Genomic DNA, 71,942 nt, shown 5'->3' with positions numbered 1-71,942 from the left:
CAAGAAAGCCACTGCAAATGAACAAATCAGGGAGCTGTTCCTGTTGGCAGCAGAGGAGAGGACTTGTAATAATGGGTTTAAATTAAGGGTCGGTAGGTATCAACTGGATATTAGGAAAAACTTTTTACAGTAAGAGATGTTTGACAATGGAATCAGCTACCAAGAGAGGTGGTGAGCTCCCCCTCACTGACAATCTTTAAGCAGCGACTGAATGAACACTTGTCAGGGATGCTCTAGGCTGATCCTGCACTGAGCAGGGGGTTGGACTAGAGGGCCTTTATGGCCCTTTCCAGCTCTATCATTCCATGATTCTATGATCAGAGCTGGTAACATCTCCGGGCTTCATGGTGCAATCCTAAACATATACAATCAGAAGTAAATCCCATTAAATCGACAGGAAAGTAATCTGTATAGAGTATGTTTAGGATTGCAGTTTTAAGACCAAAACAGAGGGGTTGGAGTTATAGATATCTCGCTGCCTGCAAAACATTCTTTCTTGCATACACATCACCTTCACCAACAAATGTCACAGCCTGGCCCAACAAATGTCACAACCTGCATTTAACTGCCCTTTACCCCAGCTGCTTACAGTGGCTTTTCTCGATACCCACACGTGTAACTAACAACCGAGAATAACCCTTAATGCATTGACTCAATAAGACTCTAATCCAGGAAAGATGATGCTGCACTAAAAACTGTTCAATATTTTTTTCCAGGTGCCACAAGATCCTTTGTTTCTGTAGCAACAAACCAGCATGTCTATCCCTCTGGGATATTAAAATATGCAAGAGAAAAATATCCCCAGACGCACCTGGACTCCACTCAATAGCGTTATCGATAGGACTGGACATCTGGTATTTGTCAGAGTAACGCTCCACATCTGGGGGGAGGAAAAAACAGCATATAAACTAGTATCAACAAACTGGAAGGGCCATTCTTTTTTTAGATTTAGGGAAAGAAATGCCTCCCACCCCACACATACATTTCCATGAGGATTAAGCCTTAACTAGCGTGAAATGGAGGCATGGAAGAAACAGCAGGAAGAACAAACAATCTGGAAATCTTCCCCCATCCTCAAAAATCTCCCAAGCTAATTCTTCTCTTCACCACTGACGATTTCTCCTTTTATCGACTCTCAGCTCCTGTCAACATTCCAGGCCTCTGGGAACATGATCAGTTTTCATCAGGCCACTTTTCTTCAGGATGATTTAAAATATCACATTTTTCTGCCTGGGGAGTCCTAGAAATATGTAGAGACTCCTGCTTTGTCTGTATCTGGCCCCATTCTGTTCTTTCTGTCATCCACATAGGGGCCAGACAGTTCACTATTCGGTACAGTGATACTCCAACAATCACATCACATTTTTCTACCTGTGAAGTCCCCAGAGTATGTAGAGACCCTATAGTTTGCCTGCGTCTGGTCACATTTCTGTTGCTTTTATAATCTGGCAGGAACTAAGAAGTTTACAATTAAATATAGTGAGATTCTCCAACATTTTACACATGAAAATAGGGACACCCAAATTCTTACGCTAAGGATCACCTTTCAGCCTTACTACCAATGGCTGAAGGTTCCACTACAGTGTCATATTAATCTACTCTGCAGTAAACCATCATCCTCAGATTTAAAAGGCAAGGAGGACAGTCCAGTGCAATGATTAGAATTTGGGAGAAGAAGACTGCAGATTTATATTGTAACATACCCCGCCCTTCTATCTGAATCAGAGACTCAGAGCGTCTTTTCCCCCCACAATCTTTCCCCCCCCACAACAGACACCCTCTGAGGTGGGTGGGGCTGAGAGGGCTCTCACAGCAGCTGCCCTTTCAAGTACAACTCTGCTAGAGCTATGGCTGACTCAAGGCCATTTCAGCAGCTGCAAGTGGAGGAGTGGGGAATCAAACCCGGTTCTCTCAGATAAGAGTCCACACACTTAACCACTACACCAGACTGGCTTTCTACACCAAAATGGCTCTCTATACCAAACTGGGAGACATGGATTCAAATCCTCACACTGCAATGAAACTAGCTATGTGATCTCAGGCCACCTGTACTCTCTCAGCCTAACCTACCTCACAGGACTATTGTGAGTATAGAGGGGGGATAACATATGCTTCTTGAAGGAAAATGGGATAAAAATGCAATAGACAATTACTTTTGGAGGGTCAAACAAACGCCAGAGATCTTCAGTCTACAGTATGGTCTCATTATGCCCCAGGGCTTGTAACATACGGAATACCAGACTGTGCCTTGCCTGCTGCCTTAATGTTCACATACATGTATTTATATGCACATCTGCCAGAGATGATACCCAACTGCTACCAACCAACTCAGAGATCTAATTTCTAGAGACCCAAGGAAGGAAGCTGCACCCTTCCCAATGCTAACAACTCCCCCTAACCTTTTAGCAAACATCCCCAAAGGCAAAAAAAGAAATGAGAATAAACAGGGGCAGGGACCAGAGAACAGGAACACTTCCTAGCAAATACAGGCAAACACCATGTTGCACTTCCATTGCTTATTCCTAAATAGCCATGCCTAAAATGAGACAGCACGAGACAGTTGGCCCAAAACTGTTATATTTTTGCACTCTCTGAGCCAATAAAGACAAATTTTGTTCACATTAAAATTCTCAACCTAGAAAATCTGCATTCTGCCACCTATATGAGGATGCATTTTAATCGCACTGTCAAAGAAGGGTAGTAGTTTGCATAATTTCATTTGCTTCTGCCAGCTAGACAAAGGGGAACATTGTACAAGATAACCTTTGCTCCATCTAGTGGAAACACTAACACTAATCATAACAATTAGGAACTTTGGATAAAGGAAATTAATATTCTCAGGACGCTAGACTTTGTGTTCAACACCAGATATGTACAGCTATTATTATTATTTTCACAACTGCCTGTGCAAAACCAGATGTTGAAAAATCAAAGTTGAAAACGGCAACAGGAATCTCCTCTCCCAGCTCTGTTAAGCACCAAGTTCCACCATTCTAAAACTGAGTACCATGGAGATCTGCTAAGAGAACTTCAGAAATATAAGACAAATGAAAGCTCCTATAAATCCAAATTCACAATTCACAGCGGAGGCTGCCCATTGAGTCTCTATATGATTCACTGGTCTAGCCCTGCCCCCTCCCAATTTGCACATGTTAAGAGTTGAGTACGTTTGCCCCCATCACTGCTTCTGATTGGCACAGGGCCATCCAAAGAGGAGCTACAACATGTCTAAGTCCACTGAAGACAGAAGGATGGCACTTCAGTCACTCCCAATTTAGAGCTGCAGCAGAATTTTCAAAGAAGAGTAGATCCGTTGTACCCTTGGCAGCTGACCTTATGTCAGTGAAAACCAGCAAACTGATGGAGACTTGGGAATTCAGAATAGCTGGATTGAGATGACCTATTGCCAGGCATGGCTGCATCTTTTTATTTTTTGTCTCTGTTTTCACATGATCCAATTTTACTTTTATAAATGAGAAAACGTTTTCATTCATGTACTGCTCTATATATACAAAATTAAATTTTTTAAAAAAGGCAAATTAAAGCTGCTGAATGTAATGGAGAAATGGGACTGTTTTGCTGGCTGCATAGAGCAGAACTGAATTTTTATGACCTATGGATCAAAAGACATTTTACGGCCCTTCTACATTTTATGACCCTTGAAGCAAACTGCCCTGGGACTTCAATAAAGCTGTTTTGTAAGATTATCTGCATGCTTGCCAGATCTCTGATGCTAAGTGGCATCAGTCCTGGTTAGTCTTGATGGTAGACCACAAAGGACTTAATCCTGGGACTGCTACACAGAGGCAGGCAATGGCAAACAACCTCGGAACATCTCTTGCCTTGAAAACCCTACTTGGGTTGCCAGAAATTGGCTGCCACTTGACAGCATTTTCCACCATCGTGATTCTTGGATGGCTCGAGGCTCAAGAGATCAGTAGGAAAAGGCTGCTTGTTTCCTGTTTCCTGGGGTGAAGGGCTCCGAACAAAGTGGACAAGGAGCTGCTACTACAAGGATGGCTCAGGATGTCAGAACAGCCCCAGAGCAAGCTATAAGCCAAGAGGTCCTCACAATGCAGGCAAGGCTTCTTGACTCAGAACCCTTTTCTGGATGCAAACCTGAGAAATGCCTGACCAGAAGGACTCACTTCACCCGCTGGCATCCTTATGCCAAACGTTACTTGCCAGATAATGAAGGAAATTCTGGCAGATGTTAAGAATGTGTCACATTCTGTGGCTGCCCCTTTATAACAGCTGCTCCTGCCAAATAATGTTTTACCATTCTCAAATAGTTACTCAGAGAGGAATTCTGTCAGAACACTTACACAGAGGGGGAGTGATTTACCTCAAGATACTCTCCCCAACTGCTTCATGACTGTATGTAAATCTGAACTCAGTTTTCTGGCATCCACAACCAACATTTTACCTCAGGACTGATGTGGCTCAGATAAAACCACTGCCTTCTAAACAGAATAGCCAGTTTTCTCTTAGGGAGAATCCTCTGCTTTAAACAGTTGAGTAGAGTGTAGAAATTCAAAAACTGCTACTCTTCTTCAAATAAAGCTTTCCTGTTTTACAGCTTCCTAACCAGTAGGATCTCTGCCAGGAAAAAAATTATAAGAACACATGAACATAAGAGAAGCTACGTTGGATCAGGCCAGTGGCCCATCCAGTCCAACACTCTGGGCTTTTTCACACAGTCTATGTATTCCGGTATGGAAGCTGGTCAGTTACTGAACAGTAACGGGTTTCTGCTGGCATTTCAGACAGACCCGATTCAGTAACTGGCTGCTACCGGAATACTCTCACCTTTTCACACACTCCCGCGGCTGTCCCGGTAGTGAGGCGTGCCTGAGTCGTTACAAACAAAGAGCAGCTTCTTCCACTTTTCAACCCCTCCTTCCGGGTTGAAATCGCTATGGGGTGCTGAGTGAAATGTCCAGTATCTAACCCGGGAGCAGTTTTCGCGCCTTTTTTCGCCCGCCGGCGCGCGCGATCTTCGGCTTTTTTTGGGGGGGGGACGTCGGGCTAAGATCGCTATAGCGACGTATCACAACAGCATCACCATAGGGATGCCTGGGCTCCATTAAGATACCAGATATCGCCACCGCTGAAACCTGGTAACTTATCTCAATAGAGCCTAGCCATCTCTATGGTGTTGCTGTAGTGATACGTCGCTATAGCGCTATAGCGATCTTAGCCCGACATTCAAAAAAAAAAAAATAAGCTGGAGATCGCGAGCCGGCAGGCAAAAACGGCTGGCGCTGGTGGAAGCGAGATAAGAGCGGAACAGTGTGAAATGGCTCGCTTCAATCACGGAACCCTACCGGAAAAAAAACATGTGTCTGAAAACTCCCATCCCTGTCTCGGATTACTGCAAGCGGCACAATACCGACTCCCTTCCGGTTTCCACTGGTAAGTGTGAAAAGGGCCTCTGTCACACAGTGGCCAAAAAAACCCAGGTGCCATCAGGAGGTCCATCAGTGGAGCCAGGACACTATTATGGCAGCAACTCCCAGAGCCCCTCCCCCTGTAACTTCCTATCCAGCAGTCTCCTCCCACCTGACATGGCCTTCATTTTTGCCAGCAGGTCTCTGCCACAAGTCCTGCCTTGTTTTCTTTCCATTTCAAATCTGCATGTTTCCTCCCCCTTACAGCAGTTACACTGACCCTCCACGTAGCATGACTGAACCTTCCCCATTAAAACACTTGCATTCTGTGACATCACGCCAGGTCAACCAATCAATGGCAGCGATAGGCTTTGCAGCTTGAAAACTGACCCTTTGCTTTTCGCCTAATACAAAATTAAGATATGTCTGGCTCCTGCCTTCTAGCCCCTTCTGGGTATTCCTGAGCTCTCCTTAAGTCTTTGTTACCTTTCTTAGGCGCAGAGGGTTTGATGAAGTATGGCAGGTTCTTCATTGCTCCCCTCAGTTCTTGCTTCAGGGCCAACATGTATTCTACCTCTTCGCCAGTTTGCAAGGGAACTGGTTTATATTCTAAGGGCTAGGGGAACAGACAAGGAGAAAGATGAAAGCCTGCAAATCTTGTAGGGGAAAAAGAATATAGCCACATACCCAGGGGGTCAGTAAACAAAGAATTTATAAGTATTTCAAATCAGCTGGATAAGCCCAGGATCAAATTGGGGAGGGGGGGGGCAGGACTCACAGGAAACAGTGGTGAGGGCTGCAGAGTGGGTGGGGGCAGGGCTTCTCCCTTTCCGATGCCCACGACTTCAACGTTGAAGGTCATGTGACCTCCCCGGCCCCTCCCTCTGCCGCCTCTTCCAGCCATGAGTTGCCCTCTGGGAAGAAACAAGCATAGAGCTTGGGGATGATTCCAGATGGAAGGTGAAACCTGTGGCATCAGAAGGATAAAAGCAACCATTTATTATTGCATCCTAATCTCCCAAGCAACAATGAATCCATCTAGTGAAAGGGTGGCTAAACTTGCTTAACATAAGAGCCACACAGAATAGACATCAGATGTTTGAGAGCCACAAGACAGGGAGGGAGGGAGGAAGAAAAATAGATAGGGGAGGGAGAGGTGGAAAGAAAGCAACTTTAACTTTAAATGCCTTCTCCAAGTCAGCTGACAGGGCAATGGGGGCTTGGAGAGGCACACAATATGTGTGAAAGAGCTACATGTGGCTCCTGAGCCATAGTTTGGCCACCCCGATCTAGTGCATTACTACTCTCCAAGGTGCTCAGAGGTGTGTATATGATTCCCCCTTTCCCATTTATCTTCACTACAATCATAAGCAGAGAGAGTGTGACTGACCCAGCAGCACTCAGCAAGGTTCATGTTAGAGTGGAGATATGAATTGGGGTCTCTCAGATCAGGGGCAGGAAATCCCCTACACATGGGCCCAACAGTGGGATGTCAGATCAAGTTGCTTGCCATGCAAGGTCAGTTCTCCACCAAAGCAACCAATGCACCTTCTTAAGGCACTGGTTGTGCCTCTATGGCTTGGTGCGCTGGCAGAAGCATGGCTTAAGCCCCTCATTGACTCTTGGACCTGCACACCACCAGCTGGTCCCAGGTGAGCCCCTGATGCTGGAAGCACTGATGAGACTCAGCTTGTCCCCAACACATCTGGCCAAGTACAATCCCAGCTTCTCCTCTTCTCCTGTTGTTTGGCTGCTGGCACACGTTTCTTCAGAGGTGGACAATGTGTATGTGTGTATTCTGCCTCCCCCTCATACTTACACTGCAAAGATTGCCTAGGACCAGGAGTCGTTTTGTAGAAAAATAGGGGATGGAGCTCATCCAGGGATTGTTATGCAGCTGCACCTACTATTCAACGGACAAGGTGGGGAGGGGAAACCCTCATAAAGGTTCAGGAGCTGCACTTCTGTGAGCTGCTGCTGAATCCGAGGCCTGCCTAGGACTAGCTTGCCACTCTAACCACTAGACATGCTGCCTCTCTCCAATTAAAAACCAAGTCGAGTGTTTCTTGCAATCACACCAAACACATAAAAGCATTCCACATCTCTGTTTTCACTGAAGCGGGAAAAAATGATATAAAACAGAGTAAAATCATACCAATAAGAACTGAACCTTTAAGTAACTTTTAGGCATCATTTCCAAATGCCAGAACCATTTATCTATAATTATCTTTGTATGCATAAAATACCATTAAGCTGCAGTCAACTTAAGGTGACCCCAGCAAGGGGCTTTCAAGGCAAATGAGAACTTGAGGTGGTTTGCCATTGCCTTCCTCTGCAGAGTCTCCTTGGTGGTCGCCCTTCCAAATATAGACCCTGTTTAGCTTCCAAGATCTGACAAGACAGAGCTATCCCATGCCACCTTCATTCCCATAATTATCTTTAGAGCAAGTATAAGCTAAATTACATTCTTTGTCATCACAGCCAATTTTTAGCGACATCTCATGGGGCTTTCGAGGCAAGACATGAACAAAGATGGCTTGCAATTGACTACCTCTGCGTAGCAATCCTGGACTTTCTCAGTGGCCTCCCATCCAACTACTAACCAAGGCTGACCCTGCTTAGCTTTCAGAATCTAACAAGATCCATCTAGCCAGGTCAGGGCCAGAATGCATATACTAATTAAAAACTCTCTCAAAATTTAACTCTTTATAATAGATCACATCTGTTGTATACTACAGCCGTAAATCCCATCAATTTGGCTGTTTGCTATACTTTATTTCATTGTTCTAGTATTGAAGATTTGTGTTTCTTATTCCCTAGTGAACATCCCATTGTGCTTTACTGAGGCAGGTTTCTAGCCCTCATAGAAAAATTCCAAGAGACCTGTAAAGATGCAGTTAGACCCACACAGTCATTGGACCCTCCCCATAAACAGAAGAGCAGAACAAGATGGCAACCTTATTTGGGACTTAAGTATCACTGGACATGGTGGACATTAGTTCTGGGTAAACATGTATAAGATTTCGCTACAAATTGTGGAAACCAACCAGTGCAGTATTATAGTGCTCAAAGTACTGCAGCACTAGTATTTTGTTAGACCCAGGTTCAAATCTGCAATGGCAGTTTGCTGGGTAACCCTGGATAACATTCTTAGTCCAGCCTACCTCACAGGGTTGTTGTGAATATAACAAGGAAGGAGAGGAGAACGATGCCAGTTGCTTTGAGTCCTCATTGGGGGAAATGACAGGATAGAAATAAAGTAAATAAATACAATATTTGCAAGCATGTCTTTCAAAGAGTTGTTACAAGTGGGGGTTGTTTTGTAGAAAAATAAGTGGCAGAGCAAATTAACAGAACTAATTAGCATTTGCTGCCCACCCCCAGCCAAAACCTAACCAATGCAAGAAAGGAGAGCCTCAGGCAAGCGAAGCTTGCTTTTGTTTGCTAAAGATCCAGCCAGCTCAAGCAGCCTCACTTACCTGGGGCTCTTCTGGGCTGCCCTCCCCAGTCAAGGCCAGCAAGCCACTCGCCACCCAAAATCACATAAGAAGTGGAGAAAGGGTGGTGTGGGCTTTTTCAGGGGTTAATGAGGGCTGTTTGGGGCGTGCTACCCTAATTCAGGGATTGTTATGCAGCTGCACCTATTCAATGGACAAGGGAAGTGGAGAGAAAGGGGGAACTGTCAGAAAGGTTGAGGAACTGTGCTCCTGTGAGTTCCAGCTGAATCTGAGGCCTGGCTACAAGGATAAAATTGGAGCCAATTACATCCACTGTCTTGAGCCTCTTGGTAAAAAGCAGGATAAAATCTTTGCAGAATTCAGCTGCTTCTTTGTGTGGGGTTTTAAAAAATGTTCTGTGAGATGTCTACATCATCTTGTTCTAATTAAACCCAATCAAAACCTTACAAACATTACCCATTTGCCTTGACAGGCATCTCACTGTCCACCTCATTCTCACCACAGAAGGCACTAAAGGGCTCACAGTACTCCAAAAGATAATCCTTTTAACAGTTTGTAACATTCTGAGAAATACAGAGGGGATAAGGAAAAACTTCTCTCCTAAAGCTCAGAGGGAGGAGGATATACAAGAGGTTCAGATAAGAGAAAAAGAAATAACACATAATTAAATGGATGTTATTCCCCTCCAGACGATGCAGTGACAGCTCGTGGCTTAAATGGCCTTTTAAAAAGATTACAGAATTCCAGGTAGACTCGGAGGTAGTATACCTCTGAACACCAGATACTGGTGAGGACAAGTAACATTCTTCCTATGAGTTTTCCAGAGGAAAACGGATGCTGGGCCAAACAAAACTTTGTTCTGATCCAGCATGACATTATAGCCTAACACACACACAACGCATAATGCAACACATGGTCAAGCTTAAATGCTGCTAAACCTCCAAGGCCCACTTTTCTCCATTTAAGCCTCCACTCCATCGCTCGTCAGTCAATCTCCCCCCCACCCCCGGTAGGCGGGACCTTGCCGGCCTTCTTCCCTCCCAAGCCTCTTAATGGGCTACTGAGCGAATGAAATGAACGGGATGAAACCAATCAATCAATACCCTCCCCCAGCTTTTACCGTTTCCTTTGCAAACGCACGTGGGGCGAGGACCCCGGGCAGCTCCGGCGTTCCAAACCCGGATACACAACGTTCTAAAGGGGCAGGGCCGGCGGAATCACAGCCAATAGACAGGAAGAAGTTCAAGGCGTGGGGCGTGGAACAATAGAACGAGGGGCGGAGGAACGAGAACTCTAGGGAAGCTGGGGCGGTTGGCGAGATAAAGAGGGTGATCTTCAGTGCGGCGGCGAAATGTGCGCTTTAGCCTGTGCCGTTTTTGTGAACGTTGACAGTAGTTAAGGTTGCAGCAGTGTTGTTGTGCGAACAGCTATGTAATCGCTGTTTAATTCAGTAGGAGTTAAAATGCATAGATCGTTACACACAGCTCTGTATTTATGAAATAACCATGAAATTAAAGGCAGAAGTGGAGAAAGTAATACCCAGTATTAAAACACGCGAAGACTACAAAACGAGGCTTAGTATGAGATCATGCAAAATGGACTACAAATCAGCAATGATGTGGAAATTCAAATAAAAGCTCTGAAGTATAATGTGTGGGTAGGATTGCAGCCTTAATTCGTTTGAATGTCATGACATTAAACTGCTTGTGTAAGATGGGTATAAATATATATAAAAAATACGCATGCATACATGCAAGGTTATACAATATATTCAATTCAATTTTTACTTATTTCAGCTGCTTATTAATAGTAGGCCTTCCTGAGACTCAAGGAAGTGTAGGTCAGTGCAATCAATAGGAACAGGCCTGTAATTGATAATGCAATAGGAATGGCATTAGAGAAGCAGTGCAAAACATTACCAGACATAATCTATCAAACAATGCAGAAAACAGTATTACAAAAGCAGAAAATAATGCACCATGAGAAAAAGAATATATCACAATCCAGTTAGATTGGAGCCCAGTAGCACTTAAGAGATGAACAAAAATTTTGAGGCACAAGATTTTGAGAGTCCAAGCCTCCTTCATCAAGAACTTTGACTCTCAAAATCCTATACCCCAAAAATCTTTTAAGATACTACTCAACTCAAATCTACCTGTTCTACTGCAGACCAGTGTCTTTCTGAAACTATAATAACCCACTTTCCAACGATTAGTGAATAGCATACACTATTTTGCTTAACATAAGAGCCACATAGAATAAACAGATGTTTGAGAGCTGTAAGATATGAATGTCAGATGTTTGAGGGAGGAAGGGAAGGAAGGATGGAAGGCAAATAGATGGGGGAGGGGGAAAGAAAGCAACTTTAAATGCATTCTCCAAGCTGCCAGTTGGCCTGACTTGGAGAAGTGATAAACAGACAAAATGCCTTCTCCAAGCTGCCTGAAAGGGTGGTGGGGACATTGAGAGTGACACAATATATGTGAAAAAGCCCTCCAAGATGCAGTTTGGCTACCCCTGGCATACACAGTGGCATGGACTACTGTCCTTTATAAAAGGACACCTTCCTGAACTATTTGGTTATTAGATAGCCCTATTTTATAAAGATGCCTTCGTGAACAGTTCTGTTGAATGCACTTTGTGGAATGTCAGAAGTATGAGAGCTTTCATGACCTCTTCGGGCAGACATTCTGCAAGGCTGAGGCCATGACGGAGAATTCATGTAGACAGTCAGAAGTTACTCTTACCTATTTGCAGGAGGGAGTGTTCTAGGATAAAGTCCTACACACTTAGGGATGGCTTCTAGATCGAATGCACTGCAAAATTGCCACACGCCAAACTTTGGTATTGTGTACTCTGCTGGGGAGTGGCTTTCTAGGTTTGCAGCCCAGACAGAACAAGGTGCTTCCTGAAGTCCCTTTAACTGAGGGTGATGGTGACTGAAGCAGTGGCCTTGTACACAGCATGGGTGCCAGCATGTAGCCACAGTCAATGCTCCCTCTAACCTGTGGAATATTGTGAGCAAAAATTCTACTTTGTGAGTTACTGCTTAAATTAGTTTGGGGCCATTTTTCCTGAACTCAGGGCATTTTTTGTAGAAAAAGCCCAGCAGGAACTCATTTGCATATTAGGCCATACCCCATGACGCCAAGCCAGCCAGAGCTGCGTTCCTGCTCAAAAAAAAGGTAAGACAAAAATGTGTGCCTGAGAAGACAAAAATGTGTGAACTGGAGGCTAAGAAACTGTGAGCTAGTTCACACTAACTCAGCTTAGAGAGAACACTGGCCCCAGGGGAGCTTAACTCTGTATTTAAAACATCTGGAGCTGCATTAGACAGCTGGTACAAGCTCCTCCCCGTAAGCCTTGCATACTGGTTTAATAGAACATAGTTTGAGTTCAGTGGCACCTTTAAGACCAACTGAGTTTAATTCTGGGTGCATGCACGTGAAAGCTTCTGCCCAAATTAAACGTGGTCGGTCTCATACCCTGCCAGAAATGTTGTTAGTCTTTAAGGTGCTACTGGACTCTTGCTCTTTTCTACTGTCATGATAAAAATATCTATGTCATGATAAAAGTTGTTTCAATATCCAATTCAAGGTATTGGTGTTAAAGTTCTCTGTGGTTTGGGACCCTCATACCTATGAGACCACCTCTTCCACTACAACCCACTGCACCCCCCTCTGTAATCGTCTCCGGGCCTCTTGCTGATGCCCAGTCTTGCAATGATTCATTCAGCTGTTACCAGGGGAAGGGCTTTCTCAGTGATGGCCCCTACCCTATGGAATGCACGGTTTAATCATACTTGCACCCTGCAGGACTTGTAAGGCTGAATTTTTCAGGTTGGCCTTTGGAGTTTAACCAGATGCTTAACAGTAGCACAGTTCTGAGTAATGTTTTTTAATTTTCAATGTTACTTGATCTTGGTTTTTAACTTATTTGTGATGATGTTTTAAGTGTGATAAGTCGCCATGAGATGCCTGGGGTAAGTGGCAACCCCCCAAAAACTGATTAAATAAATAAAATTCCAGCCATTTCTGACACCAACTCATATTTTTTGGGTTACTTCTCCCCACCCCAGTAAGCTCTATGTTGTGCTAAAGTGACTCATCTTTCTCTTCCCTCATCAGAGAGGCCTCAAAACTGCACCAACTTAAAATAACCATTTCCCCAAACCGCTGAACAATATTAATAGCTATGGCGTGAGCACATGGACCAATTTGGCTGGGGTGGGGGAGGGCAAAGGAACCAGAGAGATCCAAATATTGAATTCTCTTTTTCTCTCCTCTGTCTGCAAGGAGTCTCAGAAAACTCATCACCCTGGGATACCTAGTCCTTTGTGCCCAGCTGGGAAGTTGCCATGGCAACAGAGTGGGGGGATGCAGAGGAACAGAGATGGAGAGAAAGAGGTGGACCACGGAAAAAAGGAAAGGGACTCGCGGGGGAGCAGCAGTTAACAAAAAAAAAAAATAATTGTTGCTTGGTGATTCCACACTCTGCAGTGCCTGCTTCTTAACACACTCTTTTGCATTTTGCTGAACCAACCAAACTTCAATTTACAGTCAAAGCAAACCAGGCAATGGAAGATTCACAAATGAATCTCTGGTGTGGGTTTTCTGGGGAAACAGTAACTGGGGCAGAGGGAGCAAAATCAGGTCAGAGCCTCAGTTAAGTGGGGAGAGTATTAACTGCCCCCCATATCATTTTCCAGACCTTCCTATTTGTGAGGCAAAAATACAGAAAGTATGAGGCAATTACTATATTAATCTCTGGTGGGCCAAATAGCCCTTTTGAGGAGCTGTTTGTCAGAGGCCCCGTGGTGCAGAGTGGTAAAGCAGCAGTATTGCAGTACTGTGGTCTGAACTCTCTGCTCACGACCTGAGTTCGATTCCGGCGGAAGCTGGATTCAGGTAGCTGGACCAAGGTTGACTCAGCCTTCCTTCCAAGGTTGGTAAAATGAGTACTCAGCTTGCTGGGAGGAAAGTGTAAAAGACTGGGGAAGGCAATGGCAAACCATGCCATAAAAAGTCTGCTGTGAAAACATGAAAACAATGTCACCCCAGAGTCGGAAACGGCTGATGCTTGCACAGGGGACCTTTCCTTTCCTTGTCAGGCTTATGGTGCAGAGGGGAAAGAATTAAACTGCCTCTCTCTGCATAGGAGCACCAGCCTGAGTCAGGCCCTTGTTATTTGGCCAGAAAAATATGCTGGAGAAAATCCCTTTGCGGGTTTTCCAGCTTCGTGCATTGGCTGACCATCAAAGGAGAGGGGAAATGAACTTTTGCACATGTTCTGAGGTAACTTTATCTGTGCTGTTGGGAGCTACCTTTGGCATAGCGGCCAACAGGTTTGGCTGTGGATCAGCAAAGAGGCCACAAAGTCAGTAGAGAGACTTTGGCCATCAATTACCTTAGTAAAGACTCCCATTCCACTGGTGGGGACAATAATATTAACCTACATTAATAGGATTGTGGATTACTAAAATATCTTATTAGTTACCAAAAATGGGGAGATGGTTTGCCCTTAAAGGCCAAATCCATAAGATTCAGGACTATTTAATAGAAAATTCCTCCCATTGGTTCTGTAGTGTTGTTTTCTTTATCCTAACTATGGCCTATTGGTTTCACTAACTATTTACTAGTCTTTGTAACAATCCCTTCATTCATCCTGGAACTTGGTAAGGACAAACCGCCCCACACTTAACTGATGTATTATCCTATTGATTTACATTGTGTAACCTGTCTTGAGTCTTAGTGAGAAAGGCTGACTATAAATAAAGTAAATAAATACTGTGGTAATGTGTGTGAAAGACTTTTAACACTCAAGAAACACTCCGTGCTTTTATTGCTACTGTTACTTTGCACGTTCCAGAGATGATATTCAGAACGAATTCTGATTCAGGTGAAGCTGTCTCAGTATGTCTGCTGATTCACACACATACAACATCAGTTCCCCGTCTTTGCCCCACATTCTCATTTTGTCTGTCTCAGGTCAATCAGAAGCCCTCATCTCTTTTGTACAGCTCCAAATGCATTCTTGCTGGTATCAAATTGAAAAACTGCATCTCTGAAGAAAAGCAGAAATTCAGTACAAGCGAAGAACGGTAGATTTTGCTTGATATGGTGAAATGAACCTTTGACACACACATGCCCATGTGTAAATATTCTTGTGTAACGTGGATTTTCAGGTGGTTGATCAGAACCCAAAACAACAGACACCCTGTGAGGTAGATGGCGCTGAGAGAGCTCTTCCGAGAACTACTCTTGAGAGAACTTGTGACTGACCCAAGGTCACCCAGCAGCTGCATTTGATGCATGCTTGAGATGCATAGTGAGAGCCAGTTTGATGTAGTGATTAAGTGTGCAGACTGTTAATCTGGGAGAACCGGGTTTGATTCCCCACTCCTCCAGTGCAGCTGCTGGAATGGCCTTGGGTTAGCCATAGCTCTTGCACGAGTTGTCTTTGAAAGGGCAGCTTCTGGGAGAGCTCTCTCAGTCCCACCCACCTCACAGGGTGTCTGTTGTAGGGGAAGAAGATAAAGGGAGATTGTAAACCACTCTGAGGCTCTGATTCAGAGAGAAGGGTGGGGTATAAATCTACAGTCGTCTTTTTCTTGATTACTCTAATATGCTTTATGTGTCTTTGGAAACTTCTGTTGGTCCGAATGTGGCAGCCAGCCCATTGTCAAAAATAGAAGGAGGAGGAGGAGAAGAAGAAGAAGATGATGATACTGGATTTATATCCCGCCCTATACTCTGAATCTCAGAGCTGTCACAATCTCCTTTACCTTCCACTGTGACACCCTGTGAGGTACACCCCTGTGAGGTGGATGGGGCTGAGAGAGCTCTTATAGCAGCTGCCCTTTCAAGGATGACTCCTATGAAAGCTATGGCTGACCCAAGGCCATTCCAGCAGCAGCAGGTGGAGGAGTGGGGAATCAAACCCAGGTTTCCCATATAAGAGTCCACGCGCTTATCCACTACACCAAACCGGCTCTCTTAGGACAGAGGGTCTGTTTTACCTCTGTGCTGAAAGATCTACTCTGGCTGTCCATCTACTTCCAGGCATAATTCAAAGTGTTGATTCTTACTTATAAGTCCCTACAAGGTTTGAGGGCAGGGTAATTGAAGGACCAGCACCTCCTATACTGTCCAGCCCTCCTGTTCACATCCTTTTCTCAACCCCTGTCCTTTGTGCCCCCACCTGAAGAGGTGAGACAGGTAGCAACTAGAGACAAGGCTTTTTCAGTGGTGGCAACTTGCCTTTGGAATGCTCCCCCCCTTTGAGGTTTGCCTGGCACTTACCTTTACTGCCATTTAGGCGTCATGTCCAAACATTTATTTTTACCTAGGCTCTTAAAGGATAGCATTGTATGCTGCTGAATATTGTTTCATCCTGTTTCTAGCCTTTTCCATAACTCACAGTGTAAAAACGGGGAGAAATTCTACTTTTGTATTAAACAGAGCGCCTAGAGTTTGATGTGATGAGAAAAAGTTTTTTCCTGAAGTTTCAATATTATAAAGATATTTCCCCCACCGCTTTGTATACCCACCCTCCCGACCTGCTACATCCTCAGCCCTGGGCAGTCCATGTTTCCATAGTAACCACAGGAGAAAATTCCAAATGTCTCCAGCAAAGAAAATTGCACTGTGGCCATGTTGAGCTGGGGTCTGTTGCTGGTCTGTACAGAGCCATGCACTCAGAAGCAAATAGTATATAATAATCAGCTATGCCCGTTCTCAGCCCTGCAACATGGGAAGAATAAAAACAGAGTGCCTCTGAGCATGCACCCAATGTTTTCCTTCCCTTGTTCTTCAGTAAGGACAACCACTTTCTGTCCTCTTCATTGTTAGAGCATAAGCTCTCTGTTTCAAATCTTACCTGACCTGTAATTTCACTGGCTGGCAAGCTACTTGCTGCAACTTTTAAAACTAGCGTCTTTCTCATGGGGATCATACTACTGTGCTTTTAAAAGAGGCTGTGGGCTATGCCATGCAGGGCCACCCAAGATGGACAGGCCACAGCTGAGAACCCAGACTAAATGTGATCCACTGGAGAAGGAAATGGCAAACCACTCCAGTATCCTTGCCAAGAAAACCCCCTGAACAGTAACAAAAGGCTAAAAGATATGGTGCTGGACGATGAGCCCCTCAGGTCAGAAGGTGCCAAATATGCTACTGGGGAAGAGCATTCAAGTAACCACAGAAAGAGTGAAGCGGCTGGGCCAAAGGCAAAAGGACGCTCAGCTGTGGATGTGTCTGATGGTGAAAGAAAAGTCCGATGCTGCAAAGAACAAAACTGCATCGGAACTTGGAATGTAAGATCTATTAATCAAGGTATGTTAGATGTGGTAAAATAAGAGATGGCAAGAATGAACATCGACATCTTGGGAATCAGTGAACTAAAATGGACGGGAATGGGTGAATTTAACTCAGAGGATTACTACATCTATTATTGTGGTCAAGAGTCCCGTAGAAGAAATGGTGTGACCTTTATAGTTAACAAGAGAGTGAGGAAGGCAGTAATGGGATACAACCTCAAAAATGACAGAATGATCTTGGTCCGTATCCAAGGCAAACCATTCAATATCACAGTAATCCAAGTCTATGCTCCAACCACTGATGCAGAAGAGGCTGAAGTGGGCCAGTTCTATGAAGATCTTCAACACCTTCTAGAATTAACACCAAAAAAAGATGTCCTCATCATCATAGGGGACTGGAATGCCAAAGTAGGAAGTCAAAAGATAACTGGAACAACTGACAAGTTTGGCCTTGGAGATCAAAATGAAGCCGGGCAAAGGCTAATAGAGTTTTGCCAAGAGAACAAGCTGGTCTTAGTGAACACCCTCTTCCAACAACCTAAAAGGCGACTCTACACGTGGACATCACCTGATGAGCAACACAGAAATCAGATTAATTATATACTCTGCAGTCAAAGATGGAGAAGCTCCTTACAATCAGCAAAAACAAGACCTGGAGCTGACTGCGGCTCAGATCATGAGCTACTCATCGCAAAATTCAGGCTTAAACTGAAGAAAACTGGGGAAGCCATTAGGCCACTTATGAATATACAGTGGAGGTGAAGAATAGGTTTAACGAACTAGAATTGTTAGACAGAGTGCCTGAAGAACTATGGACGGAGGTTCGTGACATTGTACAGAAGGCAGCAATCAGCACCATCCCAAAGAAAAAGAAATGCAAGAAAACAAAGTGGCTGTCTGATGAGGCTTTACAAATAGCTGAGGAAAAAGGGAAAGCAAAAGGCAAAGGTGAAAAAGAAAAATTCACCCAACTGAATGCAGATTTCCAGAGAACAGGAAGGAGAGATAAGGAGGCCTTCCTGAAGGAACAATGCAAAGCAATAGAGGAAAATAATAGAATGGAAAGGACAAGAGATCTCTTCAAGAAAATTGGAGAAATCAAGGGAATGTTTTGTGCAAAGATGGCCATGATAAAGGACAAAAACGGTAGGGACCTAACAGAAGCAGACGAGATCAGGAAGAGGTTGCAAGAATACACAGAAAAATTATACAAGAAGGATCTCAATGTCCTGGACAACCATGACAGTAAAATCGATGACCTTGAGCCAGACATCCTGGAGTGTGAAGTCAAATGGGCTTTAGAAAGCATTACTAACAACAAAGCGAGCGGAGATAATGATATCCCAGTTGAGCTATTCAAAGTTCTAAAAGATGATGCTGTTAAAGTGATGCACACATTTGGCAGACACAACAGTCAACAAATTTGGAAAACACAACAGTGGCCACGGGATTGGAAAAGATCAGTTTATATTCCAATCCCAAAGAAGGGTAATGCCAAGGAATGTTCAAACTATCGCACCATTTCACCATTTCACTCATTTCACATGCCAGCAAGGTCATGTTAAAGATCCTACAAGCTAGGCTTCAGCAGTATGTAGATTGGGAACTACCAGAAGTTCAAGCTGGGTTTTGGAGAGGTAGAGGAACTAGAGATCAAACTGCCAACATTTGATGGATTATGGAGAAAGCACGGGAGTATCAGAAAAACGTCTATTTCTGCTTCATTGACTATGCTAAAGCCTTTGATTGTGCGGATCACAACAAACTGTGGCAAGTCCTTAAAGAGATGGGAGTACCAGACCATCTCACATGTTTCCTGAGAAACCTATATAAGGGTTAAGAAGCAACTGTTAGAACAGGATATGGAACAGCTGATTGGTTTAGAATAGGAAAGTAAGTTTGACAAGGATGTATATTGTCACCCTGCTTATTTAATTTATATGCAAAGTACATCATGAGGAATGCTGGCCTGTATGAAGCACAAGCCGGAATTAAGATTGCCGGGAAAAACATCAACAACCTCAGATATGCAGATGACACTACTCTAATGGCAGAAAGTGAGGAGGACCTAAAGAACCTCTTGTTGAGGGTGAAAGAGGAGAGCACAAAAGTAGGCTTGAAACTCAACATCAAAAAAACTAAGATCATGACATCTGGCCCCATCACACCTTGGCAAATAGAAGGGGAAGACATGGAAGTAGTGACAGACTTCACATTTCTGGGATCCGAGATCACTGCAGATGGTGACTGTAGCCATGAAATTAAAAGACGTTTGCTCCTTGGGAGGACAGCTATAATAAAAAGTAGAGACATCACCCTGCCAACAAAAGTCTGTATAGTCAAAGCGATGGTATTCCCAGTAGTAATGTATGGCTGTGAGAGCTGGACCATAAGGAAGGCCGAGCGCAGAAGAATAGATGCTTTTGAGCTGTGGTGCTGGAGAAGACTCCTGAGAGTCCCTTGGACTGCAAGAAGATCAAATCAGTCAGTCCTAAGGGATATCAACCCTGACTATTCCCTGGAAGGTCAGATGCTGAAGCTGAAGCTCAAATACTTTGGCCACCAAATCAGAAGGGAGCACTCCCTGGAGAAGATCCTGATGCTGGGAAAGACAGAAGGCAAAAGAAGAATGGGACAGCAAAAGATGAGATGGCTGGACAGTGTTACTGATGTAACAAACACGAATTTGAGAAGGCTTTGGAGGATGGTGGAAGACAGGAGGGCCTGGTGTGACTTTGTCCATGGGGTCACAAAGAGTTGGAGTCGACTGTCTGACTGGACAACAACAAAAAATGTTAAGTATCTTTTCTCCAAGGAACTCAAAGCAGCAGATTTAGTTCTCACCTTATCCTCACAACAACCTGATGTGGTAGGTTTCCAGAGGAAATTATCAGGGTTTCCAGGGAAAACTATCCTGACTGGGATGGCCCAGGCTAGCCAGATCTCAGAAGCTAAGCAGGGTCAGCTCTGGTTAATATTTGGATAGGAGCAGGGCTTTTTTTTTTTTTTTTTAGCAGGAATGCACAGGAATGCAGTTCTGGCTGGCTTGGTGTGTGTGTGGGGTAGCCTGATATGCAAATGAGTTCCTGCTGGGCTTTCTTGTAGAACAATGATGCTGTCAGGGAGTGTGGCCTATGTAAAACAATGGTGATGTTAAGGAGTGTGGCCAATTATGCAAATGAGTTCCTGCTGGGCTTTTTCTTTTAAAAAAAGGCCTGGATAGGAGACCTCCAAGGAACTCCAAGTGATTCTCCTTTCCTACTAGGCTCCACCCCCTGACCTGCCAGACATGACATACAATCCACAGAGTATTGCAACCCTCCTTCCTCTCTTACTCCACTACTTTCAGGCCAGCTGCCCCTCCTTAGTCCCCTCTTGTTCCCTTCCCGTTTTATACACTTTCTTCTCCTACAGCTCAGATGGTGATCCAGTACCTTTCCCCAAGTGATACCCAGACTAAAGGGGCGGGGCTGTGGCTCAGTGGTAGAGCAACCACTTTCAATGTAGCATGTCTCAGATTCAGACCCGGCAGTCTCCCAAGTTAAAAAGATGTTAATAGGTGATTTCAAAGATCAGAGCCCCTAGAGAGCTGCTGCCAGTCAGAGTAGACAATACTGACATGAATAGAAAAGTGGTCTGATTCAGTACAAGGCAGCTTCATGTGTCTATGTTCAATGCCTGTCTACACTAGCAATTCCCAACATAACTTCTCCTGATGTTTCTCCTAGTACCCACTTGCTTCTTGAGTCTTGGTTGGGGGAAACCCAAAGGCTTCTGAATGGAAGAGGAAGGGGAAACCCAGGAGTTTTCTGGTTCTTCCCAAATAGGTGACTGACTTGCAAAGCACTGTGCTCATCAACAGCCAGCACAGCAGCTTGGCCACAGTCTTGGGTCTCTGGATTTGCCATCTTTTTCTCAGTGGCGCTGTCCTCGCAGCAAACTCTCACTTTTTTGGAAACTGAAAGCAAAATGCTGACCCCAGTTCCAATGGCAGCCACCTCAACTGAAGATGCAAAGTGTCTGACGCTTTGTGATGGGCTCTGCCTGTCCCCATGGTGGCCATTTTGTGGTGGCACTTCTATCACTTCTCAAAATTCCTCAAGTGCCTGCAGAGCTGGTGACCCCAGTCAAGCCCAATGAATAGATATAGGGATGCTGGTACAGACTCCTTGCATCACCTTGAATTAAAAAGAAAAATCTGAAGCCCTGGTATGCCACACACTCCACACCTTATTGGTCCACGTTAAGAAATCTGGAATCACAGCTAGCAAGTGTATTTGCCCAGATCCAGTTAGAGGCCCATTATATGTGAGTCCTAGAACTAGTTCAGCAAGGCAAACGTTATAGTTTCTTATCCTTGTGTTTTAAGATAAGAGGACAGGCTGTGGCCCAGTGGTAGAACATGTTTGCCTGCAGAAGGTTCAATCCCTGGCATTTCCAGTAAGGATCAGGTAGTAGGTGATGTGAAGTACTTCTACCTGAGACCCTGGAAACCCACTACTGCTGCAAAGGCAGTACTCATTTGGATGGACCGGTGGCTTGATTCAGTATAAGGCAGCTTCATGTGTTCATGAAAACTAGAAAAGAAGCACGCTTTTGGATAATATCTTTCTGTAAGTTTGCTTTGCTCATTAATCCTGGTAAATAATTACTCTTGGAATGTACACAGTCTGTAAGAACGTTCAAGGCATTTCCCATACATTATTTCAGTCAGCCTCACAAAAGCCCTGTGACCAGAGTGATGAGCCCCAAGGGCTTTTTTTGTATCAGGAACTCCTTTGCATATTAGGCCACACACCCAGGCATCCTGTTGGATAAACAGGTGGTGGTGGCGGTCAGGGAGCCTTTCACCAACTTCAGCTAGTGAGCTGGCTGTGGCACTTCCTAGACAGGAAAGATCTTGCCGCTGTGGTGCATGCCCTGGTAACATCTAGATTAGATTACTACAGTGAACTCTACATGGGGCCACCCTTGAAGATTGTTTGAAAACTACAGTTGTTATAGAATGATGCAGCCAAAATGTTGACTGGGTTGTAGGGACCATGTCACTCCAGCCCTGTTCCATCAATAACTGGCCCTCAATTTGCTTCCAAGCTCAATTCAAGGTGCCAATATTGACCATTGAAGCCCTATATAGCTTGCGGATGCTTGAAGGACATGTTCTGTCATATAAGCCTACCTGTACTCAAGCTTCAGAGGTCCATCTTCTGGTGTCCTCACCAGCTGAGGCTAGATAGGTAGCAACCTGAGAAAGGGTCTTCTTGATTGTATTCCCAAAACTTTGGAACACCCTTCTCAAGGATATTCTTCTATTAGCATCTTCCACCAGTGGGTGAGGAATCATAGACTTCTTCTTTCTTTCTTTTTGCATAACCCCCAATGCCTGTTATTGATCTTTCTCCCTGTTGGGTCATGTTTTGACTGAATTGTTCAAATATTTTATAAATACGCTATTTTAAATGCTGCTTTAATGTCTTAAAATGTTATACTGTTGAAATGTTTTGATGTTGGAAAGGCAGCATTAGAAGTGTTTTAGAGCAAATATAGAAAATAAAATGTGTGGCTGCTGCTTGTGCTTTAATTCAGAATCATTCGTGGGATTTGACAAAGGACGGTAAGCAAGCAAACCCCACAAAAAACAAAATAGGTCCCTGCTCCGTGTTTCCGATTAGTGTCCTCAATTTATGAGACAATTGTGGGGGGGGGGGGGGAGAAATGAAAGAGGGGCTGAAAGGTAAGAATATGGGTAGCAGATGCAGTTACTCATGCAGACTTTGCTTCCGTTTGGGACGAGAACTAAGGAATTGAACAAAACAATCACGGGGAAAAATTGTTTGTTTGTTTTTTCCAGGAGTCCTTCATGTATTACAATCATTAACCCCGCAGCCGCATGAAAGAGAGGACAATGGAAGGGGAGAGCTGACAAATTCATACAGCAGCTGGTCTAAAGACTGAATTGAGATGAGGATAATTTGCAAGATTCTCGGGGGGGGGGGGGGGGGGGACAGCCACTAAATTGCTGTGGAGGGTGGGAGTGCAGAATTCATAACAGCTGAAAGACCAGGCAGAGGGGTGGAGAGAGAAAAGGGGCAGTCCTTTGCCCCCCTCCACTCCAATGTGTATGTCGGTGCAGTGTATTTTGTTGGAATATCTTGCTTGCATTCGATGGGTGAAGGAGCTAAAAATAGAAGAGAGGCAGGAATATCCTAACTGTGAACCAAAAACGGGCGATAGATGATAGATAGATAGATAGATAGATAGATAGATAGATAGATAGATAGATAGATAGATAGATAGATAGATAGATAGATAGATAGATAGATAGATAGATAGATAGATAGATAGATAATACAAGAACCAGTGCTTATGGAAATCCTATTTTCTTAACTGTCTGCTTTGTAATGGCTGGTTCAAGCTAAAGCTGTCTTGCTTCCCTTGTGCTCCTAAAGCAACAGAGAACGTTATCATTCCAAAACACAAAAATAACTCCATGCAAGAGGAAGACACGTGTTTGGTGCGCCAAGGAGACGGCAAGGCATGCGATATTGCCAGAGCCTCTCTCGCTTTTTCCAAGAGCATAGAAGCATGCAGCCCGGGCAAGCCGCTGCGCCGCGTCAGCCCACGCCAAGAGACTCCGAAGATGATCGGAAGATGAAGCCAGGTACGGTTGCAAAGACAATGCATTTGCCTTGCTTGATGGTGGCATGCAATAACAGCTGTTACTGTAATGGATTGTTAAGGCCAGTGATCTGGAAGATCAACTTTGATCATGTCTGGTTTTGAAAAATAAAAGACCAAAGAAAAGGGATTTAAAAAAAAAAAATGTAGTAGTGCATGCATGTGCAAATCAGTTGTGTTCTCTAACCAGGTGATAATTGGGGGTGGGGGGGTTAGTGGCAATTAACCGAGGAGAAAAACCATGCAAGAGTATTATGCCAGGGGTGTAGATGTTACAAAATCAGAAAGAATGTGGCCTGCTTTTGTTTTAGAGATAAATCCTGTGGAGCAGCCTGGAGCAGGAGATTTGAGCTCCCTAATTCTTTGAAAAATCATTCCTGCCAAAATCACCCTTCTTGCTTGTTCCCTCCACCTGCTGTGTCATATAGCTAAATTTCAAATTGCCGACATCTCCTAACTACACACACACACACACACACACACACACACACACATGCCCCCCCTTGCCAGATTCATTTGGCTCCTGCAGTGTTCCACTGCACTCCAAATTTGGCACTGTGTTTCTGGGGCGATTGAATCCATTCCACTTTCACTGTGTGCACGCGTGTATTTATTGTCTGGCTAAATCGAGAAGCTGTGCATCGCTTCACCCACCTCTCTTTCAATTTGCCAATCCAGACGGGGGTCTATTTTGGGTGTTTTCAAAAGTATTCCAATACAGTCATGCATCATACCCTGTTCCGTTTGAAGCCACCCCCACAACACCTGTTCAGGAAGGCTCGAACGCTGTTGATTTCAGGCTTGTTGAAATGCATGTGGTCGTCTCTTTCCAGAAAAGTAAAACAAATTCTACATAATTCGCGGAATGAGATAGCTTCCCCCCCCCCTTTGGGTTCACTTTTGTATAGTTATGTAACTTAAATGGAGGTAACCCCCCCCCCCCACGTACACTCTCTGTTAAACTGCTGTGTTCCGTCTGTACATCTCCAAACAATCCAGGGGCAGAAGGCCTAAAATCCTCGATGAAACAAGCCTCAGATGGATACAGCATGGGATCTTTTTTTTTTACCATGTATAAGACCAGAGAGCTTCTCTCTTCTTTGGGAATCTTCTGCAAATGTTCAACTTGCTGGCAAATAGATTTCCATTTCCTCTCCCAAACACCCCCCACAACTGCAAAGATTAAAACAAAGAGGTTTATAGTCTTCTTTTGCTTCTTCTTTTTTGTGAGTGTTTGATTTTATCATCACCACAGGAGACAACGCCTTATTTTTCCTGCTCTGCCTAAAGGAGATAGAAACAAAAGTCACTTATCTGATTGGCGGGGAGAGTAAGAGAATTTAAAAGAGGTTTGCATTTTCAATGGTTTTACTGGCCAGTCAACAGCTCTTTTGATGTGTCCCCAAGTAAGATGGCTTTTAAAATACTTTTCAGTCCCCTGAGGGAAGGTGAATGTGTGGAGGTGAGGGTAAGGACAGAGGCCAAAAGGCACAGGAAAATGTCACTAAAATTATTGCTCTGCTCACTGTGAATAAATTATTTGTTGGGAATCTCAGTACAGATGGGATTTATTGGGAATCCCAGTACAGATGAAACTGTATGGCTTATTACACCCCCAGCATGACATATGGATTTTGCTGATATTTGATAGATGGCTCTTGCAGATTTCATTCAAGTGCCCCTAGAGGGATCAGGAAGGAGGGGAAAGCCAGCAAGGATGAGAAAAGTGATTCTTGATTCATTGGTTTATTCATTCTCAAGGCCCTAGAAATGCACATTGAAGTTGGTTTGTTTCCTTGTGAAATAGCTTCATCTGAGCCTCTGCCACTCTTTGGATCTTGGCTGAATCCCGGCATAGATGAAATGCCTCAGTGCATACACAAAGTTTCCCCTCCAAATAAGCAAATATTCTCACAAGTCTGGCCCACAACAGGGACTGTTCCTGAAAGGAACCTTCAAAGCCTTAAAATAAGGTAAAGGTAGTCCTCTTTGCAAGCACTGAGTCGTTACTGACCCATGGGGTGATGTCACATCACAACATTTTCTTGGCAGATTTTTTATGGGGTGGTTTGCCATTGCCTTCCCCAGTCGTCTACACTTTACCCTAAGCAGCCTTAGCAGTAACCAAATTAAGAAAGAGTCTGCTTTTGTGGATGTAAAATAAGAATCGAGGTCATATTAGCAACATGAACCAGAAAGAAGGAGGAACAGAGCAGTATGTCCTTCTGCAGTTAAAACCCTCCCCAAATAAGCACGTTGTACCAAGGTAACCCAGATTCTGTGCTAAGAATAGCCAGATTCTGCAGCCTGTTTAAAAGAGGTATTGGAGGAACCCTTTCTTCCCAAAGGTGCCAGATACAGGAGCAGCCGTCTTTGGAAGGAGTGAAGAAGAAGAAGATGGAGAAAAAAGGGTAGAGTGAGGGGCGATAGAAGAAGTGGCAACCTGGTTGGGTGTGTTTGGATCCCCTGTGCAGCCAACGTGGCAGGGGAAACATAAGACTGAGGTGGTACAGCAGCTCTTTGACCTGAGGTGAGGCCCCTCCCTGCACAGCTGCTGGTGGAGAATCTAGGATTTTTTGCCCCATGCCATGCAAAGTAAAAGTCGCCTGCCTCAGCTCGTACACGTACCACTGAATCCTGCCTCACTGTTCACCAGAATTGTTATTTTATTTAAAAGGACATGGTGTATTGGGGTGTAATATAGCTTCAGCTGGGCAGCCATATTGGTCTGTAATACGAGAGCAAGATTCGAGAAGAAGACCAAGAAGATTTCCAGGGTAGAAGCTTTTCAAAGTCTGATGAAGGGAGCTTTGACTCTCGAAAACATGTACCTTGAAAATCTTTTTGATCTTTAAGGAGCTACTGAATTCAAATCTTACTCCGAGGAGTAAGATGACACTGAATCAAAACATTTAATTTTTAACATTCCTTCCTTAACCGAGCCAGTGTGGTATAGTGTGTTCAGAGTGATACTCTAGGATCTGGGAGATGAAAGGAGTAGGGATTCAAACCTTTGCTAGGTGACAATCTCGGCCAAATTTGCCTCACAGGGTTGTGGTGAGGATGAAACTGAGGAGAGGAGAATGATGAAAGATGTAGAGTCCCCACTGTGGAAAAAGACAGAGTATAAATGAAATCAATAAACAAGCAAATGTTATACATTGCTGTGATATGGAATATTTCCTAATTTGACAAACAGGTTGAGCAGATTATTTAAACAGACTTTAAAATGTTCCCTCAAGAGACTGGGTGGAAGGATTAGGCTTTATCACTAGGCCAGCAACTAACGTACCCTCTAAGCTGAGTTAGTGTGAGCTAGCTCAGATTTTTATCCTCCAGCTAACAGTGTAGGAAGGATGACCCCAGAGCACACTAATTTATGCAGTAGCTCACAACTTTAATGCCAGTAGCTCAAAAATTTAATGCCAGTTGTTCACAAAGTAGAATTTTTGCTCACGAGACTCTGCAGCGTAGAGGAAACATTGCCGGCAACTCAACTTCAAGGGAATCTAAACCAAGGTAAAATCTTTTTATATATCTAGGCAGCAATAGAGATCACATTGGTTGGGCAAGTTAGCATTTAATTCTAGCTGCTGAGAGAAAGGAACAAGGAAGGCTTTAAGGAGGAATTCTGGGGCTGAGCAAGGTGGGTTGAGGGGAAAGAGTTCAGGTTATGAAAGAGCACCAGGAGAACAATGTTGTATGGCAATTAATGCAGAGTAAAGGCCTAGCAGTGCCGTGAGGCCAGTCCTTAAGGGAAGGATCCTTCCTGAGGTAGCTGTGAAGAAAGCCTGCATACCACACCCAGAAAACCTATAAGATTAGTGCTGCCAGCTCTGGGTTGAGAAATACCTGGTGATTTGTGGGCGGAGGGGGGGGGCGGGGAGCCTGAGGAGAGCACAGTTTGGAGAGGTGAGGGACTTCCATGGGGTTATAATGCCATAGAGCCCAACTTTGACAGTTGCCGTTTTCTCCAGGAGAACTGATCTCTGTTGCTTGGAGATCAGTTGTAATAGCGGGAAATCTGCAGCCCTCCCCTGAAGGCTGACAACCCTGTGTGAGCCTGAGCCCCCAAAGCTGGCTGCACAGAAGATCTTTGGCAAAAGAGGCTTTGAAGCAGGTACTCAAGAGAAGAAGCACCGTCCAATTTGGGGTTGCCAGCGTCTGGTTTGAAAATAGTTGGAAATCTGAGCGTAGAATCTGTGAAAGGAGAATTTAGGGAAGGGAGGGACATTGGCAGGGTATAATGCCATGCAGTCCACCTTCCCAAAGCAGCTGTTTTCTCCAAGAGAAGTGGAACAACATTTTAAGTGACTGCTTAATTAATAAATAAGCAATCTATGTAGATCGGTTGCAATTCATGGAGATCTCCAGTTCCCGCCTGGAGGCTGGCCACTTTAATTCCTGTTCCTTTTATTCCCTTGCAAAAAACCCCCAAGCGCCTCTGTCAGACACTGGCTCAACTCACGTGGGTGGGGGGAAAGAAGAAAGAGACGATGAGCAGGTAAGGCAGGTGGCGCGTCACTTGCGAGGGATTATGAAAATGTCGCAAAGGGAGCAAGCGGCGACGTAGCTGGAGAATGTGAAAATGAGTCAGGTTTGGTGGTGCAAGCTGAAGGGCACCTAGCCTCAGGTGAGAAAAAGAAGCCACTGAACTGGATTTCGGAGATTTGCCAAGAAGAGTGTGACGTCTTGTAGAGGGTAGCGGCTGCCCCCCCACAACATCGCCCTTGCTAGGGTTGTCAACCCCCAGGTGGGGGCTGGAGATGTCCTAGGATGAGAACTCCAGACTATACACATCACATATTTATTTGTTTATAATATTTATTCCACTTCTCCTGGAGCAAATGGCTGCTTTGGAAGGTGGACTGCATGATATTATGCTCTACCATTGTCCTTCCCCTTCCTAAACCCCACTCTCCCAGGCTCAACCCTCAAACCTCCAAGTATTTCTGAATCTAGAGTGAGCAGCCCTTTCCCCAGCCTGAGACCTGTGGTTGCCAACCTCCAGGTGGTGAAGAGATACAAGCCACTGGGCTTCCGCAATTACCAGCCTCTAAAATAATTACAATTAAACAGATATTATACAAAAAAACCTTTTAAAATATATTAATTCTAATTATTTTAGAGGCTGGTAATTGCGGAAGCCCTGTGGCTTGTATCTCTGTCTCTGTTTTCCGTGATTCTTTGTTTGGTTGCACAACCTGCAGGTGGTGGCTGGAGATCTCTTGGGATTACAACTCCAGTCGATAGAGATCCATTCTCCTGGAGAAAATGGCTGCTTTGGAAGGTAGACTCTATGGCATTCTACCCCACTGAAGCCCCTTCTTTCCCCAAACTCCACCTCTTCAAGCTCCACCCTCGAAATCTCCAAATATTTCCCAATCCAGAGCTGGCAACCCTACCAGATCTTCCTTCCTTGGAGGTTTTTAAGCAGAGGCTAGATGGCCATCCGATAGCAATGCTGATCCTATTTTAAAAAAGTAAAGGTAGTCCCCTGTGCAAGCACCAGTCGTTTCTGACTCTGGGGTGACGTCGCATCACAACGTTTTCACGGCAGACTTTTTTACAGGGTGGTTTGCCACTGCCTTCCCCAGTCATCTACACTTTTCCCCCAGCAAGCTGGGTACTCGTTTTACCGACCTCAGAAGGATGGAAAAATGTCCTGCATTGTGCAGGGGGTTGGACTAGATGACCCCGGAGGTAGCTTCCAACCCTATGGTTCTATTCATAAACACTCTGGTTGGTCCTTTCTTTCTAAATAATGGCCTAGAGGAATGCTTGCTCTCAAGCAAGGCAAGAGATGTAGAGAATGGGTGTGGATGAACAGCCATGTAGAAAAGGACAGGAGTGGGAGGAGAAGCCAAGGCTGAGGTGGTTTTATGAATCTCCTTGGGCTGAAATCCTGTGTGTGCTGGAAATCACAGGAAAGTGGATTCTGACTAGCACATGTGAAGCTGCCTTTCTAGTTGTCCTGCACAAGGGGAGATAAAGGCTGAGAAGTGCTCTGGGGAATTCAACCATCATCATTTGAGCCAGAAGGGGTTTCAAAATTGATCTGTGGTGTGGTTGCACCAACACCACGAAGAGGAGTGAGTGGAACCTTGTGAATTCTGTGTCGCTGAGCAAAGCTCTGAGAGAGAAGGAACTTGGGAGCACTATCCTGTTTTCCTCCCTCTGCAATCAAAAGGGCTCAGTGAGGTTTGTCCTAACCCCCTTTCTCATACTATGTAAACCATTGACATTTATTCAGTGGCTTGGGAGACATACGTGTCTTTTTAACATGGCACCTGTAGCTCTTCTGAGGACTGTTCCCCAGTGTGGTATGTGTCCCATGTTTCAAGAAAGTGGGCAAGGTGTTTGCCCAGTAAGACCTGTGGCTGGCTGTTGGCTTCCAGCCTGAAACATCTGTTGTCAAAGGAAAGGGTCAGCTGTGTGCCTTCCTGAGATACAGGCAGCCTTCTAGGGATGGAAGTAAACATGGCTCTGATCACAGTTGTGAATGTGGTTCTCTGTGAGCCACGGAGTGAGTACCACTGATGTAAACTGGTCAGACTTGAATGCATTTGCTTATTTTACTCTGCTAAATATGGGGAAGAAGAGGAACGATAAAAGGCGGAAGGGCTCCACCTATTATTTACTGTAAATTCAACAAACCTTCCAGCTTTTGGGATTCATCAGCGGGGTCCCCAAGGGTGTGATGGCTCCTACCAACCCCTTTCTTGGCACCCAAGGACTACATTCGAAAAGTGGTCAGAGCTCAGGCCTGTAGCACCTCGGGGCCCACAGGGCCCAGCCTCCTTGTGGATTTTATGGGCCCCCCTTCCCCTCAGGCCCCCTCCCCCCGATTGCCTCAGCACATGAAGCAAGTAATGGCACCAGCAAGCTCTCCTCTGAAGCACTCTGAGCAGAGTTGGGTGGGTGGGTGGCTGGGCAGATTCCAAAAGTTGGGTGGGTAGGTTGGCAGTCAGCCTCTGCTCCCAGCAGCCCTTAGTTCGGCCATGAAGAGCTGGGGCCTCCATGTGTTTCCTTGTTTTCCACCACCATGACCCTGAATTAGGGTTGCCAATCCCCAGGTGGGGGCAGGGGATCCCCCGGTTTGGAGACCTCCCCCCGCTTCAGGGTCATCAGAAAGCGGGGGGGGGGGAGGGGGAGGGGAGGGAAATGTCTTCTGGGAACTCTATTATTCCCTATAGAGATTTATTCCCATAGAAAATCATGGAGAATTGATCCACAGGTATCTGGGGCTCTGGGGGGGGCTGTTTTTTGGGGTAGATGCAACAAATTTTCAGTATAGCATCTAGTGCCTCTCCTCAAAATACCCTCCAAGTTTCAAAAAGATTGGACCAGGGGGTCCAATTCTATGAGCCCCAAAAGAAGGTGTCCCTATCCTTCATTATTTCCTATGGAAGGAAGGCATTGAAAAGGTGTGCCGTCCCTTTAAATGTGATGGCTGGAACTCCCTTGGAGTTCATTTATGCTTGTCACACCCTTGCTCCTGGCTCCGCCCCTAATGTCTCCTGGCTCCATCCCCAAAGTCCCCAGATATTTCTTGAATTGGACTTGGCAACCCTACCCTGAATGGTAAGTTCTTGGGCCGGTGGGTGGGAGGAGAGGCCCCTAGATTGCACAGGCTGTAAGGGCAGCTAGAGTCCTTTTGGGGTGGAGAGGGAGGGAGGAGGGTAGCCAGGACATGTCTCCCCCAGCCAGCATGTACAAGCCGCGCGAATTCCCTGCTGCTCCCAGTTGGGGAAGGGCACAGGAAAGCAGGGAAATGAGGAGGGAGCGCAGAGATACAAATCAGCCTTCTTTTGAACTTCGGAACTGGAAGTCGATCACTGCAGGCTGAGCTCCAGGAGAGATAGAAGGGGAATAGGAGCTTACATGCAATTTAAATCACACTGGAGGGAGGAGCAAGAGGGGTGGCCCCCAGCCTCTCCAGCTTCTTGCTCTCGCCTTCATGACCCCTTCAACCCCATCACCTTGTGACTCTTGGCTATGGGGCTGTCAGAGCTAGATGGGGCTTTTGCGCAGCAGGGCGTCTGACTGGCTGTGCAGATGAAAAGGCATCCCGTAAAAGAGAACGTGTCTAAAACATTGAAGTGTTACTATTTGAGTTATATATAACCTCATTCCCTGACATTTTATGCTTGGCTTCACCTTCTGTGACTGCCATTTTGAGATTGTGCTCAGTGCCCTGTGTCAAAATTTCACAGATACCCACAGCCTAAAAGCAAAAAAAACACAAGACATGGGGGTCTCTGGACTAGAAACTTTATCTTCAAAAAGCAAGCAAGCTGGGGCTCTCCAGAAACTGGATTCTGTGCCCAGAATTATGTTCTTCTGGGAACGTGAGAGGATGTTCTAGCCTCCTTCCCTGTGCCTTCTGGATGTGCAGCTTTCCATGAGTTAGGTCAGGAAAAAACCAAAAGCCAGTTAAAACAGGCATGAACATCTCTAAGATACTTGCTGTGTATTTTGAATTTATCCCACGCAAGAAGCATATTTGTGTGTAAAATCACATGCAGCAAGCACACAGATTTGCACTCCCATCCATCGCTCACATTTATGTTTCACTGTGTGCCCTTGCTCTGGGAATATGTACAATCATGGCTTGGTGGGAAGGTATTTGCTTTGCATGCAAAAGGTCCTAGGTTGAATATCCAGTGTCTCCAGTTAAAGAATCTCCTTAATCTGACATTCTGATGAGACTCTACCGGGCAACGCAGGTGATTCTGGAGTGGCTGTGCCAATGGCTCATGCATGATAAGCTGTTTTATGGATTGCATTTTATTTTGGACTCTGAAGTACCTTGTGTTTTGGAGATCTATAACAAGTTGGGGCTGGGGGAAATTACAAGCAAAAGCCTTAGTAAGGTGGAATTTTATCAGCAGGTTTCCGAGCGCTACAATCCAATCCATCCTAATTAGGGGTCAAGTGGTGGCGCTGCGCATGGCCTGCGATGATTGGTGGGCAGGGTCTTGTTCCTGCTAAATTAGCTCTGGATGGTGGCACAGAATAGAATGTATGAACCAGGGTGCACATTAGATCAGCCTTCTAGATATTATGTAGATATATCTAGATAAGCCTTCAAAATATAACAACAATCCTATTGAATCCCTCTCCCCATTCTGATATTAGACGAATGCAAAAGGCTTCTAAAGCAATTCAGAATAGAAAAAGGCCAGCCATATTGTCTCATCCTTATACTCTGCCAGGATTTTGTTATCTTGTCCTTCGTACAGTCTTGGCTCTGAGGTTACCCAGGCTGGGATCACTTGGGTGCAAGTTGATTCTCAGGTGTGTGTGTGCTGGGAGCTGATATGGATTGGGGCTGAGCTTAGAGTTGCCAGCTGCCAGGCGGAAAATAAACCACAATATCATCGTGGAAAAATAACGAAAAAAATCCACACTATGAAAATTGATTTGCTATTGCAAAATTACAAAAGTTTTAATAGTTTCACACACACACACAAATTATGAATAACACAATACTGCCAACATTCATACAGTTTCCAGAGTCCATTTACTGCTGGTTCTCCGTGTTTCCGCAATCCTGCTACTACCGCGGGGCTCTTAAAGTGCTAATGCTGGTGCATTTGCTGTTTTTCTGCTAATGTCAATTACAAAACTTCATATAATTCACATTGTACGAGTTCCAACTTGAGATAGATTTTCAAGATAATGACAGTTTTCTAGTGGGAAACCTCCCAATATTCCAATAAAGTATGATCAAAGCCAGGGGTCGTTTTCTAGAAAAATAAGTGGTGGAGTTCATCCAGAAATTGTTATGCAGCTGCACCTACTATTCAATGGACAAAGTGGGGAGGAGGAGGGGGAACTCTCAGAAAGGTTCAGGAGGTGTGCTCCTGTGAGCTCCCGCTGAATCCGACGCCTGGTCAAAGCTCATGCGTGGATCATGGTAAGCCTCTCACAGGAATGCCAGCCTTTGATCCCATTTCTTGTGGATCACTTTTATCGAACAGGCATACTTCAGTTACCACTGTTAAACAGATTTCATTTTTCCAGCACAATTAATGGAGCATTCTCCATTAATTGTGCTGGAAAAATGAAATCTGTTTAATGGTGGTGACTAGTATGTATGCCTCTTTATTTGTTTGTTTGGCTTATATCCCGCCCTCCCTACCGAAGCAGGCTCAGGGCTGCTTACGTTTTATAAAAGTCACATAAAAACCAGTAACGATATAAACCTCAATCATAAAACTATACAAATACAGTATAATTAAAAACAGGAAAGGGCAACTAGAATGACAAAAGGGTTGGAACACTTTCCCTATGAAGAAAGGTTAAAACACTTGGGGCTCTTTAGCTTGGAGAAATGTTAATTGAGGGGGTGGTATGATAGAGGTTTACAAGATTATGCATGGGATAGAGAAGGTAGAGAAATAAGTACTTTTCTCCCTTTCTTGCAATACAAGAACTCATGGGCACTCCATGAAATTGCTGCGCAGTCAGGTTAGAATGGATAGAAGGAAGTACTTCTTCACCCAAAGGGTGATTAATACATGGAACTCACGGCCGCAGGAGGTGGTGGCAGCTACAAGCATAGACAACTTCAAGAGGGAATTGGATCAATATATGGAGTAGAGGCCAATCAGTGGCTATTAGCCACAGCATATTATTGGAACTGTCTGGGGCAGTGATGCTCTGTATTCTTGATGCTTGGGAGGAGATGACAACAGTGGGAGGGCTTCTAGTGTCCTGCCCCCACTGATGGACCTCTTGATGGGACCTGTTTCTTTTGGCCACTGTGTGACATAGAGTGTTGGACTAGATGGGCCATAGGCCTGGTCCAGCATGGTTTCTCTTATGTTCTAACTTCCAACATGCATCTGCTCAACAGATCTTGGGGACAAACCTAGGAACGTTACATTTATTATGCCCAGATGTCATAGAGTCATAGAGTTGGAAGGAATCTCCAGGGTCATCTAGTCCAACCCCCTGCGTAATGCAGGAATTTCACAAGGACCTCCCCCCCACACACTCCCAGTGACACCTGCTCCATGCCCAGAAGATGTAAAAACAAAAAACCCTCCAGGGTCCCTGGCAAAACTGGCCAGCAATTTTTCTCCAGGCCAGTTTTGCCAAGGATCCTGGAAGGTTTTTTTTTTTTTTAAATCTTCTGGGCATGGAACAGGTGTCACTGGGTGGGTGGGTGGGTGGGAGGTATGTGTGAACTTCCTGCATTGTGCAGGGGTTGGACTAAATGACCCTGGAGATCCCTTCCAACTCTGTGATGCTATGGCTAATAGCCACCGATGGACCTCTGCTCCATATGTTTATCAATTCCCTCTTGAACCCATCTATGCATGTAGCTGCCACCACTTCCTGTGTCATGTCATCTGGAAGTCTGTAACCATTACTTCTCAATTGCACTTCTTATGGCCTTCACTTGCTTATAGGTAAAGAGCCTGGGCTGGAGCTGGCACACACGCTTTGATTTTCGTTGTGCAAGGTGCACTTTGCCCAAGGAACCTACTCGCAGAAGGAAAATAGCTGCACTCCCTGTGATTCTTCAGCGCTCCTTCCTGTGAAGGAAACAAATCTTTGCAAAGATGCCTCCTTTCCCCAATTTCTCCAGTGTTCAAGGAACAGCGAAGCAAAGCTCCAGAATATGAATTAATTACCCTTTTCCGTTCTGGCTCCGGCTGATGGGATTATGAGTCAAAGCAGCCTGCTTTGGACACAGTACCCAGAAAGAGCTGCCAGTTGTGCCCGCATAACAGCATGTGAATTGAACGCTTCGCCTGCCAACCCTGGCAGGCGCCATGCCTCAGTGGGGGTAGCTAAATTGGCAACCCTGGGAGAGATGGGAGGACATTCTCCCACTCTAGAAAAGGCATGCTGAAACTGAAAAGGATCCAGAGGATGACTGCTGTATTGGCCAGATCAAAGGTCAAAAGCTCTCTGTGTGGGATCAGAGAATAAAGCTGTCAAGAGGTGAAAGTCTAACCACATGTACATTAAGGAAACTTGCCAAGGAACTGAGTATGTTGCAGGGGAGCTACCCCTCCTTGCAAAATGCTTGGCGTGGATCCACCAGACTCCAGAAAAGCTTGCTTGTAAGGCAGGGCTGTCCCTGCCTCTAGGCAAACTAGGCAATTGGCTAGGGTGCTGGCCTTCTGGAGGCGCAGAATTGGACGCCCCCTACATGACTCAGTGGTCTCCCATCCAAATACTTGCCAGAGTTGGCCCTGCTCAGCTTCTGAGATCTGACAGGATCAGGCTTGCCTGGGCTATTCAGGTCAGGGAGCAATTTCAAGTTTTGTGCTTTTCATTTTCCCCACAATTCACCTGTTTTTAAAAATTGGTTATCAGGTTTGTTGTACATGTGCTTAGAATTGTATCTGTAAGCTGGAGTTCTTACCTGGCTCACTGGGGCCTGAAGGACAGAGCTTGGGGGACTCGGGAACAATAGGCAGCAGGATCCAAATCCTGCTGCCCTGCTCCAATCAAGAGCCCACGACTGGTTTGAATGGTCCAGTCACAGGCAGCACGGGAATTTTGGGTGTGTATATATAGGGGACACTGCAGCCCTAGTTTTCAGTCTTCGTAGGCAGCGCTAATACCATGCTGTATTCAATAAAAGAGCTATGTTCACTACTACCTTGCCTCATTAATGTATAGAGCCCACTATATTATAGTGGTGACGAAGGTGGGATCCTGGTAAGCAAGGCCAGCAGCTACAGGCATTCCACACCACGCACGCACCACCAGTGCTGACAATGGCCGCTACTCCAGGAACGATTCCTGAGTTCGATGTGACAAGCCCAGAGCGATGGGAGACTGGAGAACTTCATCCACTACCACGGAGTTGTGGGGGATAAAAAGAGATCGCTATTCCTCAGCTCGTGCGGGATGAACACCCAGGAGCTAGCCCAGGGGCTAATGGCGGCCACCCTCCTCAAGGATGCCTCCTACATAGATATCACCACCGCCCTGACGACCGATTTCGCACCACAGTCATGAGTCCTGACCCGTTGCTTTGACTTTTCCAAGCACAGGCAGCAGCCCAATGAGTCTGCTGTTGACTACATTGCAGCCCTCCGCCGGCTGTCACTCCGCTGAGAGTTTCACCAATTGGAGGAAAGACTGAAGGCTCGGTTTATTTTCGGGCTGCGGGACAAGCCGCTGAAGAGGAAGCTGCTTGGGAAAGATGAGATGGACCTCCCCAAGGCGATCAAAGTGGCTACCGTCTATGAGAAATTGCCGGGAGAGCGCATGGCGGCGGCTCACCAAGCCGCCTCATCCTCCTCGGAAGCGGACGACTCAGGAGGAGACAATGCTCTCTAGTTCCACCATGCTGCTGTGAAGCGCAAGATGCCACATACAACCGAAAATGCACTAGCTCGAGAGTGTGCAAGTTGCGGGGGAAACCACAAGCGTCGCTCCTGCTAATTCTGGGACACCGTCTGCCACCACTGCTGGAAGATGGGTCACCTCGCTAGGGTCTGCCGCTCGAAAATGACACCAACCCGAGAGCACCCCCCCATCGGAAGAGTGGAAAAAATGGCCACCGCCACGAGGTCACCATCGTAGAGGATATCAACACCATCACTGCGTCGGACGGACAGGTATGCGACATCCTCATGCTGTCCCCAGATAAACTCAAAATGACAGTGTTTATTGAGGGTGCCCCCTGTTGAATGGAGGTTGACTCAGGGGTCACACATACCATCATCTCCGCCCAGATCCTAAAGAAACGTTGCCCCAAGTGGGGCCCTAAGGTATACTCGTCCCCCGTGCTTGTACAAGACTTCCAGAAAAGGGTGATTGGCATCAAAGGGGCCGGGGTAGTCAAGGTGCAATATGGGAAATTTTTGAGAGACCTTCCCTTGCTGGTGGCGGAAGGGGACCTGAGTAGCCTGTTAGACTGGGCTTGGTTTGCACCCTTGGGGATCCGAGTAGAGGGAATCCATCATGCCCTCACCAGCATGGATTTCCAGGACATCTGTGGGGAGTTCCAGGCAGTTTTTGATGGGACACTAGGAACATACACGGATTCCCCCGTGTCGTTACAAATAAACCCCAACGTGCCGCCCGTACGGCTAAAGGCCCGGTGGGTACCCTTTGCCTTGAAACCCAAGATAGAGGAGGAGCTAGACTGCCTAGTGGCACAAGGGGTCCTGGAGCCGGTCACCAACGCACAATGGGAAACCCCAATCGTCATCCCAGTCGAGCCAAACGGGAGCATCTGCATCTGTGCAGACTGCAAATGCACAATCAATAAAGTGCTGCAGGACCACGCCTACCCGGTCCTGGTAGTCAGCCATATGTTAGCATCCCTAGCAGGCGCCAAAATATTTGGGAAGCTGGATCTGGCCCAAGTGTACCACCAATTGCTGATGGACACCACCACAGCCAAGGCCCAAACCATAGTCACACATTGGGGCACTTTCTGGGTAAAGCGCCTCCAGTTTGGGGTCAGCGTGGCCCCAGGGATTTTTCAGAGCTTAATAGATTCTCTCTTAAAAGGGATTCCAAGGGTCCAGCCATTCTTTGACGATGTGCTGATCTCCGTAACAACGGAAGAGGTATTTGCCAGCTGCCTCCACACTGTACTACAGCATTTCAACGAGGCGGGACTCAAGGTAAAGAGGAAAAAATGGCTGCTGGGGGTCCCTACAATAGACTTTTTGGAGTACATGGTGGATGCAAACGGGATCCACCCATCCAAGGACAAAATCACAGCCATTTGTGACATGCCAGCCCCCACTAACAAAGCCGAATTGCAATCATTCTTCGGTGTCCTCAACTTTTACCATGCCTTCCTTCCCCACAAGGCAGCAGTAGCGGAACTCTTGCATAGGCTCTTAGGCAAAAGGGCTCCGTGAGTTTGGGGCCGCTGGCAAGCTGCCACCTTCCAGGCCATTAAAGACCTCCTGACATCCAACAGCTTGCTGGCACACTACGACCAGAGGATGCCTGTCGTTTTGGCCTGCAACGCCTCCCCCTAAGGGGTGGGCGCTGTCCTGGCCCATGTGTTGCCAGACGGCAGAGAGGTCCCAGTGACCTATTACTCCAGAACATTGCAGAAACCGAAGCGCAACTACACACAAATAGACAAAGGCCTGGCAATTGTGGCGGGAGTAAAAAAATTCCATGGTTACTTATATGGCCGACCCTTCACCATCCATACGGACCACAAGCCCCTACTCGGCCTCTTTGCCCCCGACCGACAAACGCCCCAGATGTTGTCACCCATGGTACTACAGTGGTCCATTTTCTTGGCTGGGTACCAGTATGGTCTTCAGTACAGGCTGGGGAAAGCCACGGGAGGGCCACACAGATACCCTCAGCCACCTGCCGCTGCCGTCGGAAGATCCGGATTAGGCCCCAGCACACCAGATCCTGCTTCTACAGTCCCTCCCGGACCGCCCAGTGCACGCGAAAGACATTTCACGCTGCTCAGCCAAGGACAAAATACTCTCCCGAGTTCTGAACTGGGTATGGAGGGGATGGCCCACAGGCCGGGTGGGACCGGAGTTTGGGGCGTTCGTGTCCCACAGGGACGAGCTCTCTGTCCATAACGGGTGTTTGCTATGGGGGAACAGGGTGGTGGTGCCCCCGGTTCTGAGACACCGAGTCCTCACGGCGCTGCATGAAACCCACCCGGGGATCATGCGCATGAAGGCACTCACCCGCAGTTATGTATGGTGGCCCGGGATGGACAATGCAATCAAGTCTTGGGTCGGTTGATGCCAGCCCTGCTAGGAGACCCGGCCAGAGCCTCCCTGGGCTCTGGTGCAGCACTGGGAATCCACAATAAACCCCTGGTCCCGGTTGCACCTGGACTTTGCGGGGCCCTTCCAGGGACAAACGTTTTTCTTAATTGTGGACTCACACTCAAAATGGCTGGAGGTGCTCCTGGTGGCATCCACCTCCTCCCGGGCCGCCATCGGTGGCCTCCGCCAGGTGTGCACCATGCATGGCCTCCCGGACACGCTGGTCTCAGATAACGGTACGGCCTTCACGTCGGGAGAATTTCAGGACTTCTGTGCCTGCAACCTCATTAGGCAAATCAGATCAGCCCCACTCCACCTGGCCACCAACGGCCAGGTCAAAAGGGTGGTGTGGACGACTAAAGAATTGCTCCACCACATCATCCAGGGGGATTGGGAGGGCCGCCTTGCAGAATTCTTACTATCATAGCACAGTATTCCCTCCTCAGCCACAGGCTGCAGCCCTGCCGAACTCCTCATGGGCCGCCGGGTAGCCACCCTACTAGACCAATTGGACCCAGACAGAGCCCTTGACCTGCAAGAGGTTCCAGAGTCGATCCGGGCACCTTGGGGGCTAGATACGGGGGACCAGGTTATGTCTAAGAACTTTGGGGGGGGGCGCTTGGATTCTGGCAAGGGTTGCCAGGGGTCCGTAATGTACGATTTTACAACAGAGGGGGGTCCACCATAAGGAGGCACAATGACCAGCTGAGGTCCTGCAAGAGCCCTGAGGTAGAAGTCAAGGATTACAGTCCTGACAACGAGACTGCCACCTCCACTCCTTCCCCGACGGTCGCAGTGGAGGCAGGGGCCCAGAGCCCTGCCCTTCAGGCGGAGCTGGCGGTCACGGAGGCCTGGGAACCGCCGACTGAGAGCAATACAGCAGCAGCCCCTCCACTCACCGCCGCTGCAACTGCATCCGCTCCTCCACTCCCTCCGGGGCTCAGGCAGTCCACCAGAGAGCATCGCAAGCCAGCCTACCTCAATGACTACGTCAGCTAGGCTTGCGAACTAAGGGGGGAGGGATGTTGTATATGTGCTTAGAATTGTATCTATAAGCTGGAGTTCTTTCCTGGCTCACTGGGGCCTGAAGGACAGAGCTTGGGGCACTCGGGAACAATAGGCAGCAGGATCCAAATCCTGCTGCCCTGCTCCAATCAAGAGCCCACGACTGGTCTGAATGGTCCAGTCACAGGCAGCACGGGAATTTTGGGTGTGTATATATAGGGGACACTGCAGCCCTAGTTTTCAGTCTTCGTAGGCAGCGCTAATACCATGCTGTATTCAATAAAAGAGCTATGTTCACTACCACCTCGCCTCATTAATGTATAGAACCCACTATAGTATAAGGCCCGAGTCTCTGGAAACCTGGGCGATGTCGGGACAGCAGCGGGCATGCTCATAGCCAGGATCCAAGCACACACGGTGCTTGGGTGTTCCGCTGACTCCACTCAGCCTTCCTGTGGCCTTGGAAGACTAGGTGGGGGTGGGGGTGGCCTGGGGGCACCTACACAAAACAGTCCTTGGAGCCTGTGAGGCTCTAAGGAGCGTACTGCACAGACACTGCCTGCTTTTGCATTCCCCAGGTCTGTAACACATGAAAGTGAAATGCGAAAGCCATTTTCTGAACGCGAAAGTGGATGGGCAGCGTCTGCACTCCATGGAGCCTGCTTTCCATTGAGGGAGAGGGAGCACCTTGCTGCACCCTGTAGGCCAAGTGGTGCCCTAGGCAGCCACCTACTTGGCCTACTCCCACCTGCCGGCCATGTTGGTTATCAGTGTGTGAGCAGGAGGTGCCAGAAGTTAGCTTTGCCTCGGGTTCCAGATAGTCTAGGGCCAGCCCTGCGATAAGGTCATGGCGCAAGAGGTAATTTCAAATCCCTCCTGCGTGACTCTCTCTTCATTTTCTGTTATCCTTCCTCTCTCAGACCTTTTCCTCTGCCCATCTCCGCACCCTATTCCTTGGAGGACCCTTTCTTACCTCTCCCCTTTTCTTGGGCTTGTTGTCTTCTCCAGCCCTTTCCTCCTCTGTTTCTTAGAGCCCTGGTACTTCTCAGCCTTCCCTAGAATCTTTCACCTAGAAGGTTCTGCCCTTCTAGGATTGTAGAACAGCAGCCACAGACTCTTTGGTAGGGTTGCCACCTCTGGGTTGGGAAATCCCTGGAGATTTGGGGGTTAGAGCCTGGAGGGGGTGGAGATTAGAGAGGGGGGAGACCTCAATGGGGTATGATGCCATAGAGTCCACCCTCCAAAGCAGCCATTTTCTCCAAGGGAACTGCTCTCTATCCTCAGGAGATCTGTTGTCATTCCGGGAGATTGCCAGATGTTGGCAACCCTACTCTTCAGCCTGCCTACCTGTATTCCTGTGACATTAGAGAATTCTGGCCACTCACAAAGGACTCAGCATTGCTTCCACTACTGACAAAATCTATGAATGCAGAACTGGCATGATTTGGGATTTACCCAGTCAACTGCACAAAAAGGAGGTCTTTAGCATGCAGTTGGCAGGCTGCCAAAGTACAGGAGCTGTGGGAAGACCCATAATTCCATTCTTCCCTAGCATTTTTCTAAGGTGAATTGCAACTGGAGAAGAGGACCCCTATTCAGGCTGGTGCCACTTTCTTCCTCTGTAGTTTTGCTGATCAAAACCAACTCTCCAAGGCTATTAGCCCTGGAATGGGGGAAAAGAGACAAAGATGCCAGCAGGGCTTTTTTTTAGCAGGAACGCACAGGAACACCAGCTGGCTTGGTGTCAGGGGTGTGTGGTCTAATATGCAAATGAGTTCCTGCTGGGCTTTTTTCTAAAAAAAAGAGCCTTGTGTGAAACAATGCTGATGTCAAGGGGTGTGGCCTAATAGGCAAATGAGTTCCTGAACATAAGAGAAGCCATGTTGGATCAGGCCAATGGCCCATCCAGTCCAACACTCTGTGTCACACCGTGGCCACAAAACAACCAGTGCAAATTATCTGAGTTGGAGCAACCACCCCACTGCCTATGGCCCCTGCTGCAGCCTGCAGGCACCTTCTCAAAAGCTCCTTTGACAAAGCTGCAGGGGAGAGGCAGAGAGAGGCAAACTTGGTGATGACGCCAGCATCAGCCACACCAGGCAAGTCGGGCGAAGAAGAAGACATTGGATTTATATTCCGCCCTCCACTCAAGAGTCTCAGAGCAGCTCACAATCTCCTTTATCTTCCTCCCCCACAACAGACACCCTGTGAGGTGGGTGGGGCTGAGAGGACTCTCACAGCAGCTGCCCTTTCGAGGTCAACCTCTGCCAGAGCTATGGCTGACCCAAGGCCATTCCAGCAGGTGCAAGTGGAGGAGTGGGGAGTCAAACCTGGTTCTCCCAGATAAGAGTCCGCACACTTCACCACTACACCATCCTGTCAGCCCCACAGAGCTGAATGGCCCGGCGGCCCTGGCTTCCAGCACAGCAAGGATCACTCAGCCTGGCTCGCTTCACAGCGATTTTCCACTTCCCACTCCATTCTGTTTATTCATGCTCACAGACCAAGTGGTCATAAGCAAGTAAACAAGAGATACAAAATACATAACCGTAAGTACAGTACTTACATTACAGGCTAGCATTATGAAATGTCACAGACAAAAATTTTACCACTGGAGGAGTCACACGAGGGTCGACATCAACTGATAATTTAGCTACAATCTCCAGTGCTGAAGCTGGAGTCCATTTTTGAATTACCACTTATCTCAGGCAATACTGTGTTTATTACAGTCAATTTTTTAAAATGCCAAATTGTATCTCATTTTCCAGATTTACAATTGCGAAGCCACTCAGAAAATGGAATCCCTGAAAAACCTACCCAATCATTCCCCTGATGGCAACACATTTAATCTTTCTTTAGAGGACAGTCACTTCCCAGTTTGTTCCTTTTGCTGGCTTTCCATTTGCTTAAAAAAAAACCTGACTCCCTCCTAATCGCAGGGCCAGTGGGTAGAAACACAGAAGAGCACAAACAGGCGTGGAAATCCATGGAATATGGGTTTCTCTGGCTCTTCAGAACCCCAAACTGGTCTCCATGGCAGGGTTGGCCCTAGACAGTCTGGTACCATAGGCAAGACCAGGGCTTTTTTTGTAGCAGGAACTCCTTTGCATATTAGGCCACACACCCCTGATGTAGCCAGTCCTCCTGGAGCTTACAGTAGGCATTGTACTAAGAGCCCTGTAAGCTCTTGGAGGATTGGCTACATCGGGGGGGGGGGGGTGCTAATATGCAAAGGAGTCCCTGCTACAAAAAAGCCCTGGGCAAGACTAACTTCTGCCCCCACCCCCAGTAACATCACCGAGTCGCATAGTTGTGCCCAATTCTCACCCCCAGAAGGCCAGCACCCTAGGCAATTGCCTAGTTTGCCTAATGGCTGAGCCCGCCCTGCACCTTGAAGAACACAGCTTTTCTGGCTGGGCCAGTCAAAAGCTGTCTTCTGGTCCTTGCAGCTCTTGGAGAAGATCAGGCAGTGGATTTTTTGGAGGTGCCAAAGAATAAACTCGGAACCTTCTGCATGCAACACCTGCATTCGGTTCCCTTGCCCCTAGTACATGCCAATTGTGGTGGAAAGTATCATCAAATCACACCTGACTTGTGGTAACCCTGTGCAGTTTTCAAGGCAAGAGACATTCAGTGACATTGTTTGGAAAATCAATTTCTATATCCCAAACAGTTCACTGGATTGTTGAATCAAAAAAGAGATTGAGAGTCTTTTAGTATAAAAACAAAATTATAACTTCATATCTACAGGGTGGGGGACTGGGATGAAAATAAGAAACTCTATAACCTGCATCTTATCTCTTAAGAAAGTCACATTGCTAAGATGGACTTATACAAACAAACAGTCCTTTTCCTGGGCTATCTCTTCATTAGCAGGGAGTCAAGTTCCTCTTCCTAGGTCAGGCAGGCAATAGGGAACAGGTAAACAGTACTGCAAAAACAAGACCTGGAGCTGACTGCGACTCAGATCATGAGCTACTCATCGCAAAATTCAGGCTTAAACTGAAGAAAACTGGTGAAGCCATTAGGCCATTCAGGTCTGACCTCCTGTGGAAGACAGGAGGGCCCTGCGTGACTTTGTCCATGGGGTCGCATAGAGTTGGAATCGACTGTGTGAATGAACAACAAAAACAGTACTGCAGTCCTAAGTTCTACTCACAACCTGAGTTCGATCCTAGCGGAAGCTGGGTTCAGGTAGCTGGCTCGAGGTTGACTCAACCTTCCATCCTTTCGAGGCCGGTAAAATGAGTACCCAGCTTGCTGGAGGGAAAGTGTAGATGACTGGGGAAGGCAATGGCAAACCACCCCGTAAAAAGTCTGCCGTGAAACCGTTATGAAAGCAACATCACCCCAGAGTCGGAAACGACTGGTGCTTGCACAGAGGACTACCGTTTTTTAAAAAGCACTTTTAACCCTATAATGACTGGAACTTAGAACATTGCAAATTCCAACACAGAGGTAGTTTGTCATTGCCTGGCTAACTTCACGTCACAACCAATGTTCCCTCTAAGCTGAGTTAGCGTGAGCTAGCTCACAGATTTTTAGCCTCCAGCTCACAGATTTTTGTCTTAGCTCAGGAAGGATGACCCCAGAACACACTAATTGATGCAGTAGCTCACAACTTTAATGCCAGTAGCTTACAACTTTAACACCAGTAGCTCACAAAGTAGAATTTTTGCTCACAGGACTCTGCAGCTTAGAGGGAACATTGGTCACAACCCTGGTATTCTTTGGAGGTCTCCCATCCAAATACTAGCCAGAGTTCAGCCCACTTAGCACCCAAGATCTGATGAGACTGGGCTAGCCTGGGCTTTCCAGGTCAGGGCAAGTACATGGTAATACTGAAGGAAAATTCACATGCAAAGAAAACCAAGTGAGAGTTCTGTGTCCCTTTGAAGATGGAACCATTTATCATTTTTTATGGGAAAGAGCTGTTGAGCCTAAGTTAAGTCAGGTGGTAAATAAATCCTGAGTAGAGAGAGAAAGGGAGAGATATGCACACACACACAGAGAATGAAGTCAAAAGAAACCAGTACTATATAGAGCGCAAAAGAATATAGAGTGGATTGAAATGAAGGTTATTAACAGCCACAAAAATGGTGTGTTTCAGGCACAGGAGACTGGATAGTGTACCAGAATGAAAAAATGATTTTATGAACAATCCTCTATGTAGCCGAAATGGAGAAATTAACATAGGCAGGCTTGTATTAATGGAATCGTGAATGGTTTGTCAATATTTTCTCAGTCTTGTAATGAGGGGGTACCCTCTTGGAACAGATTATGTGATTGAATCCCAGACCCAGTATTTATAACATTCTGTAAAATAGCTGCCAGATATTCTTTGCTCATTTGCTGGATAGGAATTAAATTGTACCCATTTATAGCTACTATGATAATGAAATCAGGCCTTGCTTTATTAAAGAAATATATATATATATATATATGCTGAAGGTACTAAAGTGAATGAAGGATCCAGGTAGTGTGGGTGTGATCTACTCTTGATGTTGTCAGTGCGGATTATTAAAAAGCAATAAGAATGTTGGATGGGCTCAGCCTTTTCTCTGACAAGAACTAACTGGATGTGTGAATTTGCCTTATGCCAAATAGTTCCTTTGTAGCTTTATGCAGGTTTAACTGTCCCAGTTTCTGTAGAGTTGTTTATTTTTCTTTATTTTATTATATTTATATCCCGCCCTCCCCTGACAGGCTCAGGGTGCAGTTGCCAGCTCTGAATTGGGAAACACCTGGATATTTGGGGGATGGAATCTGGGAAGGGTGAGGAGGAACATCAGCAGGATATAACGCTGTAGAATCCATCCTCCAAAGCAGCCATTTTTTTTCTGAGGGGACTGTTTGGTCATCTGGAGAACAATTGGAATAGCAGAATATCTCCTGGTGCCACCTGGAGGTTGGCAACCTTATTCTCTGGTACATCTTTCAGTTGGGTCATAATAGGGTTGCCAATCCCCAGGTGGGGACAGGGGATCCCCCGGTTTGGAGGCCCTCCCCCCGCTTCAGGGTCATCAGAAAGCAAGGGGAGGGGAGGGAAATGTCTTCTGGGAACTCTATTATTCCCTATGGAGATTTATTCCCATAGAAAATCATGGAGAATTGATCCGTGGGTATCTGGGACTCTGGGGGGGCTGTTTTTTGGGGTAGAGGCACCAAATTTTCAGTATAGCATCTAGTGCCTCTCCCCAAAATACCCCCCCCCCCAAGTTTCAAAAAGATTGGACCAGGGGGTCCAATTCTATGAGCCCCAAAAGAAGGTGCCCCTATCCTTCATTATTTCCTATGGAAGGAAGGAATTGAAAAAGTGTGCCGTCCCTTTAAATGTGATGGCCAGAACTCCCTTTGGAGTTCAATTATGCTTGTCACAGCCTTGATCTTGGCTCCACCCCTAATGTCTCCTGGCTCCACCCCCAAAGTCCCCAGATATTTCTTGAATTGGACTTGGCAACCCTAGGTCATAAACATGGTCTGTATTTTTCAGCTGTGCAGGAGGGGGCCCAGTTCAGTTCAGGACCATGTTGAATGAAGAAAAGGAGCTTAAACTCCCCCTCCTCTACATGCTATTTTCTAAAATGCCACCTCATAGCTACTGTTTCCTTGGGGTGGGGTGGGGGGCTACACATGTATACGTATGGTGACATCAGTTTCCCAACAGGGCAAATAGAAGCTCCCATTTCAGGTCAGGAGGAAAACAGCACAGGAATGAGAAGATGTACACTTCTTTTCCTCACAGACCATGGTACTTGGAAAGTACATTGGGTGTACTTGGAAAGCTTAGAGCACTTAGAACAGTCCCCAGCCTGACCAACGGACAAGTACCCGAGGAAAATGTAATTGGTTGTTAGCCCCCATGGCCCATTTTCCAATGTTTTTGGCTCCAGCCTCATAGCAATCCCTGTAACAGGAAGGAGGAAGAGGCAGAAGGCCAAAGCTTCCTGCTTTCTTTCACAAGAACATAAAAGAGCCCTGCTGGATCAGACTAATGGTCCATCTAGTCCAGTGTCCTGTCTTACAGTGGCCAACAACAGGACATAGAGGCTGTTGATGCCTCCTGGCTCTGAGATCCGGAGGATTAGTGCATCTGAATGTGAAGGTTAATCTCAGTCACCATTACTTTTCGCACACAGTTTACCTCACAGTCACAATCCTGTTCCCTCCGCAGCGTCCGGTCGGATTTCCCACCATCTGCGCCGGAGTTACAGGAAGTGCCGCGGCTTATGCGTAGCTAAAACTCAGTTTACGTTTGCTACGCAGAAGCTGCGGCACTTCCTGTAATTCCAAATGAGGCTGCACCATAGATCAATACCAGGGTGCTCACAGAGCCATGAAAATATTGGCTGTTTTATTCTTGGTCTCTTTCACTTGCTTTGCCCCTTGGAATTTGTCTCTCCAAATCCTTCCAAGCCCCTTTGCTTTTTCCTGGCCTGTTTGCTTTTCCTACACCAATCAGATCTTGGCTCCCCCGTCCCAACGGACAAAAGACAAAAGTGATCAAAACAAGAGGTTGATAACCTCCAGGTGGGGGTGTTCTCCTAGGATTACAGCTGACCTCTATGCTAGAGATCAGTTCCCCTGGAGACAGGGCTTTTTTTCTGTAGCAGGAGCTCCTTTGCATATTAGGCCACACACCCCTGATGTAGCCAATCTTCCTGGAGTAGGGTTGCCAAGTCCAATTCAAGAAATATCTGGGGACTTTGGGGGTGGAGCCAGGAGACATTGGGGCGGAGCCAGGAACAAGGGTGTGACAAGCATAATTGAACTCCAAGGGAGTTCTGGCCATCACATTTAAAGGGACGGCACACTTTTTCAATTCCTTCCTTCCATAGGAAATAATGAAGGATAGGGGCACCTTCTTTGGGGGCTCATAGAATTGGACCCCATGAGCCAATCGTTTTGAAACTTGGGGGATACTTTGGGGAGAGTCACTAGATACTATACTAAAAATTTGGTGCCTCTACCTCAAAAAACAGCGCCCCCAGAGCCCCCGAAACCTCCAGATCAATTCCCCATTATACCCTATGAGAATCGATCTCCACATAGAGAATAATGAAGTACTCAGCAGACTCCCCCCCCCCCAATTTCTGGCAACACTGAAGGGGGACTGGCCTCTCTACTCACGAGTTGCTGCCAACTTCTTCAAAGTAACACAGACACCCCATCCCAAGAGGAAGCCTTTCAATCAGCGACTGAAGCCTCTGGAGGTAGAAACGCACATGGTCCTCTGGGGCGGAGCTCCTCCCCCCCCCCCCCGCCAGCCAGACTCCCTGAGGAGATGCCTGTAGCAGCCGGAGAGGACGCAAGGACTACGAGTCCCAGCATGCACCTTGCGAAGGGAGGCCGCGCTGTTTCCCCACCCCCGCTGCCACGTTTTTGGAGAGCGGGGGAAAAGGCTGCTAATCCAGGGGTCCCCCGCCAGGGCAGGGGGGTTGGGAAGCCTATCCTGGAGCTTACAGTAGGCCCTATACTAAGAGCCCTGTAAGCTCTTGGAGGATTAGCTACATCAGGGGTGTGTGGCCTACTATGCAAAGGAGCTCCTGCTACAACAAAAGCCCTGCCTGGAGGATATGTCAGCTTTGGAGGGGGGACTATGTGGCATCACATTCCCATGGAGTTTCCTCTCTCCCCAAACTCCAGCCACCCTGGGCATCACCCCTTAGTTGTTGCCATAAATCCTCCAAGCCAGAGTTGGCAACTCTGAGCAAGGGAGGAAACCAGATTCCTACATCATAACAAAAGAAGTATAATCTTCATGTCTCAACCTTCTCCTTTCTCTCTCTTTCCAGGTTGCTGCATGCTCTAAAATGCCCGGCTCCTCTCCCATCTCTGTCCTGTGATCTTTCCATTCCTACCCCCACAGTCAACAGCCCCTCTGCTACCATGGTCCATACAGAAGGCAACGCTCTGCTGAAGGCCGTCTGGCAAGGCAAATTCCGGCTTACTCGCTTGCTGCTAGAGGGAGGGGCCTACATCAATGAGGGCAACACCCAGGGAGAGACCCCCCTCATTGCTGCCTGCATAGCTCCCTATGAGGATCCTCAAAACAAGCCCCGCATGGTGAGGTACCTCCTGGAGAATGGAGCCGACCCAAACATTCCTGACAAGACGGGGAAGTCTGCGCTGATGCACGCTTGTGCTGATGGTGCCGGGGCTAAGGTAGCCACCATCTTACTGGATCATGGGGCAGATCCCAGTGCCAAAGATTATTCGGGGGCATCGGCTTTGGTTTATGCCATCAATAAGGGGGACCGGGCAACCTTGCAGGTACTCCTGGATGCCTGTAAGGCCAAAGGGAAGGAAGTCATCATCATCACCACAGATACGTCCCCCTCAGGGACCAAGAAGACCAAGCAGTACCTGAATTCGCCACCATCGCCAGGTATCGAAGATAAGCATTCGCCTGCTCTGTGTATGTCGCCCTCAGACATTGAGGTGAGGACTGCCCAGTCTCCAGGGGGCAGTGAGAAGGAAGAGGAGAGAGACGTTTTCAACTTCACCATGGCAACCAGACTCACCTGTAACCCCATTCCGCATAGCAAAGGGAAGGAAGGTGAGGAGAAAACCTCAGCGCTCCCACCCAAAGGCAGGCCCAAGCAACTGAAGAGGCTGAACTCAGAACCATGGGGCTTGGTGGCTCCCTCTGTTTTGGCTCATCAGGAAAAGGCTCGGACCCCAGAGGAAAGGATGACGGCAGAGATGAATGGGTTGAGCCTCTCCAAGAGGCCGCCTTTGTCACGGAGGCACAGCATGGAAGGCCAAGAGTCATCCTGCTTCAAAATGACTTCCCACCATGCACTGGGAGAAGAAGTCTCTAGCCTGGAAGCAGCATGGGCAGAAAAAGTCCATTTCAGTCACCTCCACCAACCTCTCTCTCGGCGCAACACGGCTCCTGAAACCCAAGAAGGTGTCCCAGGTCCTGGCACACGGGGTGTGGCTCACCACAAGCTGAACTGCATGGAGCATCATGAACCTGATTCCCTCTGTCCAGACTCCATCCCTGGCTCGCCTGATTCAGGCCGCGTTTCCGTGGAGAGGAGGAAGTACAATGCCTCCCCACTGACTCTGCCAGTCAGTTCATCGCGGGAGAGTTTGGAAAGCATTCCCAGTGCTGTCTCCCCCAACATGATAAGACGCAGGACCCCAGGCCTCCTTGAGAGAAGGGGCTCTGGCACCCTGCTGATGGATCATATTGCTCACACCCGTCCTGGCTTCCTACCCCCTCTCAATTTCAACCCCCACCCTCCCCTCCGTGACATCCGGCCCAATGGAAAGCCTCCCTCACCAGTCCACAAGGGTCTGATTCCAGTAGCCCCCACTTCCCCGAAGGCCAAGCGGCTTCTGAGGAGGCATTCGATGCAGCCGGAACAGATGAAGCAGCTGGTGAGTTTTCAGAGCCTGATCACACCTGGGGACTCCGTGGCCAGTTAAAAAGAGTAGAAGAATCACACACAAAAAAGAGTGCAAACGATGGTGTTTTTGTCTTTGACTCACTGGGACTTGGAGAGCCTTTCATGATGCTCTCTTTTGGCCTCTAAGCCCATCATGTCTTCGTAGTTGGGTTTCCGTGTCTTCCTCCTCTTTCTCTCTTTGGTGTCCCATCTCATAGCCACCATATTTATGATCCTAGCTGAGCTTGGATATAGAGTTGGAGCCAACCACCACCAACTTCAGGGTGGAAGGAATAGATCTTCAAATCCATGTTTTTTGGCAGGGATGAGGAATATGCTGCACTCCAGGAGAGTCATGTCTACTATGACCACTGAACTTCCACAGCATTGACTAAAATCCTTTTGACAGGCAAGGACAGGTAGGATGTTGGCTTCTCCAGCTGACCCAAGAGGCCTGTGGGAGAGCTGACATCCATCATCTCCCACCATCACTGCTCACAACAGACAAGTCCAAGGAACTGATGAAGATGGTGGATACATTAGGGTGCTGCTCTCGAATCAGTAACTCCAAGCTTTAGGTGGAGTGGCCTCAAGCCCAACTGAACTGAGATGGAACCCAAATGGTGAATGAATTCACAACTGGAAAAAGAAGCATTTGGAGGCCAGTGTCTGTTGCTGGGGTCTGATCATAAGCTACTAGAAGCCCACTCCTAGAAGAATGCCTTGAGCCCCAGCTGCTCCTGCCTCAATCACCACCATATTTATCCCTATGGATTGTGTTGGTGTTGAGTTCTTCTGCTTGCTCTTGTTTTGGGAAGAGGCAGGGTAGAGTACTGGAACCAAGATGTCTGGGTCGTACACCCAATTCAGGGCGGGGAACATGCAGAAGCATATGTATTGGCCGTCGATAGCTCTAGGAAGCTGAAAAACCAAGGTTTCTAGGTTCTTTTTTGATCCCTAGAAAGAGCATTTAATGGATAAAGGGGGGTTCTAATCCCTCCATGGATAGAATGGGTCTGCTCGGATTGATTCCCAGGTCAGGCACTGATCCTGAATTGTCAGCGTTCGTGTGGCCTGCAGCACGCAATTCAAAACATACCCTAGCCTTCTGCAACTGTCATGGCTCCCAGTCAAGGAAGCCTTGGGATTTTAAGCTCTGTGAAAGTGCTAACTCTACTTTTCCTGCCTAGGCTAGGGGTCTTTTTGTTTGGTTTTTGGAGCTCCTTATGAAACCCTGCACAATAGCATAGTTCAACACCACACCCATTTTCCCCCCCTCTGTGCACAAAATCTGTCTTGCTGCACACTGGAAGAATAAACTGCAGTGGGGATATTTCTGGGATTTCTCCCACCTGTCACTCATAGCACAAGCTGTATCAGAGTATGACAGCGTATCTTACTCTTTCCTTTAGTAGTTTGTATTTTGCTCTAGGACAGTCATTCATATACCTGGCTTTTATTGCTCTGAAGGGCACAGATGTATCTGGACACAGTTCAGATCCTTCCAAGGGCACAAAGTTTGCACATTGTTGAGCTAAATCTCTGGGGCAAGAGAGAATCCCCTGCAGCCTCCTCAAACTTGAAATCTTCAGGTTCTTTGAAAGGAAGCAATGACAGTTCACCTGGCCTGAAAATGGTTTACATTTCTAGCATAGATATGGGGGGGGGGAGGGGGAGGGGGAGGTTGAGATGTGCTAACATGGGCACTGAGCACCCCTGGGTCTTCCCTTCCCTTGCTTCTGCGTGCCTCAGTTCCTCCCTTCTGCCAAACGTGGCTCTTGATACCGACTTGTGTCTGTAAAATGACTTTTGATCTCTCAAGGGATAGGACAGCAAAAGCTGTCAGAGCGTTGATTATGAATGTACTTTCTGTTCCTTCCCGGGCTGAGTAGTCTAGACAAAGCAATAGAACTTGGAACAACACTTGAAGTTAACCCCTTCCAACCCTCAGCCTCTTCCAAATGCTCTTCAGGGTGTTGAATGAGCCAATTTTTCTCTTGGCACAGAGTGACCATGGGAAGGTGGACTACAGTTAAGGTTGCAACTTCAGGCCATTCACGCATACAATCAGTATTTTTCAAGGAGAGTTTGTGTCATGTTTACTGTGTGGACACTCCAAACGCAGCTCCCTGTACGAGTGCATGCTGTCATCCATGCCTAATTTGTTGCACTAGTGACTTTTGTTTCCTTATCCCACAATTCTCAACCATCCAAAAAGTTGTGCAGATCACCCGGTCTTCTTCCCAGCCTTACACTGCCTCTTTGGACTGTGATTTTTCAACCGCACCATTTTCTTTAGCTAATCATCACCAACCCATCAATTGTACACGTCCTTTCTAAAAACCTGTGTCAGGCCCTTACCAACCAAACTAACCTCTTGTGCCCCTCACAGAAGTTGCATTCTTTCTTAACATTCTATGCCTGTCAGCAATTTTTGTCACAGGTTTTCTTTAAGAAGGAGATAAGAAAGGAAGGTCATGGGTCCAAACACCACATCTCCTAAGCCCGTTTGCCAACACATGCAGTTTCCACAGTCCTTATTCCATGAACTTATTTGGCTTTTGGCTTGACAAAAACTTGGGGAGGGGCTTTGCTCCAGGTGCTATCATTTGCTGACCATTTGGCTGGAATGTTTGTGAACATTCCAGTGCATCACATCCCTTCAGCCAACAGAAGAGACAGAGAAGGTTGGGAGAAAGATATGGTTGGGATTTAATTTCATACCTGCAATTAGTTTTGCACCTGGGTTGTGAGGCTGGCATCAGCCTTTAGGGTGCATATTCTGCTTTGAATTCCCACATGCTTTTCTTCCCTGAGCCCCCCATAAATGCTCCCCCTTTTCTGCACAAGCTGCTGCTAGACAACCTTCCACATTCTAGTGATGTTGTTCCCAGAGCGTTTACTCTATTTTTAAAATTTTAATTTCTTAGGCACTTGTCTTTCTCTTCCAACTGTGGTATAAGCACAATGTCGCCCCCTGTGGCCAAACGCACAAATTGTCGGGAGGTGATTTCCGACCGTTTAGAGCTTTTCCTGTGGTAAGTCCCGTATGGACCGATAGATATAGATAGATCAATATTAAATTATATATAAATAATACTGTGTAAAAAAAGTCAAATGTATTTCTGTACTTATGTCAGTGTTTGTTTGTGTGTTTGTGTGTGTGTGTGTGTGGAGGAGGATATATCCAGGAGTGTTCTGTTCCATTCCCCTTAAATTGAAACTCAGGGCATGTTGCATCCCTTCCCATTTTTGTTCAAGGCCACCTAGAAGGAAGATTGCAATAGAATCTCTTGGGGTTTGTTCATTTTCACATTTACCCATCACCAGGGGTGGAATTCTAGCAGGTGCTTCTTTGCATATTAGGTCACATGCCCAATGTAGCCAATCCTCCAAGAGCCTACAAGGCTCTTTTTTGTAAGTTCTTGGAGGATTGGCTACGTCTGGGGTGTGTGGCCTAATATGCAAAGGAGCTCCTGCAAGAATTCCACCCCTGCTCAACACTGGCACAAGCGCTGGACTCCAGCAAGTCTAGCATCCATTATACTGCCTCATTCAAGACTCTCTTTTCAGACTCTTCCAGAATGAAGGCCCATAGTAAGTCTGGAGGAGCCACAAGAGGCTAAATGCCCACAGGGCAGCATACATTTTTAGCTTTCAGTCCCACCAGATTCCCAGCAGTAGTGGCTGCTGCTGAGGCTTGTTATGTTATGTCCTTGGCTATATATTATCCAGTACCCTGATATGGAGGGCCCAGGATAGACCAATCTTGTAAGCTAAGCAGGGTCGGTCCTAGTTAGTACTTCGATGGGAGCCCACCAAGGAATACCAGGGTCTCTGTGCAGAGGCAGGCAATGGCAAACCACCTCTGGATGTCACTTGCCTTGAAAACCCCACAGGGTCACCATAAGCCAGCTGTGACTTGATGGCAATTTATACCACCAACATCTTATCCGGTGCTCAGATCCCTGGACCCATTCTGTTTGATGCCCCTATTAAGCATTTCAGTTCTGAAACCCAGCGATTGCATTTTGTTACATTTCACCATCACATTGCAAAACTGAAACGTTAGAGAATTGTGTGCCGTCATTCCATTTTTGCTAACAACAATGGTTTTCCCCAGTGCAAAAGACTGAAATCTCTTGCATTGGGGAAAGCTCTTTGTACCCGGTAGAATGCTTGCATGAAATACAGCCCACACTTCTTAACTCTTTGCTTTGGGTTTCTTTGCTGCAATCCTCTTTCATTCCTGCCTTTATGCATTGAGGGAGACAGCTTTTTATTCATATTTATTGAAGATTTTTTATCTTGCCTTTCTACTGAAGAAGGCTCACGTCATTGTAAAATATGCAATCAAATAAACACTCAGCAATTTTGCACCAAGCCACCAAGTAAACATCAGACTTGTTGTATGTGTAAAGTGCTGTCTATTTGCACTAAGAAGGGGCTGTTCAAGGCAAGTGAAAAGCAGAGGTGGTTTGTCATTGCCTTTCTCTGCAGAGTTTTCCTTGGTGGTATGGTCTCCCTTCCGAGTATTGACTCTGCTTAGCTTCCCAGATCTGATGAGACTGGGCTATATCATGTTACCTTCCGTTACCAAACCTGTCTCAATTTCTCCAAGCAGACAGAGGGGCAGGACTTACCCAAGTTGGTTTCTTCTTTAGGAGAATGCACTGGAGACTTATGGCAGTTCTTGACAAACGTCAAGCTCAGATGGAGGCAAGATCTGCTATCCCACATTGGATCATAAGAGATTTTACCACTCTTCAAGTATCAATCAGTTCACATTACTGTCCGATTATGACTCTCTCTGTGTCAGAATCTAAACTATTGCTCGTTTACACACACAGTGAACTTCAGTCCATGAGACTAGACCCTTAGGAGAGTCATGGCACATCATCTGGTGGGTTGTATATTTTATATTGATGTTTTTTGAAAAGACATGTTCCTAGTGCGCAAATATAGACAATATGCCTCCTGCCTGTCTCTGCACACATTGCAGACGCAGTGATTTCTGGTCAGTGGAGAGGGTTCTTCCATGGCTATGACCTTTGGCTTTTTTTTTTTTTTGCTACGGTGTTTCACTTGTTATTCCCAGCCCCAGCTCTCCTAGCCTGCTGCAAACAATTCTGGCTTTTGATACCCCTGTGATCATAACTCTGCCTCCCCTTCTTCCTGTCCCATGACTGTGATGTCACATGACTTCCCCTCATGTGTTTTCAGCAGAGCCCTTGCTGCTAACAGAGTGATTGAAGTTTGGCCCCAGATGACCCGGAAAGGCTGAAGACAGCTGTGCACACAGACTGACACCTTGCTCCTCTCTTCAGCTGAGTGTAGGGCTGCCAACTCTGGGTTGGGAAATTTCTGGAGCCTTGAAAAGGTGGGTTTTGGTGAGGGGAGGGACCTCACTGGTATAATAGCATAAAGTCCACCCTACACGAGAGCCATTTTCTCCAGGGGAACTGTTCTCTGTTGTCTGAAGATTGGTTTTAATTCTGGGAGACCTCCAGGCCCCATCTGGAGGGTGTGAGAACCCCAGCTAGGTGGAAGGGTCCCTCTTCTAAGGTCGGATGGTTGCATAGGCTATTGCTTAAGGCCCACTGAGGAGATAGCTGCAGGCATTAAGCTGCACCACTATTCCATTTGCCACAGGCTCCAGCTTCTCTGAGGCCTGCCACTTTACACCAATCAAGACCATAGACAGCGTTGCCAACTCTAGGCTGAGAAATTCCTGGAGATTTGGGGGCAGGGCCCAGGAAGGGCAGAGTTTATGATGGACATGCTCTGGCTCTTTCTCATCTCGTTCCGCAAGGTCTCCTTGCAGGAGTTAGGGTTGCCAGCTGTGGATTGGGAACTATCTGGAGATTTTTGGGGTGGAGCCTAAAGAGGCCAGGATTTGAGGATGCAAGGAACCTCAGCTGGGATTGCCAGGTGTGGGTTAGAAAATACTGGGAGACTTTGAGGGTGAAGCTAGGAGAGGGTGATGTTTGGGGATGGGGAGGGGCCTCAGCATGGTACAATGCCATACAGTCCACTCTTCAAAGCAGCCATTTTCTTCAGGGGAGTTGATCTCTGCCAGCTGGAGATCAGCTGTAAAAGTGGGAGATCTCCAGGCCCCACATGGAGGCTGGCAACCCTAACCTCAGCAGGTCCGCTTTCCAAACCTGCTATTTTCTCTGGGGGAACTTATCTCTGCAGCCTGGAGATCAGTTTCAACTCTGGAACAACTTCAGTCCTCACCTGAGGACTGACAACCCAACCCATAGAAGAGACCCTTTTACACTAACCAAGCTCAAACACGACTGCTTACAAAAACAACCATTCTTGGGGTCGAGGACACGGAATAGAAACAAAAAGACTGGAGCTGCTACCAACTGCAGTTGCCCATCACTATTCTTGGCTCATTTTTTTTTAAGAGGAGGAGTGACAATTCATACTGCCTCAGTTCCACTTTGGAAGCAAAACCAGGATCAGTCAGAATGGCAGCATTTAAAGGAAAATATAGATGAGCATTTTTGAAGTGTCCCTACTGGTAGGCAAAATCGCCCACTCGCTCTGAATTCATTCTGCGGAGCTCGTGTTTCATCCCATCGGTTCAGCTCAGCCAGTCAGAAACAGCTTCCTTGGAAATCAGTTTGAGATCGCGGTGCCTGCTTAGCTAAATTGTGTCAATAAAGCCGGAGCAACAGCCGGTGATATTTAAACAGCAGTTATTAACAAGCAGACGCAGTGAAGTGGAAGCTGAAGCAGGAGATAGATGAGGCTCTGTTAGGGAGGGGACGAGTAGCAAGGAAAGGAGGGTGGAGAACTAAAAGAGGCAGGGTGAGGCTATTGGTAGAATATCAGGATGCGGAGACCATGGTTCAAATTCTGTCACAATTAGACACTGTCAACATACTCTGCAAGGCTTTGAGGGGAATAAAATGGGGGACCAACATTCTTCCTTCTAGGAGCACAGAGCTAGCAGACACAGTTTTTTCCTACTCTATTTTATCCTCAGAATCCTATGGGGTAAGGCAATCTGAGAGTGTGACTGACCCAAGGTCACCCAGTTAGCTTCATGGCAGAGTAGGGTTTTCAGGTCTGTGTTGGAAAATATGTGGAGACTTTGGAGGTGGATCCAGAAGCAGCCATTTTCTCCAGGGGAGCTGATCTCTGCCAACTGGAGATCAGTGTAAAAGCGGGGTATCTCCAGGCCGCACCTGGAGGTTGGCAACCCTATCAGAATGGGAGTCGAATCTGAGTCTTCCCATTCCTAGCCAACACCCTTAATACCACTACACCACATTGTGGATCCATCCTGGTTCACACTGGCACCATATACACAAGCTGGAGAAGGATACATTTAAAAAAAAAACACCTGCCTGTTTAAAATTGAGAAGGAAATGGAACAATAATCTGAAAAATAAGAACACTATTGCACTAGCTGTGCTGTGCTGAAGGATGCCAACTTTTATTTTCACTTATTTCCAGGGCTTTTTCTATATAAAAAGCCCAACAGAAACTTATTTGCATTTTAGGCCATAGCCTCTGGCATCACCATTGTTTTGCACGGGGGGGGGGGGTTGGTAGAAAAAGCCCAGCAGGAACTCATTTGGATATTAGGCCACACCCTCTGATGCCAAGCCAGCCAGAACTGCATTCCTGCTCAAAAAAAGCCCTGCTTCTTTCCATGTGAGTGTCTCTGAGCATATGTAGAGTGGCCCCCATGAAAATGAGGAACAAAATGTTTGTGAACATGTACAGAGTGCTGTGGGAATTTATTTTCTTTTTGTACCCCCAGCAACATAAAATCAAAACCTGCAGTTACCAAAACAACCTGCAGTTATCAAAAGGCTAATGCATACTCACTAATAAGTTTTAAGACCTTATAGATAAACTTTATTAGACCCCCAAGTTTAGAAAGGCAAAACAGTTTATTAGACTCCACATTTCTCTATTAGACAGAAGGCTTCCAATATATGGATAGAAAACAAAACAGATAAACTTAGTACATTTCAGTTTCTCCTTTAGATAGAAGGCTTAAAAATATGGATAGAAAGGCAAAAGAGAAAACAGTTACACAGTTACAATTCAATCAAGCATAAAGCATAAAATACAATAAAGCAGAGAGCATACTGAAAAATATGTCCCCAAAGCAACAGGGACTTTACCCTATTGGTCTACATTTTCCCATTTAAAATCTAAGTCCCAAATCTCTAACAGAGTTATGCTCTTTTAAATTAGAGCATTTAGACTATATTTGAGATCTCAAACATAGTTTGGGCTAGACTGGCAAAGAGGTCCCTATGTTTGGGCTAGACTCTCTCATGCAGTCAGCTGCTTCTGCTCAAAAGTGCAGAGCTTTTAAAGGAAAACTTTATCACTTATCTCTATTTTCATCTAATATGAATTCCAGAAAACTACAGCTGCAATTTAATATAAACAATAATACTTGCCAACTCAAAACATTGCCCTCAGTTCACTTTTACCTTTAACCTACTTATAGAAATGGCTAGTTCTATTAGCTGAACAAGAATTTGAATCCAGGTCTTTACAGTCCTAAAAGACACTCTGGAGAGCCAGTTTGGTGTAGTGGTTAAGTGTGTGGACTCTTATCTGGGAGAACCGGGTTTGATTCCCCACTCCTCCACTTGCACCTGCTGGAATGGCCTTGGGTCAACCATAGCTCTGGCAGAGGTTGTCCTTGAAAGGGCAGCTGCTGTGAGAGCCCTCTCCAGCCCCACCCACCTCACAGGGTGTCTGTTGTGGGGGAGGAAGGTAAAGGAGATTGTGAGCCGCTCTGAGACTCTTTGGAGTGGAGGGCGGGATATAAATCCAATATCTTCTTCTATCTTCTGATCTTAGCATCCCCACATTTCTTGAACCTGCACATTTGGAATTCTGAGAAACAGTAGAGACTGCTACCACAAAATAGCCAATGAGGTGAGAGCTGAGGTAATCACAAAATGACTGCCGGAGGGCCAGGTTCCAAACCAAGCATCCATCCAGTTGTGAAGGACAAACATTAAATTTAGACCTGAGAATCTCCTGCCTGTAGACTGGCAACCTCTCCTTGTGAGTGTACTTGTTAGAACAAGCTAGTCTCATGATAGAATGGCAAACAAAGAACAATAGATTTGTGTACTCTTCCAAGTTTCAGGAAGTCGCTTCTCAGGAGATAAGCAGCTGAGAACAACTGAAGGACACACAAGAATGTTAGAAAAAGACATGCTTACATGGGAAAAGGACGTAAGAAATTAACATGTCATTAGGCAGGTGCTTGCAATAGCAAATAGTAATTAATGGGGCAGGGTTATTAGATTAGAGGCAGGACCACTGAATATTCATTATGTATTTAAGTGCTTGTATTACTGTTCTCTGGGTCTTCATTTGCTTGATCGCTGAGGACCTTTTACTACAGTAAAATAAATTTATTTTTTTCCTAGCCCTTTCTCCATTCAGTTTCGCTCAAGATCTACTGAAGGAAAGGAAAGGTCCCCTGTGCAAGCACCAGTCGTTTCCGACTCTGGGGTGATGTTGTTTTCACAATGTTTTCACGGCAGACTTTTTACGGGGTGGTTTGCCATTGCCTTCCCCTGTCATCTACACTTTCCCCCCAGAAAGCTGGGTACTCATTTTACCGACCTCGGAAAGATGGAAGGCGGAGTCAACCTCGAGCCGGCTACCTGAAAACCCAGCTTCTGCCGGGGATCAAACTCAGGTCGTAAGCAGAGCTTAGGACTGCAGTACTGCAGCTTTACCACTCTGCGCCACGGGGCTCTTTTAGATCTACTGAGCATTGCTACAAACTGGCATAATTCAAAATGCTCCTACATTTAAAAAATTTGCTCCTCACCTTTTGTAGAGTATTTGCAAAAGAATGAAGAAAGCGCTGAAGGCCTGTAATACAAGCACTTAAATAATACAGTAATACAAGCACTTAAATACATAATGAAAAGAAGGAAGAAAGCGCTGAAGGCCTGTGCCCCTCACAGAGGCTGGAGGTTCAATCCAGCTGTCTCTTGAGATTGCTTGGTCATGTGCGTGTGTGTGTGGGTTGAACCCCAATCAAGGTGCTGCTGTCACACACACACCCCAAAACGGGCTTTGGTTGAGAGTGGGCTTTTATTCCAGTGGTCCATCTAGTCCAGCATAGGGTTGCCAAGTCCAATTAAAGAAAAATCTGGGGACTTTGGGGGCGGAGCCAGGAGACTTTGGGGGTGGAGCCAGGAGACATTGGGGGTGGAGCCAGGAACAAGGATGTGACAAGCATAATTGAACTCCGAGGGAGTTCTGGCCATCACATTTAAAGGGACAGCTCACCTTTTTAAATGCCTTTCTTCAATGGAAATAATTAAGGATAGGGGCACCATCTTTTGGGGCTCATAGAATTGGACCCTCTGGTCCAATCGTTTTGAAACTTGGGGGGTATTTTGGGGAGAGGCACTAGATGCTATACTAAAAATTTGGTGCCTCTACCTCAAAAAATACCCCCCCAGAGCCCCCAATACCCATGGATCAATTCCCTATGGGAATTGTTCTCCATAGGGAATAACAGAGTGCCTAGTAGACATTTCCCTCCCACCCCCACGCTTTCTAAAGGGGGGGGGAGGGCCTCCATACCAGGGAATCCCCCCTCCCTGCCCCCTCCCTCTCTCTCACACACACACAAATACTTACTTGGTCTTCTTCCCTCTGCCTGCTGTGAAAACGAAAGCAAAGAAAGGGAGGGGCCGTTCTCCGAAGCCCTTCCTGTTTCCTCCTTCCTGCCCAGCCTTAAAAGGGCAGACATTTTACAAACTGCTCAGGAGCTCTACACCAACATGAACCCTACAGGTATGTTCTCCCCCCCTCCAGCTTCCTGATTTCTGGAGACCGGGGGATGAAGCTGCGAACCCAGAAGTCTCCTGCCAAAGGGGAGGGGGGGTTGGGAAGCCTAGTCCAGCATCCTGGATCACACAGTAGCCAACCATTTCCTCTGGAGAGCCAACAACAGAGGTCGAGGCCTTCCCCTGATGTTGCCTCCTGGCTCTGAAATTCAGAGGATTAGTGCCTCTGAATGTGGAGGCTTCTCTCAGTCACCATGGGTAAAGTAGCCACTGATAGACTTATCCTCCATGACTCTATCTAATCTCCGTTTAAAGCTATTTATTCCTGTAACTATCACTACATCCTCTGGCAGTGAATTTCACATTTTAATCACTCTCTTTTCTCTGTCCTGAACAAACTGCCTATCAACTTCATTGGATACCTCTATCATGTCCCACCCCCAACCCCCCGCCGAAAAGTAGATTCTTTCACAAAGGGAAGGTGCTCCAGCCCCCTAATAGGGTTGCCAATCCCCAGTTGGGGGCAGGGGATCCCTGGTTTGGAGGCCATTAGAAAGCAGGGTTGGTGGGTTGGGAAATGTCTGCTGGGCACCCCATTATTCCCTATGGAGACCAATTCCCAAAGGGTATAATGGAGAATTGATCCATGGGTATCTGGGGCTCTGAGGTGTGTGTTTGAGGTAGAGGCACCAAATCTGCAGTATAGCATCCGATGGCTTTCCTCAAAAGACCCTCCAAGTTTCACAAATATTGGACCAGGGGGTCCAATTCTATGAGCCCCCAAAGAAGGTGCCCCTATTCTTCATTATTTCCAATGGAAGGAAGGCATTTAAAAGGTTTGAGGGCCCATTAAATGTGATGGCCGAACTCTTTGGAGTTCAATTATGCTTGTCACAACCTTGCTCCTGGCTCCACCCCCAAAGTCCCCAGATATTTCTTGAACTGGACCTGGCAACCCTACCCCCTAATCAACTTGATTGCCCTCCTCTGCACTTTTTCCAACTAGGGGACTAGCCACTACACCATGTAGATTCTCAGCCAGTATTAGTCATGAATCCAGATGATTTGGGATGCCAGGTGGAACCTGGGGATCCCCCAGAATTACAGCTTATCCCTAGATTATGGAGATCAGTTGCCCCGGAGAAAATGACTGCTTTGGAGGGTGGATTTCAAAAATACTCCCAAATCTTGTTGCTACTGGACTTGAATCTAGCCATTAAACAGGTTATTTCTGAAGAAAATGTTATGTTTATCCAGGTCTCTAGATATGGATTCTGGGAGATAATTTTTGCTCAGAGTAAACCTATTAAATGCTTTGAGGAATGGCCTATTCATCATTAATCATTCCAATTTATCTTCTTGATAGCATGCAGTTTTGGTAGGCTTCTGGGTTTTGATTACACCACCCTTTCCCTGTGACTTGGGACTAAAAATCAATGCAAGACATTATGCTCACAGAGCCTTCTCTTTCATCTTGTGGTAGGGATCAAACAAACCAGAGGAAAGAGTATTTGAATGTTTGAGGCACAAAGAAGCCTGTTGGGCTAGATCCTGAAGCTCAATTCTTCTAATGCCACGAGGGGAAAGAATTCTTTCAGTGGAAGGCGCTGACACTACTAGAACAGATTTACAAAATCCAATCCACTGCAGACAGTAGGTCCAACCATGCTGGGTTTGAAACAGGCAACTGAGATGCAGTGGATTTTGAATCTACGAGATGGTGTGTGTGTCTGCATCTGGAATGCAGTTACAGAAATACTGTGACAAAATGGCTTCCTGGAAAATTTCAACTTGCAATTAAAAAAACCAAAACAGACTTCTAATCTATCCAGGGGTGTCAAATATGTGGCCCATGGGCCAGATCAGGCCCCCAGAGGGCTCCTAACAGGCCCATTAGCAACTCACTGTTGTCTGCTTCCTTCTCCCTCTCTTACTTCCTTCTGTGTCACAGCTTGCTTTTCCAGGCTTGCTCAATTAAGCTACAGAGCAAAGCCTCTATTTTCTCCAATGGTTGACCAGCACATGAAGCAACTTATGTACAAAAGCTCAGAATGCCCAGTCATTTCATGTCTTCCTTTGGATCTTATGCTCAAAGCATTGACCATGAGATTTCTGTAATGGATGTCAATAAATCAAAAGTAGGTTTGCAGCTTACAGATACACAGCTGAACAACACCCGAACAGATTGCTACAGCACAGACATTGTCTCCAGTTTTTAATGCAATAATTCAGAGCAAGAAGTGTCAGTTATCAGAGGCTCTGCAATAAACAAAATATTGTGAAAGTGCTAATGTTTTAAGCATGTTTTATTTAAAGGGTTTTTTTTAAAAAAAAGAAATCTTTAATTGTGTTTGTCTGTGTCCTTTATAAAGTTTATATCTCCGCTATCTGGCGTTACATTTTATGACACACATGGCCCAGCCTGACGCGATCTCATTCATGTCAGATCTGGCTCTTATAACAAATGAGTTTGACACCCCTGGTCTACACAGTAGTGCTTGTTTGAGCTAAATGTCTCTGAGAAGGGAATGTTCTGACTCAGAATAAGGCAGCTTAATTGTTCAAGGAAAGCCTTGATGAAGGGAACAGGCTGTGGCTCAGTGGTGCAGCATGTGCTTGGCATGTTGAAGGTCCCAGGTTCAATCTCTGGCATCTCTACTAGGAGACAAGATGAAAGATTTCTGTCTAAGCCCTAGACTCTGGAGAGCCACTGTCAGCCTGACTAGACAACATTGACCTTGTTGGACCAAGGGCCTGATTCAGCATAAGGCAGCTGCGTGTGTTGTAAGATCAGGGGCAGCCAAACTTGCTTAACGTAAGAGCCACATGGAATAAACGTAAGATTTTTGAGAGCCACAAGACATGAACGTCAGATGTTTGAGAGCCACAAGGAAGGGAGGGAGGGAGGAAAATAGATGGGGGAGGGAGGAGAGTGGTAGAGGTAGAAAGAAAGCAACAAACTTTATATGCTGTTGGCTGGCTTGGTTTGGAGAAGTGATTTAAAGAGAGAAACACCTTCTCCAAACCAACCAATGGGGCAATGGGGGCTTCAAGAGCTACAGAATATGTGTGAAAGTCCCATGTGGCTCCTGAGCCACAGTTTGACCACCCCTGGATCAGACCAAAGCACAACTGGGCAGCATCCTGCTCCCCACACTGGGCCCAGGTCTTTATGTTTTGGAAGGGGCCATAGATGCAGGAATGCTCGGACCCCTTCCCACCTGCGTCCCATTCCAAGGCATGTCGGTTGTGGGGCTAGGACAAATTACCTGGCTCCGACATTGGTGTTGATTAATGCCAGATCTATCAACAATAAGACCCATACTCTACGGGATTATTTCGTAGAGCAACAGATAGATCTGTCATGTGTGACTGAGACCTGGGTACGTGATGGGGAAACTGTAACTTTGAACCATAAGAACATAAGAGAAGCCATGTTGGATCAGGCCAATGGCCCATCCAGTCCAACACTCTGTGTCACACTGACCGTTTTCACACACAGCTTACCACGCAGTCACAATCCTGTTTCCTCCGCAGCGTCCGGTAGGATTTCCCACCATCTGCGCTGGAGTTACAGGAAGTGCCGCGGCTTTTGTGTAGCAAACGTAAACTGGGTTTTAGCAGTTTACGTTTGCTATGCAAAAGCCGCGGCACTTCCTATAACTTCGGCGTAGATGGTGGAAAATCCGACCAGATGCTGCGGAGGGAACAGGATTGTGACTGTGTGGTAAGCTGTGTGCGAAAACGGTAACAGTGGCCAAAAAAAAAAAAGGAGGTTCACAAGTGGGGCTAGAAGCCATTCCACTTGGCCTCCCCACAAGCACCAAGAATACAGAGCATCACTGCCCCAGACAGTTCCAATAATATGCTGTGGCTAATAGCCACTGATGGACCTCTGCTCCATATTTTTATCCAATCCTCTCTTGAAGTTGGCTATGCTTGTAGCCGCCACCACGTCCTGTGGGAGTGAATTCCACATGTTAATCACCCTTTGGGTGAAGAAGTACTTTCTTTTATCCGTTTTAACCCTACTACTCAGCTGAGGAGAGTTTGGCAATCTGGGTGGTGTACTGGTCGCCTAACGCACCCCCAGAGAGCCTGCCTGCCCTGCTGGACGCGGTATCGGCCTGGGTATTGGACTTCCCCAGGTTATTGGTCCTGGGGGATTTCAATGTCCACGTTGACAATGTGGCGTCCGAGCAGGCGCAGGACCTAGTGTCCTCCATGGAGACACTGGGACTCAGCCAGATTATATCAGCCCCCGCTCACCAGGCTGGTCACACACTGGATTTGGTTTTTGGGGCCGGGATATTACACCTGATCTGATAGCTGCCACTCCAGTTTCATGGTCAGATCATTATGCCCTGAAAGTCCGAGTTGAGTTACAGCCCTCCTCCTGTTTAGACGACGGGCAGATTTATGCTCGCCTGTGGAGCCAACTGGACCCGGAGCGGCTTCAAGAAGCTCTGAGGGATCCGATGCCCCCTGGTGGGTTGGTAAATGAGCTAGTTGAGGACTTGTACTCCCAATTCTCTGCTGCCATCAACGACATTGCCCCCCGGTGCCGTCTACGTCGCTGTACCAAATCAGCCCCATGGTATACCTTGGAGCTGAAAAGGATGAAACAGCAACTTAGACGGCTAGAGCGAGTGTGGCGGAGATCTTATGACGAGGAGTCCAGAACTTCTTATAGAGCATTTATGAAGGCCTATGAGAAGGCAGTGAAGTCCTCTAAGAAGGAATTCTGTGCGGCCTCCATTGTGTTAGCGAAGTCGAGCCTGGCCCAATTATTTAGAATGATTCAAACATTTGCCAACAGACAATCCAAAAGTTAGAGAATTGGATATAGGCTGTGAGGCTTTTGCGACCTATTTCGCAGATAAGGTCTCGACTCTCCGCCAGAGTCTTCCTGCCACAGTTGATACAGTACGGGAGCTGGAAGCCCATTGCCCATCTATGGGTCCCATATTGGACCACTTCAGTTGTCCTACTCAGGAAGATGTGGACAGGATCTTGGCTGCAGTGAAGCCGACCACTTGCCCATTGGACCCATGTCCATCCTTGCTTATTAAGGCAGGCGGCGGGGGCATCCAAGACTCTTTAGCTGATATTATTAACCTTTCCTTGGAAACAGGGACTTTTCCAGCTAAACTTAAAGAGGCAGTGGTCTGTCCGCTTTTGAAAAAGACATCTTTGGACCCGATGGTCCTGGCCAATTACCGCCCAGTCTCGAACTCACCGTAAGGTAATTGAGAAAGTGGTGGCAGAGCAGTTTCAAGGTTTCCTGGAGGATACTTCTACCTTCGATCCCTTCCAGTCCGGCTTTTGCACTGGTCATGGGACGGAGATTGCATTGGTCGCCCTCACAGATGACCTTAGAAGGCATCTGGATCGAGGCAGGTCAGCGCTGCTACTGTTATTAGATCTTTCAGCAACGTTTGACAGGGTCGATTATGATCTTATAACCAACCGCCTTGCCGATGTCAGAGTTCAAGGGGTGATCTTACAGTGGCTTTCCTCCTTTTTCCATGGTCGGGGACAAAGGGTGGCAATTGGTGAGCAGACTTCTCAGCAGCATCCACTGGAATGTGGTGTGCCACAGGGAGCTATTCTCTCACCAATGACATCTACATGCGCCCCCTTGCCCAGATTGCCTGAGGTTTTGGGCTGGGTTGTCACCAATATGCAGATGACACCCAGCTCTATCTGCTGATGGACGGCCATTCAGACCCCGCCCCAGACCATCTAACCAGGGCGTTAGAAGCCGTGGCAGGTTGGTTGTAGTCAGAAACCGGCTGAAGCTAAATCCAACTAAGATGGGGGTCCTGTACCTGGGTCAGGGGGGACCAGGATTGGGCATCCGACTACCCTAGATGGCACCCCGTTGGTGCCAGCTCAGAAGGTGAGGAGTCTGGGGGTGACACTAGATGCCTCCCTTTCTATGGAGGCCCAGGTCACAACAGTTGCGCGATCTGCCTTTCACCATCTGCGGCAGGCCAAACAGCTGATGCCCTATCTGACATCCCAAGACCTAGCTACAGTGATCCATGCAACGGTCACTACCAGGTTGGACTACTGTAACTCGCTCTACGCAGGCTTGCCCTTGAGGCTGATCTGGAAACTTCAACTGATGAAAAATGCGGCAGCGCGGCTCTTAACTGGATTTCCTGTACGGGCAAGCAGTCAACCAATGCTGTACGCACTGCAGTGGTTACCGGTTGAGTACCGGATCCGTTTCAGGGTTTTAGTATTGATATTCAAAGCCTTATGTGGCCTGGGACCAAAATACCTGCGGGACCGCCTTTCCCCATATGAGCCCTGAAGGACATTGCGATCGGCCAACCAACACCTTTTGGTCATCCCTGGCCCTAAGGACGTCCGACTTGCCTTTTCAGCCCTGGCCCCAACCTGGTGGAATCAGCTCCCGGTGGAGGTGCGGGCCCTGCCGGATTTGTTACCCTTCTGCAGGGCCTGCAAGACGGAGCTGGGTTTAGTTGAGGCAGGTGGGCGTCCTCTGCTCTGTTGCCTATACCATCAGCTGCCCCCCGACAGTGATCTGTCATCTGAATCTTTATAATAAATAATAAATTTTATATTCGGGCCACTGAATGACTACACCTAAAGTTGCACTATGTGCCACTCACCTCTGCTATTTAATGTTGATGTAATGTAATGATGTAATGTTGATGTAGGACAGGTACATATGGTCAAAACCCTTGGGGAAGCTTGGATGCTATTTAAAACTATAATCCTAGAAGCTCAGATAAAATACATACCACAAGTTAGGAAAGGCACAAACAGGCATAAGAAAAGGCCTGCGTGGTTAACAAACAAAGTAATGGAAGCTGTAAAAGGTAAGAAGGACTCCTTTAAGCAGTGGAAAACCAGTCCAAGTGAGATTAGTAAAAGGGAACACAGGCTGTGGCAAATCAAATGCAAGACTGTGATCAGGCAGGCAAAAAGGGACTATATTAGAAGTAGGAAACCAGCCAGGGAGGCAGTGGGGCCCTTGGATGACCATGTGGTAAAAGGATTACTGAAGGAGGATAGGGAAATGGCTGAGAAGCTAAATGAATTTTTGGCCTCCGTCTTCACTGTGGAAGATGAGAACTTTTTGCCCGCCCCAGAACCACTAATTTTGGAAGGGGTGTTGAAAGACCTGAGTCAGATTGAGGTGACAAAAGAGGAGGTCCTACAACTGATAGACAAATTAAAAACTAATAAGTCACCGGGTCCAGATGGCATACATCCGAGAGTTCTGAAAGAACTCAAAGTTGAATTTGTGGATCTTCTAACAAAAATCTGTAATCTTTCATTGAAATCTGCCTCCGTTCCTGAAGACTGGAAGGTAGCAAATGTCACCCCCATCTTTTAAAAAGGTTCCAGAGGAGACCCGGGAAATTACAGGCCAGTCAGTCTGACTTCAATACCGGGAAAGTTGGTAGAAAGCATTATCAAGGACAGAATGAGTAGGCACATTGATGAACACGGGTTATTGAGGAAGACTCAGCATGGGTTCAGCATGGGATCTTGCCTCACTAATCTGTTACATTTCTTTGAGGGGGTGAACAAACATGTGGACAAAGGAGACCCAATAGATGTTGTTTACCTTGACTTCCAGAAAGCTTTTGATAAAGTTCCTCATCAAAGGCTCCTTAGAAAGCTTGAGAGTCATGGAGTAAAAGGACAGGTCCTCTTGTGGATCAAAAACTGGCTGAGTAATAGGAAGCAGAGAGTGAGTATAAATGGGCAGTCTTCGCAGTGGAGGACGGTAAGCAGTGGGGTGCCGCAGGGCTCAGTACTGGGTCCCATGCTCTTTAACTTGTTCATAAATGATTTAGAGTTGGGAGTGAGCAGTGAAGTGGCCAAGTTTGTGGATGACACTAAATTGTTCAGGGTGGTGAGAACCAGAGAGGATTGTGAGGAACTCCAAAGGGATCTGTTGAGGCTGGGTGAGTGGGCGTCAACGTGGCAGATGCGGTTCAATGTGGCCAAGTGCAAAGTAATGCACATTGGGGCCAAGAATCCCAGCTACAAATACAAGTTGATGGGGTGTGAACTGGCAGAGACTGACCGAGAGAGAGATCTTGGGGTCGTGGTAGATAACTCACTGAAAATGTCAAGACAGTGTGCGTTTGCAATAAAAAAGGCCAACGCCATGCTGGGAATTATTAGGAAGGGAATTGAAAACAAATCAGCCAGTATCATAATGCCCCTGTATAAATCGACGGTGCGGTCTCATTTGGAGTACTGTGTGCAGTTCTGGTCGCCGCACCTCAAAAAGGATATTATAGCATTGGAGAAAGTCCAGAGAAGGGCAACTAGAATGATTAAAGGGCTGGAGCACTTTCCCTATGAAGAAAGGTTGAAACGCTTGGGACTCTTTAGCTTGGAGAAACGTCGACTGCGGGGTGACATGATAGAGGTTTACAAGATAATGCATGGGATGGAGAAAGTAGAGAAAGAAGTACTTTTCTCCCTTTCTCACAATACAAGAACTCGTGGGCATTCGATGAAATTGCTGAGCAGACAGGTTAAAACGGATAAAAGGAAGTACTTCTTCACCCAAAGGGTGATTAACATGTGGAATTCACTGCCACAGGAGGTGGTGGCGGCCACAAGTATGGCCACCTTCAAGAGGGGTTTAGATAGAAATATGGAGCACAGGTCCATCGGTGGCTATTAGCCACAGTGTATGTGTGTATATAAAAATTTTTGCCACTGTGTGACACAGAGTGTTGGACTTGATGGGCCATTGGCCTGATCCAACATGGCTTCTCTTATGTTCTTAATGCTATTGTTTTAAATTGTATTTATTGGTTTTATTATACTTGATTGGTTTTTATCTGAATGTGATCCGCCCTGAGCCCTTCTGGGAAAGGGTGGAATATAAGTGAACCAAAATAAATAAATAAATAAATAACTGCATGCCCCAAAAGTCTCCCTCCCTGCGGGTCTCTTAGCTAGAGGTACAGTGCCTCTGGACATAGAAGTGCCATTGTAGCACACAGCTGTTGATGACAGATTTTCGTTCCCCCCCCCGCCCAATGTGTTTAATAAACATATATTAGTCCCTAGCCACCAATATGTCTTATGTGACAAGAACATCTGTAAATTAATGGTGCCTCATGCAAAATGAGCTTTTTTTTTTCGCCCACCCTTAAACTACTGCGTTTCAGTTTCATCAGTTAAGCCCTGAGAGATGGAGAGGATGGCACAAAATGTTATGTCACTTGAAGCGTTAGGAATTTAGAAAGTTCACCAGTAAGATTAGAACAGGCCTTTGATCCACAACCATGCATCTCTGGGACAATAAGAGACGATAACAGTACATATTCACTGCTTTTCAAAGAGCTGAAAACATTTCACAAAAAGTTTCTTGCTTTAATTCTTCCTAATAACCCTGCAAGGTGGGCCAGATTCTTAACACACCCACCCACACATTGCAGAAGGGAGGCTGAGAAAGTGGCTCTGTACTGAGCTGATGGCAGAGCCTTCCTGATTCCTAGGGCAATGTGTGTGTGTGGGGGGGGGGTCAAAAAGCTGGTGTTTCTCAAGTTTTTAACAGATACTTTGGTTACCCCAATATATATATATATATATATATATATATATATATATATATATTAAAATATTTTAGAAACCAGCCAGACACTTAGAAAGACCATGCAACTGAGCCACCCGCCTGCTCTCCTAGCAGCAAACTGCTGACATCTGGCTGGTACCCACCAGGAGCAGACAGATGATGCTGAGGGGAAAGTCCCCTTCTGGGTTTCCAGCCATCTGTGGAGTGTCTGGGTTGTTAGAAGGAGCGCAAGAGACACCTTTAAATAGATTGTAAAGGTGGGGGAGCGGGGAGGACAGTGAAGGAAACGGCAACAGCTTCTGCAGTGACCTCCAAGAGATCTGCAGCGCCGGAGAAATTCCCCACCAGCACGTACTATCCCGCAACGGCATCAAGGACGCAGCGATCGCTTGCACAAGCTCGAAAGCAAAGATCCGGTCTCAGGATTGCAAGTGTGCGCATCCAGGCAGGCAGAGGAAACACGATCGACCCCTCCTTTCGGGTGGGGAAGGCTTCCCTCTCCCCATTTTCATGCAGCACCAGCAGCAGGACTGCAGAGGGAAGAAAGAAGAGAT

General features: G+C 46.7%; 2 protein-coding genes across 2 annotated transcripts in view; one reads left to right on the top strand and one right to left on the bottom strand.

Moving 5' to 3' along the window:
- POLR3GL (RNA polymerase III subunit GL) overlaps positions 1-6,378 on the bottom strand; it is a 16,887-nt gene extending 10,509 nt beyond the window's left edge. The window contains exons 1-3 of the mRNA XM_060253459.1: positions 6,169-6,378; positions 5,877-6,006; positions 812-880 (exon numbers count right to left, since the gene is read on the bottom strand). Of these exons, the coding sequence (XP_060109442.1) occupies positions 812-880; positions 5,877-6,006; positions 6,169-6,366 (397 nt within the window). The 5' untranslated portion in view covers positions 6,367-6,378. The remainder of the gene's footprint in view (positions 1-811; positions 881-5,876; positions 6,007-6,168) is intronic.
- A 17,076-nt stretch (positions 6,379-23,454) lies between these two features.
- Positions 23,455-51,036, top strand: ANKRD34A (ankyrin repeat domain 34A). Its single transcript, XM_060253143.1, has 2 exons — positions 23,455-23,826; positions 49,390-51,036. Exon 2 carries the CDS (start codon positions 49,484-49,486, stop codon positions 51,029-51,031), a length of 1,548 nt encoding a protein of 515 aa, XP_060109126.1. The 5' UTR covers positions 23,455-23,826; positions 49,390-49,483; the 3' UTR covers positions 51,032-51,036.
- Positions 51,037-71,942: the final 20,906 nt, after the last annotated feature.

Source organism: Heteronotia binoei, chromosome 1 (genome assembly GCF_032191835.1).
Source record: "Heteronotia binoei isolate CCM8104 ecotype False Entrance Well chromosome 1, APGP_CSIRO_Hbin_v1, whole genome shotgun sequence".
In the NCBI taxonomy this organism is placed as follows: domain Eukaryota; kingdom Metazoa; phylum Chordata; class Lepidosauria; order Squamata; family Gekkonidae; genus Heteronotia; species Heteronotia binoei.
The sequence above is the reverse complement of the archived record's forward strand: the minus strand, read 5'-3'. Positions and strand labels throughout refer to the sequence as shown.

What these genes read in the sequence shown, in the direction of transcription:
- ANKRD34A (XM_060253143.1), top strand. Translation starts at nt 49,484, where the DNA reads ATGGTCCATACAGAAGGCAACGCTCTGCTGAAGGCCGTCTGGCAAGGC.